Genomic DNA, 72,089 nt, shown 5'->3' on the forward strand with positions numbered 1-72,089 from the left:
GAGATATTGTTCATACAGTAAGTTAATAGCCTTTTAGTATGCAAAATCCTTTTACCCCTGACCTTCAAAACTTTTTTGTAATCATCTGTGGTATAATTTAATTCATATCCAGTCAACTAGTCTGCATTCTTTTGACCTTTAACCCCAACCTTGAAAAATTAAAGTGAGCAACACTGTATGAATCAATTATGGTACAAGTTTGGTACGTATTGTCATGGGATAACATAGAAGAGCATTTAGTAGCCTTTTAGCACAATCTTTGTGACCCCCAACATTTCACCAAAGCATAATTACGCAAAGTCTACATGCAATGGCAATGGCACAAGTTTGGTCCAAATCTCACCTCCCTGTCATGATGTACTGTTTACTCATGCATTTAGTAGCAATCTTGTATATATGTGATGACCTTAGCCAAGACCAACATTCTACAAGGAACAGAACACTGTGATAAAGTTTAGCCCATCTATAATCAACACGTCACAACATAATGCATTATACAAACATTTAGTAGCATATCAGTGCGTGACAGTGACCTCTGACACCAACCTGAAATGCCTCAGGATACAAAGAATGTTGTATACAGCATCTGTGGTACACGTTTAGTCCATACCCCTTAGCTTTGGTATGAAAAGCGTAAACAAGATAAGGAAATACACATATAGAGGTCCAAACATTCCGTGCTTTGCAGCAAGGTGACCCAGCAAAGTGCCCTAAAGGCATACCATGGAAATATAAATTGCAAAAGGAAAAAGAAACATTCACAGTAAAATATACTTGCATTTACACATCACTTTCTATCCAAAGTTTTTGGTATCAGATAGTTCAAGTGAGTTATCAACATTAGAAATCTGTACATTATGTATATTTGAAAGGTGATCTTTTAATAACTCCTTGCTTGTAACAATTATCCCACATGATTCCTGAGGGCATGCATACAAGATAGCCTCACTGATCATAGCACTTTCATCTAGGCTGTGACTTGATGATAAAGCACTGGGGTGAGTCTCTGTAATGTGATGAGCAAGAGAACCTTGATCTTCAAATACTTCACCACAAGTTTCACAGCATGTGCTGTCACCTACAATGGCAAAGATGCTAGTTACAACTTCTTGTTCACTAGAAGAATCTAAAGTACCAGTCATTATGTCAATGCTACTGCCACACATCTCAATATGAGCTAGGAAATCCCCTCTAGATTTAAAGTCAGTTGTTCCACAATTGCTGCATCTCCTACAAGATTCAAGGTGTGCCATAAATTCTTCATGAGTTTGAAAGTTGGAAGCTCCACAGTCATTACACTTCGTTCTATGCCTCATCATGTGCTCTTTCCAAACGTCAGGGGCTACCACTACTTTGCAGAATTTGCATATACTCTTGGTAGGATCTTCTTTTCTTCGGACCTTTGTCATGTGTTCCCTTAAGCACATTATATTCTTAAATACTCTGTTGCAATGATCACAGGTAACTGCTGAGCCTCCATGCTTTCGATTCTTGTGAGATGGCAATGATGCTTTAGTGACCACAACTCCACATGCATTACAAGGCACATACTCATTTTCTAAATGAGTATACTTAATGTGTCTTGGGAGATTGAGAACAGACTTTCCACAAATTGTGCATTGTTCTCTTTGTCTATCACATTTTGTTGGTAACGATGATGAATCCATATTTTCAATCATGAACCTCTTATAAAGCCCTTTACCACATTCCAAACAAGTTTTATGATGTCCTGGATCAGTTTCACTCATTATTTCTAATTCAGTAGGAGTTCTTATATCTCCACAGTTGTTACATCTGTAGTCTTTACTTCTTCCTAAGCTTCCACCATGTTGGTGTCTTTCTAAATGAACTTCAAAATGTTTTCTGTCACTGAAATTTTTGTCACAAATCTCGCAATGAAACTTTGGTGCACAAACATGAGTTCTAACATGTTTATCATAACTGTATCTAATGTAGTACCTTTTGGGACAATATGGGCATTCATAAACTTCATCTCTTGTATGCAGAGGTATATGATATTTCAAATTTGTAAGACTTTTGAAAACTTTCCCACACTGCTCACAGCAGAATTTCTGATTTGGGTTATGGTCCTTCATGTGCCTCTCTAAAGCTGTCAAAAAGCCAAAATTCATTCCACATGTTGCGCACTTAAACTTCATCCAATCAGTTTCCTCGTGATATCTCTTGATGTGAGTTTGCAAATTTATTCTGTTCTGATATCTTTTCCCACAAAATTTGCATTCAAGGACAGTTTCATGTTTATGATCCTGCAAGGCTGTCTGAGACTCAAAGTCTTCATTACATATGGAGCAAGTAAATGACTCTTTAGCAGCAGATTGACTAATTGCATCAGATGAAGACTGATCTTGACAGTCTTGAGACACCTCATTTGCTTCTTCTGTTGTGGTATCATTTTCTTTGGATAGTACAAGTGAAACATCTCTAACTCCAAGATTTACCATATCATTATTATCAGATTCCTTTCCATCAAATGCATGTGAGCTACTGGAAGTGGTATCATTCCTATCTGCAACTACTTTTCTAAGATGTTCGTGTACATGTTTTTCACACTCTTCCTTAAAACTGAATGTCTTGAAGCACAAAAAGCACTCATAATCATCAAGCGATTCTGTTGCTGAGGATCTATCAAATTCATTTGAATCCTCTTCAATCTCACTGGTTGCTCGAATACTAAGACCTTCTTCAATTATATTACTGATGTTGCATTCCTCAACATTCTCTTGTTTAATGCTAACTAACTCTGTTGTGTTATCACTGTCTCTAGCTAGAGCACCATTACAGGACTCACTAGTGACTGAAGATTTTGGAGTCTCTAAAGCAGATTCAAGCAAATGCTTACGTTTTCTGCCCCTTCTTCCTTTTCTCGAAGAATGGGTTGCTTCTTCTGTCCAGTCCTTTGGGTTACTTAAGTCTTCTGTGTCTAACTGATGCCTCCCTGGCATGTCATAATATTTAAATGTACCATCTTCTTTCCTAATTTTGATAGCCCTTCCAGAACGTGTTCTGGTGATACTTGGAATTGCAGCAGTTGTTTCTTCATCATCTGAGAAAAGGGGAGGATCAGCTAGAGCTTCCAGTTCATCCTCATTACCATCTGAGTCTTCATATTCTCCCATCTTCCTTTTGTTAAGCAAACTAACTGGAATGTGATACCTATTTTCTGTATTCTTTCTTGGTCGGCCACGTTTTTTGGGAGGGTTATTCATCGCATTTATATTTTGCATGACATACTTATCGGTAGGTCGAGATTTAGCCCTTTCATAATCCATGATAAAAGCACTTGGGTTTGGAATCTCAATAGTTCTCTTAAATACAGCTCTCAACTGCCTGTTACTGCCTTTGTTCTTCCTGTTGTGATCTCCAGTGTACACTAATGGGCTGCTGTTGTCTTGTGCCATTACCATTTCTTTGTCAAACCTGAAAATAAAATAGGATCAAATTAGAGAACACAAAAAAGTCACATTATATTACAGTCAAGTACCATTTCACTTAAAGAAAATAAAATCTTTAACCTTTTGAATGTGGCAGTCCTGATATCCCTTATGCGCATTGTGTGCAGGATATTCATAAATATTACAGAATATTGATACGTTTGTTATTATTGTACAATTATCTAAAACATATTTTCTAAAACATGACATACAGCTCAAGCTGGTGAAACAGAGTTCATTTATGCTATGTCCCTTTAACTTATGCTGCTCTGCTGCCAGGTATACAATCATGGCACTCCCAGAATACTCTCAGCCATACACAGAGGGATGTGTAGTATTTCTGGAAGTGTTTTTGTCACAATCAAACGTGATTACAATGGGTTTTCAAGAAAAATGTCATCTTTTGAAAGTGCTATGGGTTTGTATATATTCAAATGAGGCTACATCACAGATAAAGGCTTCCTTGACATCACATAGACAGACCAGGATACAGAAAAATATTTGGCTGTGGCATTACATAACAATGCACAGGACACCAGTACAAGCACTCATGACTTTATACTTTGCCTCAAGAACAGGGCAATTTTACCATATAAACCCTGCTTGCTGTGAACACAAGAAATTACTTTGGCATATATGACTCAATCAAAATTAATCTCTCTGTAATCACTACTCCCTTCCCAATTCAATGAGGTGATTCAAGTACACACAGCCAGTGCAATAATCATTAACCTCCTCCATAACTAACTTTATAACGTGTAAGAATGAATGCTGTGACAGAAAATGAGTTACACATGGCTGCTTGAGAAGATGTAAGCAAAGGGGGCCTTCTCTTCATCTATTCATGAAGCTATATTGCTATCGTGGGGAAAATGGTGAATGAGTACACAAAAGTATATATAGGAAATGAAGTATTTAGATATATGGAAGTGGACTTAGCAGTGAATGGAACCATGGAAGTGAGTCATAGGGTAGGGGAGGGGGTGAAGGTTTCGGTAGCGTTGAAAAATGTGTGGAAAGAGAGAACGTTATCTCAGAGAGCAAAAATTGGTACGTTTGCAGGAATAGTAGTTCCAACAATATAATATGGTTGCAAAGTATGGTCTATACACAGGGTTGTACGGAGGAAGGTGGATGTGTTGGAAATTAAATGTTTGAGGACAATATGTGGTGTGAGGTGGTTTGATTAAGTAATGAAAGGGTAAAAGAGAAGTGTGGTAACAAAGAAAGTGTGGTTGAGAGAGCAAAAGAGGGTGTGTTGAAAATGAAAATGGTTTGGATACATGGAGAGAATGAATGAAGAAAGGTTGACAAAGAGGATATATGTATTAGAGGTGGAGGGAACAAGGAGAAGCAGGAGACCAAATTGGTGGTGAAGGGATGGAGTGAAAAAGATTTTGAGCGATCAGGGCCTGAACATGCAGGAGGGTTAGAGGCATGCAAGGAATACAGTGAATTACAACGATGTGGTATACCGGGGTCGACGTGCTGTCAATGGACTGAACCAGGGCATGTGAAATGTCTCAGGTAAACCTATGGAAAGGTCTGTGGAGCCTGGATATGGATAAGGAATTGTGATTTTGGTGCATTACACAAGACAGCAAGAGAATGAGTGTGAATGAATGTGGCCTTTATTGTCTGTTTTACTGGTGCTAATGAGATGGCCTTGATTTGGGCCTTAGCTGCCCATGCCATCTCAGTAAAAAAAAAAAAAAAAAAAAAAAAAAAAAAAAAAAAAAAACTGTGCAAAAGAGAGACTCTTGGATGTGAATGTACTGAGAGGGACAGCCAATGGGATGTGTGATCATTATTTGGAGGAGGTGAGAAAGACCTTGCACAAGGAGGATATAGATGACATAGGTTCAAAAGAAAGAGATGGGAAAGGGGTTTAGAATTTGAATCATCCAAAGTTGGTTCAGAGGAAAAACAAGTTGCCAAAAAGGGCAGCTTTAACAGTTGGAAAGCAAACAACAGATAGATCAGACCAGAAAAGAGGACGAAAGTTTGAATTACAGAAGTCATAGGAGATGCTTTTGGTTAAGGACCAAAGAGGTATGTCAGCTAAAGAAGTCAAGTCAGTACACTTTCTTTTCATGAAATAGCCCTTGGCACTTGTAAGAAACATATGGAAGAGGCTGAATGTGTTGGAAATTAACTTTTTAGGCACAACATGAGGCGTGAGGAGGGTTGAGTGTGTAAGAGTTGATTGGGTAAGAGTAAGATGTGGGACAGCAATAACAAAGGTATGGTTGAGACAGCTGAAGAGGAAGTACTAAAATGGTTTGGCCATATGGAGAGAATAAGTGAGGACAGGTTGACAAAGAGGATACATGTCTAAAGTGGGGGAAGACAAAAAAGAAGAAACTGAATTGGAGATGGAAAGATGGAGTGAAAAGGGTTTAGAGAGCTCAAGGTCTGAACACACACGAGGGTGTAATGTGTGCATCTGAAAGTGATGTGGTACACATGGAGTGACAGGGTGTCAACGGACTGAACCACGGTATATGAAGTGGCCAGGAGAAACCATGCTGGGCCTTGCTTTTTATAGGAAGTTGTAGTTTTTGTGCATTACAAATGACGTAATGAAAGAGAACGTAAGCAAAGGAAGTAATTTTTTCATCTGTTCCCAATGCTAGCTTCCTAACTTGAGAAACAGTGGACGCGTATGAAAAAATTATATGTATATGTTTCACACAAGGAAATACTTACTCATCAGCATATTAAATACTTAAGAAACAAAGAAGGACTACTAATCTCATAATAAACCAGCTAACAGCATCAGCTGACAAACATGTGTACTCAACATGACCCTAAGAAAACTGATAATGCTTAGGCTTAGGAGAACAGAAGGGAGGGCAAGATCAATTGGGCAGTCACTGACTGGCTGAGAAAGTGAAACCTTAAGTTGAGCTAAGGCTTCAGCTATATAAATCTGCCAAAAAGGGTGGTGGAGAAAGGCTTAATCACCAGTTTGATGATACCAGAAAGGACTCCTGACTTAATATTATCAAGGAATATCCATTCACTGTCATAGCAAACACCTGTAATTCTTCTTCATAAAACATTTCAGCTGCTTATCATTCCAACACCTTCTGGTATCAAAACGCCAACAGAGTTACTTTATAACACTTCAAATTCTTACCCAAGAATTCCATTTGTTACTGTTATTAACCAAGCATATGAAGTATGGAAGAGGAGAGAAAAGATGTGAAAGGATGGAGCAAAAGATGCTTTGAGTGTTTAGGGACTGAACATGCAGGAGGGTGTAAAGCATGCAAGGGACAAAGCAAACTGAATCAATGTTGTATGCAGAGGATAATGTGCTGCCAATGGGCTGAACCAGGGCATCTGAAGCAGTTGGAGGAAATGAAAGGGCTCTGGTTTGGTTTTGGATGTGGGCTTTAGTTTCATTGACAGATCTGTCTATCTATATATATCCTTGATGCCTGTTCCAACTGGAACTCCCTCAAAGGGGTGGCCACGGCAATAGAGTCTCCATAATTAGCGAACTCCAGTGCTGCTTCTTAGCCTCTGGCGCCTCCCCTAAATAGGCCAGTGGCAGAACGCAACTCTAACACAGTGTATGCTTAGACTCCTCCTAAATGTTCCTACTGACTACTATCTAATGCTCTTTCCTACTACTTCTACCACAAATTTCTAACTAATGCACCTGCCTAAACGTTCCTACCTACTACTTCTATCTACTGCTCCTACCATTTTGCTAAAAGGCAGGGCTAGCACATAGTGCATACTGCAGGAAAACCTACAAAGGAAAAAGACAGCTACCTGGGTCAGAGGAGAGCAACTTGACAACAATGAGGAGCTGGCTCACTTGGCAGATGTTACTATACCTCCTGACATCCAGGTGGGTAGTACTGATAAAATATCTCCCTGGTTGTTGTCTGCCTACCAACTACTACCTACCTCACTGACAGGTAGACAATGAATACGTGCAAATGAGGCCATTCCTTCTCTGTTCCTGGCACTACCACACTAATGTGGGAAACAGCAAACACACATGAGAAAAAATGAAATAAGTGCTTCTTGTTTACACTTGGAAAACTGAATGTCCCAAAAATGAGGGCCATTTCAAAGATAGACAAAGGAGCTAAGTAGAATCATAAAAGTACGGAGAGGAATAAGCAAAAACAGAAATATGAGAAAATAATGTTGAGCTTGTGTTAGTGCTGTTGCAGTGTAAATACAGCCAAAGAGAAGACAATTATGGGTGAAAGGGCAAGCTCAATTTCCCCTATGGCAGTATTTCCACTGGTAATATCAAACTAGAGAGAGAAAATAATCAGCTTAGTTTGTGATGAAGCAGACAGCCTACTTTACAGCTGGTTAGCAGTGTAAGTACGATACTTACTTAACAACTATAGCATCTGGATCCTCAACAGCAGGATTAATGTAGCATGGTGGAGGGTTGTTTTCCTTAACTTCGATTATCTGTCTTGACTGCTGAATCATTTCGTGTTCATTCTTAACAAGGCGACTCTGTATCTGAAGATTATCTGCATTATCTGTTGGGCCAAGTTCAATAACTTCTTCATCCATTAGTTCCACCTTAACAGGGAGCCCTGCAAAAAACACAAACTGATAAATAAGTGCTGACTCTTGATTTTCATAATGCAGGTAAGATGACAAAGCAAAATCTAATTACTCAAGACTTTTAGGCTAATGCCATTAATAACCTAAACTGCATTATGAGATAAGAGATGATATTAAGTGAATGTGATGTAAAACTTTTCTGTATGTTTGCCATTTCCAGCATTGGTGAGGTAGTACCAGGAACAGACAAAGAAATGATGTCATTCATTCACATCCACTATCTAGATGTTATGTATAATACATCAAAACCTGAACTCCCTATCTGTGTTTTTCCCTGCCCACTTACATGCCCAGATTCAGCAAATTATTTAAGCTGAAGGCTCCAGTCATGGACAAAAGTTCATATCAAGGCTGGGCCTCAATTGAAATATAGAGAGAAATACAGAGGTATGTATGGGACAGAATGAGTTGAAGCAATGTGGCACACAAAGGACAAAGTGCTACTAACATGCTATACCAAGGCATGTGAAGCAGTCAGGAGAAACACAGAAAGGTCTTTGGGGGTTGGCTGTGGACATGGGGTTCTGGTTTGCACTGTAAGGTAATCTTCAAATGAGTGCTCCAGATACATTCCTGAAAAATGGAGTGCTGAGCAAAACTGCTCTCTATGGGGTCAATATATCATTGCAGATATGGAGATGCATTCCTAATGATGTTACTTTTTACCTAATATATATACATATAAATAAAAATAAAAATATAAATATAAATATAAATAAATAAAAAAAATATATATATATATTTATCTATCTATTTATCTATTTTACTTTGTCGCTGTCTCCCGCGTTAGCGAGGTAGCGCAAGGAAACAGACAAGAGAATGGCCCAACCCACCCACATACACATGTATATACATACACGTCCACATACGCAAATATACATATCTATACATCTCAACGTATACATATATATACACACACAGACATATACATATATACACATGTATATAATTCATACTATCTGCCTTTATTCATTCCCATCGCCACCTTGCCACACATGAAATAACAACCCCTTTCCCCCTCATGTGTGCGAGGTAGCGCTAGGAAAAGACAACAAAGGCCACATTCGTTCACACTCAGTCTCTAGCTGTCATGCAATAATGCACCGAAACCACAGCTCCCTTTCCACATCCAGGCCCCACACAACTTTCCATGGTTTACCCCAGATGCTTCACATGCCCTGGCTCAATCCATTGACAGCACGTCCACCCCGGTATACCACATCGTTCCAATTCACTCTATTCCTTGCACGCCTTTCACCCTCCTGCATGTTCAGGCCCCGATCACTCAAAATCTTTTTCACTCCATCTTTCCTCCTCCAATTTGGTCTCCCACTTCTCCTCGTTCCCTCCACCTCTAACACATACATCCTCTTGGTCATTCTTTCCTCACCCATTCTCTCCATGTGACCAAACCATTTCAAAACACCCTCTTCTGCTCTCTCAACCGCACTTTTTATTACCACACATCTCTCTTACCCTATTATTACATACTCAATCAAAACCACCTCACACCACATATTGTCCTCAAACATCTCATTTCCAGCACATCCACCCTCCTTCACACAACTTTATCCATAGCCCACACCTCGCAACCATTTAACATTGTTGGAACCACTATTCCTTCAAACATACCCATTTTTGCTTTCCGAGATAATGTTCTCGACTTCCACACATTCTTCAACACTCCCAGAATTTTTCGCCCCCTCCCCCACCCTATGATTCACTTCTGCTTTCATGGTTCCATCCGCTGCCAGATCCACTCCCAGATATCTAAAACACTTCACTTCCTCCAGTTTTTCTCCATTTAAACTTACCTCCCAATTAACTTGGCCCTCAACCCTACTGTACCTAATAACCTTGCTCTTATTCACATTTACTCTCAACTTTCTTCTTTCACACAATTTACCAAACTCAATCGCCAGCTTCTGCAGTTTCTCACATGAATCAGCCACCAGCGCTGTATCATCAGCGAACAACAACTGACTCACTTCCCAAGCTCTCTCATCCACAACAGACTGCATACTTGCCCCTCTCTCCAAAACTCTTGCATTCACCTCCCTAACAATCCCATCCATAAACAAATTAAACAACCATGGAGACATCACACACACCTGCCACAAACCTATATTCACTGAGAACCAATCACTTTCCTCTCTTCCTACACATACACATGCCTTACCTCCTCGATAAAAACTTTTCACTGCTTCAAACAACTTTCCTTCCACACCATGTATTCTTAATACCTTCCACAGAGCATCTCTATCAACTCTATCATATGCCTTCTCCAGATCCATAAATGCTACATACAAATTCATTTGCTTTTCCAAGTATTTCTCACATACATTCTTCAAAGCAAACACCTGATCCACACATCCTCTACCACTTCTGAAACCACACTGCTCTTCCCCAATCTGATGCTCTGTACATGACTTCACCATCTCAAGCAATACCCTTCCCTTATAATTTACCAGGAATACTCAACAAACTTATACCTCTGTAATCTGAGCACTCACTCTTATCCCCTTTGCCTTTGTACAATGGCACTATGCAAGCATTCCGCCAATCCTCAGGCACCTCACCATGAATCATACATACATTAAATAACCTTACCAACCAGTCAACAATACAGTCACCCCCTTTTTTTACTAAATTTCACTGCAATACCATCCAAACCCGCTGCCTTGCCGGCTTTCATCTTCTGCAAAGCTTTTACTACCTCTTCTCTGTTTACCAAATCATTTTCCCTAACCCTCTCACTCTGCACACCACCTTGACCAAAACACCCTATATCTGCCACTCTATCATCAAACACATTCAACAAACCTTCAAAATACTCACTCCATCTCCTTCTCACATCACCAATACTTGTTATCACCTCCCCATTAGCCCCCTTCACTGAAGTTCCCATTTGTTCCCTTGTCATATGCACTTTATTTACCTCCTTCCTAAACAACTTTTTATTCTCCCTAAAATTTAATGATACTCTCTCACCCCAACTCTCATTTGCCCTCTTTTTCACCTCTTGCACCTTTCTCTTGACCTCCTGTCTCTTTCTTTGCATTATTTCCCTGCAAAAATTGTCCAAATGCCTCTCTCTACTCTTTCACTAATAATCTTACTTCTTCATCCCCTATCCCTGGGGATAGGGGAGAAAGAATACTTCCCACGTATTCCCTGCGTGTCGTAGAAGGCGACTAAAAGGGAAGGGAGCGGGGGGCTGGAAATCCTCCCCCTCTCATTTTTTTTTAATTTTCCAAAAGAAGGAACAGAGAAGGGGGCCAGGTGAGGATATTTCCTCAAAGGCCCAGTCCTCTGTTCTTAACGCTACCTCGCTAATGCGGGAAATGGCGAATAGTTTGAAAGAAAAAAGACCATGAAAGACAGTTGTTTGATAAAGAGTAACAACTGTAGTAAAATGAATGAGAGAGGCAGCATTTCAGTGAGATGCAGTGGGTGGGAGATAGGTGGAAGATGGGAGGCAGTGGATATCATATGGCTTTGCTCTCAATGAAGCCAATCCATTTATGCATCACTGAAATCATGATTTTGGCGGTGATAATATAGAAGTTGTGGTGGTGACAGGTATGTAGGTATGGTGATGATGGAAGTGGTGGTGGTGAGAGAGCCTGTGGTAAGTAGTGAGGAGGCAATGTGTCAATAAGTTATTAACACTGGTTGTAGCACTGCCAGGCACAAGTGAACAGCTGATGTCTACCTGCAAAACCGAGTGCAAGTAGAAATGAGCAACACTGTATCCCTTCAACATTACATTCCATAATATTCTAAAATATGGAGTGAGCAAGAAGGTGGCAATTAGAAATGTGGAGTGGAAGGGAGTAGTAACATGCACCAGGTGTGCTGTCGAGCACTCCTGAACAGGTGATGTTCAACCCACCATGCACTTGTGCTTCAGTTAACTACATTCAATTTTGTCATACAATAACACCTAAACTAATATAAAATTATAAAAAACATTAAATCATCAACTGAAATCATGAGTATTCATCCAAACAAAGCACTAAAGCAGCAACACATCATGACAGCAGTGGGAGAGCATAGGGCAGAAGAGGCTACTCCTGGGATGAGGGTCCAGGCTGTGGCTCACCTCATGTTTTGGCTGTTTCTTGAAGAAGGCATCTAATGCTGACTGTCTTTTCTTGAGTTTTCTATCAAGAAGCAATTCTCTACTGCAGGAAATCACATCAACAACAAATTCCCTTTGCCTTGCTGATGAGCTCCCTGTCTGTGTCATTCTTAGCATACTAGTGCATGATTTCACAGATCTTGGCGATACCATCACCAAAGAATGCTGTGACAAGGTTTCTCACTGGTGGTATCTCCGGCTCTTCTGCATCAGATTCATCAGCCTCACTCTGGATGCACTGCTGTGCAAATTCCCAAAGTTCATCATAAGTGAGACTGTCCCCATGAGCCTGCAGTAGCTCCTCCTTATCATCCACATCAACATCACCTGGTCCTACTTCATTGGCCATTTTGAAGATGTCAGTTGGGATCACCTAGGATGCTGCTGCATGCTTTCAGCCATAGCTTCTACCAAATTCAGTTTATGGAGTTGTTATCTAATTCACCCAGGTTGCTCTGATATCATCTATGATCTTCATGATGGGGTAGTTTCCCATAACTGTCTGATAGATTGCTCATTTTTGCCATCTATTTCCTCAACAAGCTGTCGGAAGGTGCAACAACAGTGGAAAGCCTTGAAATCTGGTACGACTCCCTGACCATTGGCTGGTTCAAGAAAGTTGCATAAGGTGGAAGGTAAATAACTTCTATGGGTGTGTCTGAATTCTCGTGGAGGCCTAGGTCATTATCAAGCACCAACAACACCCTGAGTTCAAGGTTTTCTTTTTCACAATAGAGTTTCACTGCTGAGAAAAATGTGATACAAAACACTGATGGAAAAATCCACTGTTATCCAAGCCTTCTTATCTGATTTCTAAATTCACAGACAAATGCTCCATTGGAAATCCCTACATAGTTTGTGATATTTCAAAGTGGTAGATGAGCAATGATTCCTGCTTGAAGTCTCCTGAAGCATTACTCCCCAGCAGTAGTGTTAAGTGGTCTTTTGCAACTTTGAACCCAGAAGCATGCTTCTCTTCTTCAGACAAAAGAGTGAGGGATGGCTTTCAGGGTGTCAGGAAATTTCTGAGCCGCCTATATGTCCCCAATGGCAGCTTCACTACAAATATGGATGCTGTGCAAGTCACTGCATCATTTGAACTGATCAAACCTCTGCTAGCTAAAAATGTCTCTGGCCTATATCTTCTTCCTGCAGGTGTCTGAAAATGCTCCTTGCTTTTTCTATAATGAGAAATTGGCTTAACAGCATCTTGCACTGCATTTGGTCATCCATCCAAATGCTTAGCACACCCATTTTTTCTAAAAGACTACTTCTTGAACAAATCAACTCTGTTGCTGTTAACTTTATGGTTGTCATGTCAGGAGCTCTCACCTTGTCTGCATTCTTAATAATGATTCTAACTGTCGATGTAGCCAATATGAAATTTCAAACTAGCTTACAACTACCTCAAAAGTTTAAATTTTACATCCATGAAGAGGCCTTTCCCAAGTATTTCAGATGCAATAACAGCACCAGAACTTGCAGCCATGTTCTTGGCACAATGGGTAAAAAATGGTCACAATAATATTGAAAAACCAGAGAGTCAGCAAGATGTGCACAGTGTAAGCATGTCAAAATTTGCACTGTACTAACAAGGGAGAGTGCTTGGCACTGACTGAATGTGAGTTCATGCGTGTGCAGTGCTCTGATTGGCAGAGAGTGTATAAATAAAGAAAACTGTTCTCAGCATCTTGTCAGTGTTTGGACTAGTGACTTTAGACTTCGTTTAAAGATTTTCATTTTTTTCCTAGTAAAACTAGAGCTCCAAGATGCAAGCAAGTGTTATAATGAAATGGTACTTTAAGGGGAAGCACTATCCAGGGTATTACTGTATAATATGTAACAGCCAGAGAGTGTATGAGAGCAAATGAGACCATTCTTAGTAAGAAAAAAAAATCTATCATTACTATCATTATCATATTTGTTGCAATTTCCTGCCAAAGAGGGGTTACGAGGGTAGCATCAAGAAGAGATGAACAACAACCTCACATTCACTATCTAATTGTCTTGCATAATATACTAAAACCAAAGGCCCCTATCTACAGTCAAACCCAAAAGACCATTCCATGATTTCCCCTAACCACTTCACATACTCTCGTTCAAACCATTAACAGAATAAGGCCTTTTGTAAACTGCAACCCTCCAATTCATTCTATATCAAAAATGTCTCTCTACTTCCTGAATCTTCAGGCCCTGACAACTCTAACCTTCCACAGTCCCATCACCGGTACTTCAGGTAGGTAAGCAGCTAGGCAAAGCCCCTTGCTCCCTTCACCTATTGAGAAATCTGAGGGTATGAGTCATGGGACACCTAATGCTATTGCACTGCCTATGTACAGATGACCTAGAGAAAAAGAAATAAGGAGTGAATAGACATCAAAGATTTGAGAATAATCTATTTATCAATATCTCTTACTCCTCCTCCCAACGGGAACTCCCTCATGGGAGTGACCACAGCAACAGTCTCCATAACTAGTGAACTCCAGTGCTGCTTCTTAGCATTCAGTGCCTCACCCTTAATAGGCCACTGACAGAGGGCAACTCTAGTACAGTGTTTGCAGAAGCTTCAACCCAACGTTCCTTGAATTCAAGGAACATATTGAAAAGACAGTGTTTTCAAGCCACTTGATGAGTAGAATGATATTGAGAACAACTGCAACATGAGACAAAAACTTTATGATGAAAACATGCAGTGTACATATAAGAAGTTAACTCAAATGCAGCTGGGTTGTAAAGTCAACAGTAATTCAAACTGACTTAAACAAGATAGAAATAGAGAGAAACACTTTACTAGTAAGATAAATGGAACAAATCATATGAATTACCAAGAATGACTAGAATAACTAGAGCTTTACAGTCTTGAATGTTGGAGGGAGACAAACAAACAAGGGAAATTAAAAACAATGCTTTGAACCTAAAAGCAACCAGATAAGGATGATAAAGTCAACAGTAATTCATGGAACCATACCAAAAATGCATTAGAAAAAGATACATGAGTGCTCAGCAGGGAAGTTGAATGATTATTTGGTGTAATATGGGATGATACAAGAAATTTCAATGGACTTTGTAAACATTTAAAAGATCAAGCTCATGACTGAAGACAATACCAGATAAACCTAGAATAGATAACTATACCATAAGAGTAGCTGCTGAAAAAATAACATTAAGTAAGACAAGTGAGAAGATAAGGCCAGGCATTCAGATATATGTCATTTGTCAACATATAAGTTAAGTGGGGAGTACAACACACTAAGCCTGCCACTGTAGCGAAATTTTGTCATAGGTACTCATAGGTAAGTATCTCTGACATACATACCTTCTTAATCAATTCCTGCATATCCTCTTCATATGTCCATACAATTTCATTATATTTTGTCCAACTCTTTCACTCATAATTTGTTTATCAGCTACCACACCTTTCTCTTATAGTCATCCCTCAGATGATCAACCTGCCTCATGCCATGTATCGCTGACATTTAACTTCCACCAGGTCAATCCTCTTCTGTTGTTTCCCCTACAAGGCAATGACCTCTACTTCCACACACTGCTCAATACATCCAGGACATTAGCCCCCTCTTCCATCCCATAACACAATTCTGCCTCCATCATTCCAACCACTGCCACGTCTTCATGATATCAAAATCATTCCACTTTCTCTAAGTCCTCCCCATTTAGAATTACTCTCAAACTGTCCAGTCTCATCTCCCTGTTGCATCTCAGCACCTTACTTTTGTTCACATGTATTTTCAACTTTCTCCTTTCACACACCCCAAAAATGTCTCCAGCTTCAATAATTTCTCTCATGAGTAAAATGCCAGAACAATTTCATCTGCAAACAGTAACTAATTGACCTACTAAGCACCCCCACCCTCAGTATGCTGTAGTTCTGCCCCTCACTTTAAGACCCTTGCATTCGCCTTCCATCCATAAACAGAATAAACAATCTCGATACTTTCTACTCACAAATATGTCTTACCATTGTTAAAATTTCCTCGCTTCATTTCATGACTTTCCATTTATCTAATGTATTTGTAGTACCATCCATAATGCCTCTCAGTCAACCCTATCATACACTTCCAGATCCTTATATGCTGCATACAATTCATTCTCTCTCTCTCCAAGTATTTCTCACATAATTCTTTTAATGCAAACATTTAGTTCACACATCCTTTACTACCCCTGAATGCACATTGCTTCACCCCAATTAGATGTTCTGTGGATGCTACCACTCTCTCAATCATCAACCTCTCAAACACCTTAGCAGGGATATTCAACAGACTTATCCTCTGTAATTTGAGCATTCACTTTGATCCCCTTCATCTTTATATAAGGGCACTATACATGCACTCTACCAATCTTCATGCATCTCACCTTTAGACATACAAACAGTGAATAGCCTAACTAAAGTACAGTAAAACCTCTGTTATCTGAAATGCTTAGGGAATGCATCATTTTCAATGATGAACTCTCCAGTTTTCAAGTATCTAATACATCAAATAGTTCAATTGTAATATCTGAAGATATTTAACTTATTCGTAAATATATGCCAGAGGAAATATCAATATATGTATGCAAAAAAGCAAATGATGCTGAAGTTCTCCGTAAGTGCAGCCTCAGACTCACCCTTAGCCAGCCTCTTGCAAAACTCCATCTTCTTTTCGAGGCTTAAAACATTCCTCTTGCACTTCAAGTGAGATGTAGATGGCTTCATGGAACTGTCAGACAATTGCTGACGATGCCTGAAAGGGGCCATTTTTAACAATAGTAGCCCTGGGTTACACAAATGTCTGAGACCATTACACAACACCATGCCAGAAAGCATATGGGAGATGGTAAACAATCACCAATGCCACAAAAGACCAGATGGTGAGTACGATGATTGCTGCAGTGCGGTGTGTGCACGATTTGAAATATTTCTATGCATCTCATTTATATTTTTTCTTGATAATTGAGGGTTGTCAACTGAAATTGAAAATATACATTGTTTTGAACATTTCACTGTGCAGAATTACAGATAACAGAGGTTTTACTGTTGTACTATTTCTATCATCATCATTATTATCAGTAAATTATAACAATCATCATCATCATAATTGTCATCATTTTTTTTTTCATAACTGATCGCCACTTTCTGTTTCAAAAAGTCTGATTTCAAATAAATCTGAAGTATGATTCTCTGATAATGATCATTGCACTGAGCATTTTTAGTGTACATTGTGTTTATGTGGGTAAGTGTTTTCCTTTTTTTATTTGCAATTAATCAGCTGGTATTTGACTTTCTTATCATGTTTTCATTTCTGTCTATTTTCATTTGTTTATCAGTAAAACCTAGGCTTAGGCACAATTGCATTAAAAAGATTGAAGATTGATTGCCAGTACAGTTACTTGTTGAAGTTGTTATTGCAGTAATAATTTTCACATGATTACTATGTAATTACTTTTAACATAAACTAAAATCCTAATCCTTGCATTAATTGATCTTTATTGTTTATTTTATAGGCGTCAACTGTATCTCAGCATTCTTGCTATTACATCTTGAAAATTTGAGGCCAGAAATAGATACTTCAGCATTGCTTTGAATCATCATGTCTCTTCAAAGGTACCATCTTTTAGGCAGCTGTTATTAGGGTAAAACACTTTACCTACTACCATAAATGTGCTCTCATTAATAGTTGATGAAGCCAAAACAGCCAAGGACTTGTAGGTTTGTATGGTCACTATGGTTAGGTGTGACTTCTGCTCCTTCTAGATGTGAAGGAGATTGTGCTCTTTCAGCTTGATTAATGTACTTCTTTACCTCAGCCTTAGCATAGGAGTTGTGATGCACTGGTGGTGTGGCAGGTGAAGATGAAGAAATCAGAATCCAGTTTGTATTGCTTCTTGGGGTTCTTAAATGTAACTTGAAGATGTAGCACTACACTGAGATGGGTGGGGCTTTATAGGTTAGACAAGTTTGCAAGTCAGTTTGTTGAGGAAATCCTTTATCAGAAATTATTCACCATTGGTGGTGCACCAACATAGAAAGAATGTAGAGGGAAGCAAACTGGAACAGTTCATTGTGTCCGTTTGAGGCTGTCTGCAATATCAGAATCTTGAATTTTATGATGTAGAGAAAGGAGGACTTAATGAGAAATATATCTCTGGAGGCACAAACAATGTTAGCTGTGGAAAAGAAGTAAAGTGTTTACCAAGTTTGTTTCTAAACATATCAGTGGTGTTCTTCTGAATACTTTTATGTGTATATTATTCCATATTTATCCCTGGGGATAGGGGATGAAGAATACTTCCCACGTATTCCCTGCGTGTCGTAGAAGGCGACTAAAAGGGGAGGGAGCAGGTGGCTGGAAATCCTCCCCTCTCGTTTTTTTTTTTCTTTTTTTTAATTTTCCAAAAGAAGGAACAGAGGGGGGCCAGGTGAGGATATTCCACAAAGGCCCAGTCCTCTGTTCTTAACGCTACCTCGCTAATGCGGGAAATGGCGGATAGTTTAAAAGAAAAGAAAAAGAAAAAGAAGAAAGAAGAAAGACCACATTTGCTCACATCCATTCACTAGCTATCATGAGCAATGCATTGAAATGACAGCCTCCTATCCACACCTAGGCCCCACAGACTTTTCCATGGTTTACCCCAGCTGCTTCACATGCCTTGGTTCAGTCCATTAACAGCAAGTCAACCCCTGTATTCTGTATACCTTACTGTTCCAGTTAACTCTATACTGTTCCAATCAACTCTATCCTATTACTGACTTTCACCCTCCTGCATGTTCAGGCCCCAATCATCAGAATATTTTTCAAACCATCCTACCATCATCAATTCACCCCACACTTCACTAAATAATCCATTTAAAAATGGTTTCTTACCAGAAATTCCTCACAGTATCTATTCTCATAATTCACCTTCAATTCTAATGAAATCTGTCAGAAGTTCTTGCACTTTACAATTCATTCTACTGTCACAGATCCACACTTCACTTGCAAACACTGATGTGGAATACATCATTCCAATAAAATTCACCACTTGCCCTCCTCAGATTTCCAAAATATGCTCATATGACATCACTCTAATCCTGATAACCATGTTTCTATTTTTACTATCAAGCCAAATGTCCTTTTCAACAATTCCCCTTACCTTTAATAATGGCTAAATTCCTCTATATAAATAAGTGTGTCACTATAAGTAGCTGGTTGGCTGCTTTGTGGGAATAGAGGTTTGACATCAAGGGTGACATACCACCATGTTATCATCATTCAAGATATCTTATATCATTGGTAAATAAAAAAAAATAAACATGCTGTTTATGAAGTACAACATGCTTATTCTTTATCTTGAAGTGTTCATTATAGGGCTTAAGGTACGTCTCCCAAGAGGCACTCCCCCTAATCCATCATTCCCATACCCTTGTTCCTTGCTAACCATGCTTGTGTGTACCACAGGGTCTTCCAGGAACTTAACTCCCGTAGTTGGTAAGGGACTTCCATAGTACCTTACAATTTCATCCCACACTTTAACAAGTAATCCATTTCTAATTTGGTTTCTTCCTATAATTTCCTAACTATATTCATTCTTATAATTCACTTCACTGGCAAACACTGGTGTGGGATATATCGTTTCAATGAAATTCAACACTTTGCCTGAGACTTCCGATAAGCTTATAATACAAAAATTGCACTCTGATAACTAAGTTTCTATACCAGCTATCATGCCAAATGTCCCACTCAGATCTCTAAACTTTTTTAACTTATACAACAATCCATTCAGTCAAACATCAAGTTCAAACATCTTTTTCTCTACCATAACATCCTTACATCTTTTAGCACTAATGAATTTTCTTTTCCATAGTCCTTCAATGTACTTTATATGTTTTGCTGACCACTTTTATCAATGTAGCTATTTCTGTAGCAAATATTCATAACTCAATCCCTTCTAGCACTCTCCGTTCTGTTTCACTTTACTGAAAGATAAAAATTTTCCCAATACCACAAAAATATGCATTAAACAATTAATGCAAAGCCAGCTAAAGAGTGAGTGAGCAAATGGGTGGAAAAATGCAAACAAATGTGAAAAAATATATAATTTTGTTACAACTGACTTTTAGTCTGAACCATTCACTTTCAATACTATTTCTTAAACATGATACCATAAAAAGTTATAACTGTTTCTAGTAGCTTCACCACCCTTCATCATACACTCCAAAAATGTTCAATATCTCTTCAGTTTCAATTTTACAGAGGCCTTTTCTACATTAAGCACAGCCAAAATTTTGTCAATCTTATTTCTTTTTTCTTATATATATCTACCAACATTACAAAACTATCACCTGCCAATTTAGTGGCCAATCATCCCACAAGAGCTGATAAATAGCTCCTAGCTTCAATTATTATGCAAGTTCATTGTACATGTATACAAAATCAATTTCAAGTAAGAATAGAAAACATAATGGTACACTTAAATACATCACCATCAATCTTTTCAGTAATTACCCTGAAATAAAATAATAGTAAAGTTCATCTATATGATACGTGTTTCACATACCTAAAGCTTCAGCCATGTCTATGTCAATTCTTTCCCTTTCCTCTTCTTCATCCTCTTCACTGTCATCTCCAGGTTCTGAGGGTGGATCATTCAAAGGCACTTGCAAGTTCCTAAGTCTGAGGATAGCACGAGAGAGTTGGGCCGATGAGTGTTGGCGAATATTGTGTTTGTGGTAATTATAAACAGAAGGCAACACACTACCACAAATCACACATTCAAGCTGAACTTTTCTTGTGTTTCTTTCTTTCATGTTTCTGAAAATCAGATATCTTGGCTTTAATACTGGTTTTTAAGGAATTCATGAATTTGCAATGATATAGTGAGAGATGACAGGTTGTGAGAATGGATGACCTATGACTGAAGTGGATACAAGAAATAAAAGCAAAAAAAGAGATGAAATGGGTAAATTCATTTATGTATTTCCATATAAGTTGGGAGGGCTTTGAAATTTAAAGGAAATGAAAGTTTGGGTGTCATGAAACAAAAAATCTAATGTGATAAAACCTCAAACCCTTCCTAACATATGAAAATCTGGGAGTGACATGATGACCACAATCAGTAATACTAAATTTCATTGTACAGCCAGTTTTGTTGGAACTCAAGGAGTGGTGATCATACAGCATATCTAAACTATTCCAAATATGTCACATTTAACATACATCCTAAAGCAGGAAGGTGCACAAACACATTATGATGTTGGAATTCAAGAATATGGTATCTAAATACATATGAAGTGGATTATGAATTGAACATATGATATATATGGTCTAGACATCTCATAGCTCAAACTTTGCAATGTGCAATACAATAATTCACTTTGATGCACTGAAAAATAGATTATCCACATGCAATGATGAATGATGACGTTCTAAAAACAGCCATTAGGGACTGCTTTTACAAAATTCAGCCTTCAAAATGGAAGAAACTGTCAAAGAGAATATGGATGCACATCAAAAAATGCAATGTAAATAGAAGACATCACAGAAATTACCTGCAATTTACAGAGTATGATTTGGAACATTACATTTTCTAATGAAATAACACATAAGGCAACAGTGGTGAAAATTACAAATATTAGGGGAAATGTAGGGGTTAACAATACTAATGTAGGTTAAAAACTTGTAAGATATCTACTGAATCCATAAAAACTTCATCTAACCTCCCTAGCAGCCAGAATCTAATGTAAAAATGCATCAACATTAATGTGGTGTGCTGCTGAAGTCTGCAAAGAATGGCTGCTTTTAGGAAAATTGGGCAGTACCAAGAATGGCTGCTAAATGTATCAGTTCTTTGACTTTAATCTGCAGTTGGCACAATGCTCAGAATACGTCTATTATATTTCAATGATAATACTGAAATTTAAGATGAATCTCACTGGTATATGAAGGTTACATACGGCTTTCAGAATTTCTGTTGAATTTTGATGTTTCATCTACTTTCTTCTATCTATATCTCTGACACTTATTCCTCCCAGGAACTCCTACCAAGGGGTGCCTATGGAAAATAAGTCTCCACTTATCCCTGTCCATATGTGCAGCCCTTGCACACACCATTCCAGGCATTCTTTCACCATTTCCCTCCTTCCAGTATTTCTCCACACTATTTGCCCATGTCACAGGAGGTTTTCCACTCACTCCAACCCCTTTATTGAACTATCATACACTTTCCTTGAAAACTCCCAGTATTGCATCCTTTCCACATGCCCAAACCACCTCAAAATATTACATTTTGCCCATTATACCACTCCACAATTGACTCCCTTTGCATTCTCTGCCATACCACATTTCTCATACACCCTTTCATTTCTTTCTTCATTCCAACTAGCCACACCACATGCTCTTCTCAAACAGCTCATTTCCACAGCCTAGATTCATGACCTCTGTGACTCATTCCATGTCCATGTCTTGGCTGCATAATCAGGGTTGGGAGAATTATACTGTCCCTTAATCCTCTCTCACTTCCATACTTATACCTCTACCTTTCATAATTCTATTATGGGACCCATTGGCACTTATATCCTGTACTGCTCTCCCTTATCTCTCCTTCCATATCACCACACTTAACCAAGAAAGCTCATAGATACTCAAATTCTCTAACTTCTTCCAGTCTCTTTCACCCATATCCAAAGCTCAATTAATTACACTTTCTTCTTTCACTCTATAAGGTTTTATAATATATAAACTTTCTCTGTTTCCTTTCAAACACCATTACTTTACTTTTCATTTGCATTCACCTTCACTCGCCTGCACTTACGCACATCATAAAACACATTGGTATCCTTCTGCATCTCTTCACTCTCAGCATACAACAGTGTCATCTGCAAACAGGCTTGCCACTAGCCACCATATATCACCGCCAAACTCCATCTCTGTGCCCCTTTTCCCTTTTTCTTTTTTAAAGTTAACCAAGATGGCAAGGGCAGCTTTCATCTCTTTTATCACTACATCCATATTCATACTAAAAAGCTACGGTGACATCAAGCAGTCCTGCCTCACACCCACTTGTATACCAAAACTTTCACTCAGCTCTCCATCCACTCTTACTCATGCATTTGCTCCTCTACAGGTTTTTGCACCATCCAACAGTTGTCCCCTTATACCATATACCCTCAACACATCACATAAAACATTCCACTCAACTCTGTCATACACTTCTTACCTTTTGCTAAATACCTTTCCAAAGTCATCTTTACCAGAGCAATATGATCCACACATCCCCTACCTTTCCTAAAACCCCCTTCCTCTTCACTTATTCTGTATTCAGTCACCTCCATCACTCTGTCAATTAATATTCTTGCATACACTTTTCCTGGTATACTTAACGGAGTTATTCCCCCATAATTGCTATATACATCCTAAGCACCTTTTCCTTTGAATAAAAGAATGATAACAGCTTTCACCCAATCCTCAGGCACAACCTTCTATTTCCATGCAAAATTACATATAAGATGCATCCACTCTATCACACTTTTTCCTCCATACTTTAGCATTTCATCTGTAATCCCATCCACTCCAGGTGCCTTTCCTATGTCTGCGTATGTGAATGTATATATGTTGATATGTATATGTACATGTATGTATATATGTATGTATATGAGTGGATGGATATTAGTCTGCTTCCTGGAGCTACCTCGCTGACATGGGAAACCGATAAAATATAATAATAATAATTCATAATTTGCACCACTATTGCAATATCAAAATAAAAAATGCTACAAAACACACTTGAAAACTCTTATTGTAGAACAAGATTACTACTGTACAACAAGATTACTACTATCCAAATGATTAACAACTTTAAAACTATCCCACCCCACAGAAAACAGCATCACTATCCCCTGCTTGAGCAAGGTAACACCAAGAAAACAGACAAAAAAAAAAAAAAAAAAAAAAAAAGGCCCCCATTTGTTCATACTCAGTCTCTAGCTGTCATGTGTAATGCACCGAAACCACAGCCCCCTATCCACATCCAGGCCCCACAGACCTTTCCATGGTATACCCCAGAAGTTTCACATGCCCTGGTTCAGTCCATTGACAGCATGTCGACCCCAGTATACCACGTCGTTTCAATTCACTCTATTCCTTGCACACCTCTCACCCTCCTGTATGTTCAGGCCCCAACTGCTCAAAATCTTTTTTACTCCATCCTTCCACCTCCAATTTGTTCTCCCATATATCCTCTTTGTCAATCTTTCCTCACTCATTCTATCCATATGCCCAAACCATTTCAACACACCTTCTGCTCTCTCAACCACACTTTTTATTTCCACACATCTCTCTTACCCTTTCATTATTTACTCACGTCAAACCACTTCACACCACTTATTGTCCTCAAACACTTCATTTCCAACAAATCCACCCTCCTCAATACAATCCTATCTATAGCCCATGCCTCACAACCATATAACATTGTTGGAAATACTATTCCTTCAAACATACCCGTTTTTGCTCTTAAAGATAACGTTCTCTCCTTCCACACATTCTTCACTGCTCCCAAAACTTTGCCCCCTCCCCCACCCTGTGGCTCACTTCCACTTCCATGGTTCTATTTGCTGCTATGTCCACTCCCAGATATCTAACATACTTCACTTCCACCAATTTTTCTCCATTCAAATTTACATATATACATATATATATATATATATATATATATATATATATATATATATATATATATATCAACCAACCCATAGGGGTTGCTGAACAGCTGGGATGGCTGTGGGCCGACTGTCGCAACTAGGTTTCAAACCAATGCACTCAACTGCAGGCAGCCTGTAAAAGTGTCAAGATCAGGAACATTAATTGCTACACCAGGGAGGCCCACTATCACCATAAGAAAAATCCATAAATTCAAGTCAAGCTCTGCAACTTTCCTCGTATACTCTAAATGCTATAACATAAATGCACAACGAAATCACTCTATTTAAAGCTAGTTTTGAATTTGATGCATAGCTAAACTGGTAATTCACCACATTTTGCATGTAATGGTTATTTTGCCATCTAGTCAGCACCAATGTGTTAAACTTCATTTTGGTATTTTCAAGTTTATCTTCCCTTGTAGAGTATAAGTCAAGTTTATCTAGGCTTGGATTACATTGAGATAGGCCTGGAGAAGGAGTCCACTCATGCTTATTTTACCCAATTCAGTAATTTATACTTGTGGTGCCCCTAAACTATAACTACATAGGAAAATAAGTCGACAAAATGCAACTCAACTGATCCATGCCAAAATAGTTACGTACTATGCATGTCTTCCTCTAATACTTTATGTCCTAGCAGCTTGCAAGACTCAGTTTAAGACACTGCAATATGTTCCAGCAGCATATAAGTGCCTAGAACATCCCATTATGTCAAAGTAACATGTACGAATTGCTTGGGACACAGCATATATAAAAGTGCCTGGGAGAGCCTAGCCGATCCTAGCAGCATGTATGAAGTACCTGGGACACCCCTAATATGTCCCAGACGCATGTATAAGCGTATGACATCCCATTTGTCCCAGAGGCATGTATATACCTTGTACACCCCATTTGTCCCAAACGCATAAATATGTCTGGGACACCCCAATATGTCCCAGCAACATGAATGAGTCGCCTGGGACACCCCCACAGTCCCAGCGACATCATTCATGGTTCAGTGCCTGGTTCATGCAATAAATGCTCATCTCACACATTTCACATCTGTACCTTCGGTCGGCCAATTATGGGCCACTCATAGTTGTGTTTTGTCTCGTTTCAGCCAATTCCCAGCTTCCTGCCATACACGACTTATGGCCATTCGCGCGGCGGGGCGCGGGGGGTTGGAAGGAAGGGAATATTACGTTGCAAATACTTACTTTTACCCAATGCCTGTCTCTTCATTTCTTTCCGTGAATGTAATCATGCACCAATAAATATCTTGAAATTTCATGATAGTCATCAGCCTAGACAGCATGTGTAACCATCACCAACACCACCAACATCACCAGTCACGAGTCTGTGTTTATGTGACTTAATTTTCACCATGTTGGCCGCCGACCTAACGACCGCCACATTCCGGCGGGAAACGCCGAGGAAATTAGTCTCGCACATTTTTCATAAATGCGGCACCTACCTGCTAAAAACTGCCACCAGTTGGCATATAATAATATATATTACAAAATGGAAAGCATCAGTATCTTTACAAAGGGAACACAAGTCGCTTATGTATGTACCAAGATGGCGCTTGACTCTGGTATTTACGGCCCACAGTGGATGGCCGGCGCTAAATTCAAAATCTAAGTCTTTTCCGTCTCCGTAACTTGATTACGAATTATTATAATTAAGATAGATTTTGACGCTAATTGAATATCAGACAGAGTGGGAGACCTAATCTCATATCATATCCATCATTGGATGATACAAAAATTTTTAGAATCGGTAAGCTGTGACATTTCTAATGTGTTCAGTTGTATCTTATACTTCGTTGCTGTATAATGAGCTTGGGATGTTTTTGAAGTTAAGCAAATACAATTCAGAGGAAATTGTATTACTGAAAAATAGAAACTTGTAAAGATTAAGAAGCCGGGTCGTCAATTAGATTTTTCATATCGATGCGGCTCACGAAAGAGAAATATGATGTGAATCACCAATGAAAATAGGTTGGTTATCTGCAAACAGGTCTCTCATGCTACCAAATCCCATAATTCTTTTAAATGACAGGATTGCAACTAATTTCTACCATTACTGACCTCTCCTTTGACAGTTTTCTGTGAATGAAAATGCAAAATGGTTCGCTGATTTATAATAATACATTATATTTTGGAGGCCCCAGTCACAGATAAAACTCTCATACATATGATTTTGTAGGTTATTACCTGCTGGATGTTACTCATATCAAAGATATATTGTGACACCATGTTTGTAGGCTCTCTACCTAAGTCCCCTTGTAAGTTGATATATTTGCACTATCTGCTCTCATACTTCTTAAATCTATGTATGATGTTTACATCAACCATGTCCTCGGTCATTCTGTTCCATTTATCCACCACCAAAATACGATAAAAGAATTTCTTTACATCCTTTTTGTTAAGTTTCTTACTTGATTTGGTTGTATCTTCTGGCTACTCCATTCCTACATCAATCGAAAACCTTCACCGTCCATGTCTTCGATCTGTTTTATAAACTTAAGAGGTTGTGATCAAATCACCCCTCACTCTCATCTCCTCCAAGGTGGGCAAAATTCAAAACCTCCTGCCTTTTCCTGCAACTCATCTCTGTTGCCCTTTTCTGTACCTTCTCTGACAAAACCTGAGAAGCATATTCTAGTTTTGGTCTCATGTAAGTTATGAATGGCTTACTAAAAACATCTTTATCCGCATACTTGAACGCTATTCTGATATTTGCCAACAGACAATTTGTTTCCTCAATTATTCTCCCAATATGGGACCATGATGACAGGTTGGATACAATATCGACTACCAAGCCCCTCTCTCACACAGAATCCCGTAGCTTATTCTCTGAGGCCTTCTTTCACTTCGTCCCAACCTCATTACATACGGCTCGGGTTGAATCTCATCAACCATGTATTCAGACCCACTTTGGAATCTGTTTAGGTCTCATTGGAATCTGTTTGTAAGCTGATGCTATCCTCCTCGTTTCTCACTTCCTTTATGATATTTGCATCATCTTCAGATATACTCAGGTAGGAATGCATTATCTTCAGGCAACTCATATTTACATAGACCAAAAAAGAGTAACAGTGCCAGAACTGACATATGTGGCTTATGTGGTCCCCTCGACCCATTTGTTAAAGGCTCCTCTAATGCACCTTCTGTTCCCTCCTACTGAGATGAATTTCTATCACAGGATTTTCCAACCTTATTCCGGTGTGGTGATCTAGCTATTGAATCGTCCTCCGATGTGGTTCACTGTCAGATGTTTTCTGGCAGTTCAGATATAAACAGTCCACCCAGCTTTAACTTCTGTCGAGGGCTAAGCTTACTCTCCAGTGGAGGTTTGTTAACACATGACCACACTGAGGAAATTTCTCCTGCGAAGAATGTCACACACTTGCTTTTTAAAAATCTTTTTTCCAGAACCTTAATCATCACACTCGTTAATGGGACAGGTCTACAGTATGTAGGATGTTTGCTCTTTTCCATTCCCTTGGCATTTTGTCTATCTCCAGTGACATCTTGAAATGTATTTGAAGAGGTTGGTCTTGTGCATGTGCACACATCTTCAACACATATGGTGGACATTTCATCAGGACCGTGAGCTTTGGAAGGGATAAGACCTTTTAGAATTATTATTTCTAGATATCTCAGTGATTTCGTGTGTGTGTGTGTGTGTGTGTGTGTGTTTACAGACGTTACTATGGCAATTATAGCAGGATCCCTAAAATGGAATAATAAAAGACAATCACAGGATACCATATCAAACTTCAATTTTGTCTGATTCTTTATTATTCTTATCTGTGTCCACGAAAAGGATGATTAGTACTTACAAATATTAACGGCAAGATATACAAAAAAAATTTTAATATCAAAACTGCAGCTGAATCAGAATACAAAGACACATCACAGTACGATACTTTTTCACCTTTAGACCTTATTCTTTGCTAAATTATGTGTAGATATATTGCACTTCAGAGCACACGGGGCCTGTCTCTATACAGTGACATTAGCATCATTCTCCAGTATTGGTGAGGCACCCTATAGTTCTCTCTGGCCTCCAACAGTAGTCACCTAGGCTATAGTTTTCCCTAACCTCAGCACTAGTTAGCATAGCTATAGTTCTCTCTAACCTCAGCACTTGATAGCTTAACTATAGTTCTCTCTAACCTCAGCACTTGTTAGCTTAGCTATAGTTCTCTCTAACCTCAGCACTTGTTAGCTCAGCTATAGTTTTCTCTGACCTACAGTACAAGTTAGTTAAGCTATAGTTCTAACCTCAGCACTAGTTAGCTTAACTTTAGTTCTCTCTGACCTCAGCACTTGTTAGCTTGGCTATAGTTCTCTCTGACCTACAGCACTAGTTACATAAGCTATTTCTCTCTCTAACCTCAACACTAGTTAGCTTAGCTATAGTTCTCTCTCTGACCCCAGCACTAGTCTTTAAGCTATAGTTCTCTCTGATCTCCCGCATTAGCTGGCCAAGTTATAGTTCTCTCTGACTTGGAGCACTAGTTACCTATGCTATAGTTCTCTCTCACCTCAGCACTAGTTAGGTAAGCTACTGATCTCTCTAACCTCAGCACTAGTTAGGTAAGCTATAGTTCTCTCTTACCTCAGCACTATTTAGCTAAGCTATAGTTGTCTCACCTCAGGACTAGCTAGCTAAACTATATTTCTTTCTAACCTCAGCACTAGTTAGCTAAGCTATAGTTATCTCTGACCTCAGCCCTAATTAGCTAAGCTATATTTCTCTCTGATCTTAGCGCTAGTTAGCTAAGCTCGGGTTCTCTCCGACCTCAGCACTGGTTAGCTAAGCTCTGGTTTTATTTGACCGCAGCACTAGTTAGCTAAGATATACTTCCTTTTGACCTCAGTACTAGTTAGTTGAACTATAGTGCTCTCTGACCTTAGCACTAGTTAACTCAGCAACAGTTCTCTCTGACCTCAACGCTCTTTACCTAAGCTATACTTCTTTCTGACCTTAGCACTAGTTGGCTAAGCTATACTTCTCTCTGTATTCCAGCACTAGTTAGCTAAGCTATAGTTCTCTCGAACCTCAGCACTTGTTAAATGAGCAATACTTCTCTTTTATCTCAGCATTAATTAGCTAAGCTATAGTTCTCTCTGACCTCAGCACTAACTAGTTGGCTAAGCTAAGATTCAATCATACTGTCGGAAGACGGTAGCTGACTGAAACTCTCGTCTACCGGTCGACATTATAAAGTGTAAGAGAGACGTGGAGTTTGGACGGAGTGGAGTGTCGAACTAACACTAGAATGCTGAAATAACGAAGTCTTTGTGTAGTGGTTAACGGGCGGTGTCCAGCCATATTGGAATAGTTAGTTGCGTCGGATGGAGCCACTTCAGAGGGTCGGGTCTAGGTGTCAGCGGAGCAAGGCAGGGGAACAGGAGCGACAGCAAAGCAAATGAAAGAGACAACCAGGGGCTTAAGAAGAATGCAAGAGAGACGGAGAGAAATATGAAGAGAGTGTAGGATTATCGGGGACGAACGTGGGAGTGTGTGAGCGGTGGGTGGTGGGTAGGAGCAGGTCAGGGTTCGATCGGCACGACACTGGCAGGGTTGTTGAAGGTGATGGTGTCTCCCGAGATGGTCAGGGCTGGTGAGTCCGCTAAACCAACTCCAGTAGACACTCCCGTCCCGGAGCCCACGCTAACAGACCCCTCCACAGGCCCCGAAACCAGGGCAGAGGTTCGAGGGCCACTTGAACGACTAGGCTTCCTGAGTGTAGAGAAAAGTACATTTTGTTACTTGAAGATTCTTGTTACAGGAACTGCTGGGAAAATTAGGAATTTACTGACGGGTATCTGATCCCGAACTAAGAACATATATCATGTTCCTCTGACTTGAATATGTGATGAGTTTCATGGATAAGGCGTGCCACCTTCCCGTGCAGTGTCAACCAGTGAGAGCAAGGCACTGAGCCAGTACTTGGCTGATTTCCAGCAGTGACCCAGTTTCACCAAACTCGCCTTGACCTGAGGTATGTTATCCTATAGGTTACGGTTCACTGCTAATCCACTGTGACGGGCCGTCACTACCTGCCCATGTGATATATATATATATATATATATATATATATATATATATATATATATATATATATATATATATATATATATCAAATCCAATTTTTACTGACATTTCAGGGACTTAACTTATAAAAGTAGCGTGAGAAATATTTGCGCTTTGATGTACACATCAAACTCAAGTTTTACTACACACCATCACTCTGTGTAGAACACCTGGGTCGGAAGAGCCTCTCACCTGTTGGGCTGGACGGCGATGATTTCAGAGAACACTTGCAGCTCTCCGAGGATGGAACCTGTCCGTGCCCGGCTCTGGCGATTCCCCTCAGGTTGCCATATGAAGTTGGTATCATCAACTACCTTGTTGGCGAGGCGGCCTTCCTCCTGGGGACGACACACCGCAGGGGGCGCCAGACACCCCACCATCAACACAATCTGAACACATCAAAGGAAGTGTTTTCATTAGCATGTTCAGGAGTAGCATAGATATTAGCAGCAACATTAGTAGTAGTAGTAGTAGTAGTAGTAGTAGTAGCAGCAGCAGCAGCAGTAGTAGTAGTAGTAGTAGTAGTAGTAGTAGTAGTAGTAGCAGTAGTAGTAGTAGTAACAGTAGTAGTAGAATTAACTACAAGTTGAGCTATAGTGGTAGAGGAATCAGTGGTAGTTATGGTAGAAGAGGGACTGGTAGATACAGTAGCAATAGAATTATTAGTATTGTAACTAACAGGAGTAGGAAGTTATTGTAAACAGAAAAACTAACATGTACTGGACTAAGGAACAACATATCAGAGAATATATATTACCAAAAAACGAAACTGTGGAGAGACAACAAAAACATATTATATTGAAGACAGTTAAAGACAGTTTGACAGCTGATACATCGGAACTCAAAGGAATTCAACCAGCAACAGACCACTGGGTCTTTTCGAGGCTGTTTGCAATAGCGGAAGAAACTCACAAATTTGTGTGGTAAGAAAGGAAAGACATACACAGAGTTTCAAAGACAAAAACCTGCTAACTGTGGCATTTGACTAAAGAGGCGCTAATAACGTTAATCGTGCACTTAAAGCGAAAAATCTGTAATGTATATTCTTGAACGTGTCCATGATTACTGCTTTCAACTACTCTAACCGGTAAATCATTCCATCAATTGATAATCCTGCTGAAGAAAAAGTACTTCTAACTCGAGGTGAAACGCTTGCCTACGAGTGAAATCAGACGAATCAAGCCTTAAAGAAATTTTAAATAGATGAACAAGGCTCTGATAATTTTGAATACCTTTGGCAGATCACCTCTTATCTTTCCCTTTTCTAAGTTGATGTAGATCGTTAATCGGCGCTCAAGGGATTTGTTTCTCACTTCCAATTTTCTTTTAAGCATGGTGATCAATCCTGAACACGCACTATTCACGATGGGGACGCACCAATGAATGGTAGAAATTGAGGATGAGTTCTCTAGATTCAAAGATGAAAGCCCTACCTACGTATTCAATAATTCTGTTCGCCTTTTTCATACTGCTTTTGTGCTTTGATTGTTGGACTGTAGGTCACTATAGATTATTACGCCCAAGAATTTTTCCTCACTTACCTTTTGTAAATAAACCGAGTTGATACTGTAGCTTACCTTCTCAGTTTTACTTCCGATATGTAAAATTTGCACTTATGGAATCGGTGGAAGGTAAATAAATATAGTAGTGGAGCTAAGAAAATGTAAACGGGGTGAGTAGGGGACGTTAAGAGACCAGTTCAAGAAAAGAACTATGGAAAGAAAAGAACACCAGAGACGCTAAGAATATGAAATTAGCCAGAAACCCTCGGATAAAGATGCATGTAGACAATCCTGTGAAAAAAATTAGAACGGAGATGGAAAATAATTTCATATTGATAAAGAAACCTTCTATATGATTTGGCTAACAGGTATAGAGAAGGAAATCCAGATCTGATTGAACTAAACAATTTTGGATAGTTAATGTCAGCTAGTGACAGATATAGATAAAACACGACTAATTTTTTGTTTTGATTGAAGTTGAAAAACAAACCAATCAAGAAAGGTTCAAAAAAAACAACTGGAGAATATGAAGCTGACTATGATGATACTGCACAGTAAGTAAGTCTTGGCAACAGTTAAGAAAAGAAAAAGTTTGATAAGAGTTTTCTTGGGATGAAGGAAGATTACCAACGTACTAAAATCTAACATATCTATGGTACTGCTTTGAACTGCACTAACTTGGTAAAGCATTCCTTGTGTCAAAAACACATTCAGTATGTCAAAAATCCTGCTAAAGAAAAAGTATTTCGCCTCACTCGAAGTAAAACGTTTGACCACGATTTTGTAACTGTGAAGGCGGGGTTTCGCCTTCACAGTATGCAGGCGGGACCCAAGGCAGACAGACGTGCGCAGATGAATATTGATGAATATTGAAATCTCAAAAGAGTAAAATTCCAGAAGTGACGATGTCTGAAAAATTAGATACGTGGATGGAAGAGAAAGAACGTCACAGAGAGAGTTCAGAAATATATGGAAATTGTCTAGAACGAAAGACGACGGACAATTCGAGAATACAAGAGAGTAGATGAGAAGCAACACTCGTAGCTTGCGTGACCAGTGGACTGTCAATAGTATCGTGGCGAGAGTAGGGCAAGGTGGGAGGAATGAGGAACACCGGAGCAACCCCCACCCTTCCATGTAAGGTGTTGCATAATGAGAGCTGAAGGGAAACCGAAACATAAAAGTGAAGATGAACTTTTCAAACGTAAAGAGAAAATGTCAAGGTGGATGAGGCAAGTGCGAGCAACGGGACTCTTGAAAATCAAGGACTGAGTCACGCTAGTGGCCTCTCAAGCGGTGGCGAGGTCCGAGGCGATCTCTAGACAGCCTCACGTCCTCTCACCTGATTATATAGTGTCGTCCGGTGTTTAGTGTGTGGCGTTTAGTGTGTGGCACTTACTCCTCAGTCACCTGCTACATGCAACTTACAGTGGTATATATATATATATATATATATATATATATATATATATATATATATATATATATATATATATATATATATATTCGTCATTTCCCGCATTAGCGAGGTAGCGTTAAGAACAGAGGACTGAGCCTAAGAGGAAAAAATCCTCAGTTGGCCCCCTTCTCTGTTCCTTCTTTTGAAACAGTAAGAACCGGAGGGGGAGCTTTCCAGTCTCCCGCTCCCTCCCTTTTTAGTCGCCTTTTACGACACGCAGGGAATACGTGGGAAGCATTCTTTCTACCCTGTCCCCAGGGATTATATATATAATATTTGTTTGTCTTATCCCGCGCTAACACCAGGAACATACGAAGAAAGGCTGCATTAGGTCACACCCCTTCTCTCAGTCAAGTGCAAGGTACCGAAACTATAGGCCCCTATCCACACATCTAGGCCTTACAAATCTTTCTACGGTTCCCCCGATTACTTACATGCCTTTGTTCAGTCCACTGACACTTCGACCCCAGTATATTATATCCCGTGCACGCCTTTCACTCTCCTGCATGTTCAGGCTCCGATCGCTCAAATTCTTTTCCATTCCATCCTTCCATCTCCAATTTGAGCTTCTCGTTCTCCTTTTCCCTTCCACTTCTGACACATATATATCCTCTTTACCAACCTCTCCTCGCTCATTCTTTTCAAACGCCCAAAACATTCAGGACACACTTTTCACTTCTTTCAACCACACTCTTCTTATCACTACACCTCTCTCTTATATTTCTATCATTTACTTGATCAAACCACCTCATATCACGTACTGTCTTCAAATATTTGATTTCCACCACAAACACCCTCCTCCGCCGATCCTTATCTATAGCCTATGCCTCGCATCCTTATAACATCGTTGGAATTACTTTACTTTTAAACATACCCAATTTCACCCTTCCAGATAACAACCTGTCTTTACACACATTTTTCAACGCTCCCATAACCTTCGCCCCCCTCACCCTCCCTATGACTCACTTCCTTTTCCAAATGCTGATATTCACTCCCAGGTATTTTAAAACCACTTCCTCCAAATTTTCTCCACTCAAAATCACACTCCAACCCTGCCAAACATAATAACTTTGATCATATTCACATTTAATCTCAACTTCCTACTTTCACACTTTTCTCCAAATTTAGTCACCGACTCTCACACTTTCTCTTTCGAATCTGCCACCAATGCTGTATCATTAGCAACCAAATAACTGACTCATTTCCCAAGTCCCTTCATACTTGCCTCTTATTCCAAGACCCTTGCATCCATCTCGCCCATAAACAGATCCCTTTGTTTCTCATATGTATTTCTCACACCGAATCTGTATAGCAAACACATTATCCGCAAATCCTCTTACCACTTCTGAAACCACATTGGTCCTCCCCAATTTGATGCTCTGTACCTGCGTGCGTGCGTGCGCGTGCGTGCGTATGTGTGTGTGTGTGTGTGTTTACTTTTATCTTTATGATGGTGAAGTGCGAGACGGGCAGTTGGCAGCAAGTTTCCGTGGCCAGGTCAAGGAGATCAGAACTAGTGTTCTCCAGCAGTATAAAGCTAAGATGTGGGCGGTTGCTCAACCCTCACCTCACCACATATTATGTCAGTTGTGGACTCTATTATAAAAGGGAAGGCTCTCACTCGAGGAAAATTTTGATGGTTTACCGTATCACGAGCTTTTGTGAGGATTTACCTCCTCGTAACTGAGAAGCAACGATCCTGAGGATATCAAAATATACAATATAAAAGCGGCATTTTAATGTGGTTCTCTCAGACAAATAATTCTGTCCCTTCTGAACACTTAAGGGACTTGAAAAGAGCCATTCAGTTGATACGTTTTCCGTAAATCACTGACTCTATATTGAAATTGTCATTTACAATAACACTTAACCTACGACTGCCAAGTAAATCGAAAAGCGATTTTTTTTTTTTTACAAACGTTTTGTTAAAAGCCCGAAACTAGAGATTCGAATATATATATATATATATATATATATATATATATATATATATATATATATATATATATATATATATATATATATATATATATATATATGACCCAATTATTTGCCTTGTGATACAGGGAACACATAAGAGAACAAACGCTTTAAAAGATGGCACCTGACGGAGCCTGAAGGCAGCCAGGACTCTCTCAACACAAGGGATACGAATGTTAACGTCGTGTTGCAAGTGTTTCATAAACATACCGATAGAGTTTTACGCTCGCGCTGCCCCGTTTTTATTATGTCTTAACCCCCTTGTGTACACACAGACACAGACACACACACAGACACACACACACACACACACACACACACACACAAACACACAGACACAGACACAGACACACACACACACACACACATCTGCCTAAGCCAAGTCCCCGATCTATAGGTATTCTAATCTACTGACATAAGGAATGAATAGACTTTAATCAACTGATTCACAAACTTTTCAGCAACGCAACTCAAAATCACAGTTCCTTCAACACATCCCGAAGTGCTACGACGGCTCGGTACCATCATCATCAGAAGTGGTACAGTGGCACAGAGCCAACACCAGAAGTGGTACAGTGGCACAGTGACAACATAAGAGGTACAGTGGCACAGTGCCAACACAAAAAGTGGTACAGTGCTACGGTACTAACCTCAGAAGTGGAACGGTGGTACAGGACCATCGGAAGTGGTACAGTGGTACAGGACCAGCATCAGAAGTGGTACAGTGGTACAGGACCAACATCAGAAGTGGTAAAGTGGTACAGGACCAGCATCAGAAGTGGTAAAGTGGTACAGGACCAGCATCAGAAGTGGTACAGTGGTACAGGACCAGCATCAGGTGGTAAAGTGGTACAGGACCAACATCAGAAGTGGTACAGTGGTACAGGACCAACATCAGAAGTGGTAAAGTGGTACAGGACCAACATCAGAAGTGGTAAAGTGGTACAGGACCAACATCAGAAGTGGTAAAGTGGTACAGGACCAACAACAGAAGTGGTACAGTGGTACAGGACCAACATCAGAAGTGGTACAGTGGTACAGGACCAACAACAGAAGTGGTACAGTGGTACAGGACCAACATCAGAAGTGGTACAGTGGTACAGGACCAACATCAGAAGTGGTACAGGACCAACACCACAAATGTCCTGTTGACCATGCTGCACCTTGGTCTCCCCAAGGGGAGGGTGTTGGGTCCCCCCTTACTCACACCCACGGAAAAGGGTTGGGTCCAACTTGGCCACAGCCAGGAGAGTCTATTGGGTCCATCTTGGCTCTACCCATAGGAGGGAGTTGGATCCTCCTTGACCACGCTCAGGGAATGGAGTTGGGTCCCCCTGGCAACACTCAGAGGAGGGAGTTGGGTTGCCCTTTACCACATCTAAGCGAGGGTGTTAGGCTCCCTTTAGCCACACCAAGGTGAGGTGTGTTGGTTCCATCTTAGCCACACCCTGGGAAGAGTATTGGATCCACCTTGGCCACACCCAGGGGAGGGTGCTGCGGCTTGCTACCCCTGAGCAAGAACGGGTGGGGTGTGCACGGAAGGAACAGATAACATGAGACATCGGCCATGATGTTATCTGCAGCCTTAACCTTAACTGTGGGTAGAAACAGGATATGAAAGCAGGAAGCGCCTCTCAACCCACCTCTCCCTCTGGCTCAACTGCGTGCAGCACAAGAAAGAAACATATAAGGAACGCCATACAATATGAAGAAAGTAGATTGAAAAGGAAATTCTGTAGGAAAACGTAAAAGGAAACGTTCCTCTAAATAGAGTGGGCTTCACTGAGGCTGGAGTACGAAAAAAGAGGCGCCATTATCCTGTAAACAGTTACTTAAAAAAAAAAAAAAAGAAAAATTCTCCTTGAAGCAGGATTATTTACGTTTAATAGATTTGTCTCGCCTTTGTTTTGAAGAATTGATATTTGCATTTACCACATTTGTTGACAGATCACACATACACACACAGATGAATATATATATATATATATATATATATATATATATATATATATATTATTTTATTTATTATACTTTGTCGCTGTCTCCCGCGTTTGCGAGGTAGCGCAAGGAAACAGACGAAAGAAATGGCCCAACCCCCCCCCCCATACACATGTATATACATACGTCCACACACGCAAATATACATACCTACACAGCTTTCCATGGTTTACCCCAGACGCTTCACATGCCTTGATTCAATCCACTGACAGCACGTCAACCCCGGTATACCACATCGCTCCAATTCACTCTATTCCTTGCCCTCCTTTCACCCTCCTGCATGTTCAGGCCCCGATCACACAAAATCTTTTTCACTCCATCTTTCCACCTCCAATTTGGTCTCCCTCTTCTCCTTGTTCCCTCCACCTCCGACACATATATCCTCTTGGTCAATCTTTCCTCACTCATCCTCTCCATATGCCCAAACCACTTCAAAACACCCTCTTCTGCTCTCTCAACCACGCTCTTTTTATTTCCACACATCTCTCTTACCCTTACGTTACTCACTCGATCAAACCACCTCACACCACACATTGTCCTCAAACATCTCATATTCAGCACATCCATCCTCCTGCGCACAACTCTATCCATAGCCCACGCCTCGCAACCATACAACATTGTTGGAACCACTATTCCTTCAAACATACCCATTTTTGCTTTCCGAGATAATGTTCTCGACTTCCACACATTCTTCAAGGCCCCCAGGATTTTCGCCCCCTCCCCCACCCTATGATCCACTTCCGCGTCCATGGTTCCATCCGCTGCCAGATCCACTCCCAGATATCTAAAACACTTCACTTCCTCCAGTTTTTCTCCATTCAAACTCACCTCCCAATTGACTTGACCCTCAACCCTACTGTACCTAATAACCTTGCTCTTATTCACATTTACTCTTAACTTTCTTCTTCCACACACTTTTCCAAACTCAGTCACCAGCTTCTGCAGTTTCTCACATGAATCAGCCACCAGCGCTGTATCATCAGCGAACAACAACTGACTCACTTCCCAAGCTCTCTCATCCCCAACAGACTTCATACTTGCCCCTCTTTCCAAAACTCTTGCATTTACCTCCCTAACAACCCCATCCATAAACAAATTAAACAACCATGGAGACATCACACACCCCTGCCGCAAACCTACATTCACTGAGAACCAATCACTTTCCTCTCTTCCTACACGTACACATGCCTTACATCCTCGATAAAAACTTTTCACTGCTTCTAACAACTTTCTTCCCACACCATATATTCTTAATACCTTCCACAGAGCATCTCTATCAACTCTATCATATGCCTTCTCCAGATCCATAAATGCTACATACAAATCCATTTGCTTTTCTAAGTATTTCTCACATACATTCTTCAAAGCAAACACCTGATCCACACATCCTCTACCACTTCTGAAACCACATACATATATTAACCCTGGGGATAGGGGAGAAAGAATACTTCCCACGTATTCCCTGCGTGTCGTAGAAGGCGACTAAAAGGGGATGGAGCGGGGGGCTGGAAATCCTCCCCTCTCTCTCTTTCTTTTTTAATTTTCCAAAAGAAGGAACAGAGAAGGGGGCCAGGTGAGGATATTCCCTCAAAAGGCCCAGTCCTCTGTTCTTAAAGCTACCTCGCTAACGCGGGAAATGGCGAATAGTATGAAAGATATATATATATATATATATATATATATATATATATGGTTTCTGGGGAAGGGAAGAGTATCACGGTCCGGCACGCATTGTCCCTGCTGCGAGAGGCATCAGAGCTGGAGCGATCAAACCACGATTGAGGAGAAAGAGATTTATTTGTAGGAAATCCGTTCCAGCCAAGATAACCTCTACTATGCGGTCAGCCTAACCCATGGCGTCCCGACCAGAGAAGCAGTGCCCATCCCAGGAGAAGTCAATAAATGGCCACACTGAGCTCTCCCAAAGTGCCAAAGTTGGAGAGAGAGAGAGAGAGAGAGAGAGAGAGAGAGAGAGAGAGAGAGAGAGAGAGAGAGAGAGAGAGAGAGAGAGAGAGAGAGAGAGAGAGATGAGCAAGGAAAAGAAAGTAGCGAGATTTCGAGCCAGATGCCATCATCAAAGTTAGGAGGCTGAGCAATAAGTGTTTTAGTGCTACAGCAAATAAACTCTATCCTTGGGGCGGAAACAATCAGAGATCACTGGTGGAAATCCCATTATGCAAAGCAGCACAGCAGCCTTGGATAGCTGGATTTCAGAGCGATGTGAAATATCAAGGAGTAGGAGGTAATCAGGTGGTGTTCAACAGGGGGGAAAGTAAAAATCTAAGACCGTAAATGTAGCAGAAAGAAAAGGCCAAGACCAGAAGTCGTTGTTATGGAAGTTGGGTGGACCCCAGTCGCATGACGCTGGTCAAGTAACGCCGCACTGAATCGACGGAGGAGAATTTTGTGATAAGTTGTGCTGCCATAATTTTCAAGATTTCAAAGACAATGAAAAAAAAACAGATAAAAGAAATAAAGATTCGTATGAGTTATGTGTTGTCAAGTGTTCTGTATGGGGGAAAAAAAAAGCGAGTGCAGGATTGGGGTTGGATGCCAGTAACACACACAAGTAGTTGGGGCAAGAAAGGAGAAAAAATAGAAAGCGATCCGGGCCTGAAATGGCGTACATAACAAATGCCGCGGTGCTGGCTGGCACACTGCGCAGCCGCCACTACCCCTCCTGAAACCCCCAGGTGGTCGTACCTCCTTACTGAAAACGTTGCAGCTCGGAATCGTTAACGCTGCCAATAAGCTATTTCTTTGTCAAATCTGTCCAAGTTTCTGATATTCTCATGTCAGGCTGTTCTGTGATAGTATAAAGTGTTAGTTTCTGTGATGTCAGGACCCGAACACCTCAGGAGGTGTGGCAAAGTGCAAGTGAAGGAGGCATTTTAGCAACTAAGAAAAGTGATGTTTTAGCACTAGGATGAATGATGTCTTGGCTGTCCGGCTAACATCAGTAACGGTCGTGCTCTTAAGTTACTAACCTTTGTTGTTGCATCAGAGACATCACATCAGATGCTCTATATTGCAAGCTTGTCGTTTGCAACACTTAAAAAAAGTGACACGTATTAGGCAATGTCTTGTTTTAAGTAGGGTGGCAATCTGGTCCTGTGAGCCTCCTGTGAGCTCGCTGCGCTAGTTAGCAATTACCACAGCAGCAGTAGGGGGAGGGGAGTGGTGCCACTACCCACCAACATAAGCAGGAAGGGGGAGGGAAGTGGTGCCACTACCCACCAACAGTAGCAGGGGGAGGGGAGTGGTGACACTACCTACCAACAACAGTAGCAGGGGGAGGGGAGTGGTGACACTACCCACCAACAACAGTAGCAGGGGGAGGGGAGTGGTGACACTACCCACCAACAACAGTAGCAGGGGGAGGGGAGTGGTGACACTACCCACCAACATAAGCAGGAAGGGGGAGGGAAGTGGTGCCACTACCCACCAACAGTAGCAGGGGGAGGGGAGTGGTGACACTACCCACCAACAACAGTAGCAGGGGGAGGGGAGTGGTGCCACTACCCACCAACAACAGTAGCAGGGGGAGGGGAGTGGTGACACTACCCACCAACATAAGCAGGAAGGGGAAGGGGAGTGGTGCCACTACCCACCAACAACAGTAGCAGGGGAAGGGGAGTGGTGACACTACCCACCAACAACAGTAGCAGGAGGAGATTGGTGACACTATCCACCAACAACAGTAGCAGGGGAAGGGGAGTGGTGACACTACCCACCAACAACAGTAGCAGGGGGAGGGGAGTGGTGCCACTACCCACCAACAACAGTAGCAGGGGGAGGGGAGTGGTGCCACTACCCACCAACAACAGTAGCAGGGGGAAGGGAGTGGTGCCACTACCCACCAACAACAGTAGCAGGAGGAGATTGGTGACACTACCCACCAACAACAGTAGCAGGTAACAGTAATGTGTGTGAGGTAGCAGCGTCACATCCACCAAGGGCACAGCTGAGGCAACAGTGTGTAAGTTGGAGTGTGGGCACCTTCGTTCCTCCCACACGGCCCGGACCAGCACCAGTAGGATTCTGTCCCGGATCAACACCAACAGGAATGTGGCCTAGACCAGCACCTGTAGGAGTGTGGGCCGGTCCAGACCAGCTTCAGTATGAGTGAAGCCCAGACCCACACCAGCGGGAGTGTGGCCCGGAACAGAAACAGCAGGAGTGTGGCCCTGATCAACACCAGCAGTACTGTGACCCGAACAGACACCAGCAGGAGTGTGGACCGAACCAGCTTCAGGAGTGTGGCCAGAGCTAGCACTAGCAACAGTAGTGTGGCCTGTACTAGCAACAGTAGTGTGGCCTGTACTAGCAACAGTAGTGTGGCCTGTACTAGCAACACTAGCAGGGGCGTGGCTCAGACCAGCACCAGCAGGAGTGTCGCCTAGACCAGAACCAGGAGTAGTACGGCCTGAACCAGCACCTACCTGTTTTAGAGCCGCCTCCTTTAACCAATAATAACCATAGCTTTCTGGGTACCTGTGGACGCCAACAGGTGGCAGGCAGAGGAAATTCTTGAGTCGTATGACCGACCATTCCTGGAAGTGAAGCCGACCTGGTAGAACAGCTGCTAATAAATAATAATCTTAATTTCCACCGTTACTTTTAACTATAACTATCTATCCAGGCTTGCTGAATGCCGAAGTTTATGAATATCTATGTACATAGAGGGAAGTATAACTTTAATTCGTACCGACGGAGCTGCACGGGCCAGTCTGACGAACCACACGTGACTCACATGATAACTAATGTAATGTTTGTTTTGTTTATGGACGAGGGATGCTTCTGCGTCATGCATGTACCTGTCCAGACACAATACGTGAAACTTATAATAATAACAAAACATCCAACGTCCATGGCATTGTCCTCTACTCAACATAAAGCCAAGTTTTACCGGCGAATGCCGTTCGCAGTTTGTTGTGGGTAACATGATATAAACTCAGGCTTTTGTGTTAGTGTCACTTATCATGCAACTCAGTGAGGACCATATATGTCCTGGGGCTGGAATGACGAGGACACACGATCAGCACTGTCTCTCATGTATGCCTTCCACAAGAGCTCTGTAAAAAAAACATGACTCTAAATACCATGAGGTCTCCAACAACAAGAGGCAAGCAAGATCCTGAGACGTACCAGTAGCGATGTTAGGGAAAACATTTTGAGCGACGCACAACTACACCACACCACACCAAGCGTCCGCTGACCACTGTGACTCCGGCTGGACTGGTTGTGGCAGGTAGGTGGAGCGGGCAGGCGTTGCTGGAGGCTGGCCTGCTGGGGTTTGGAGATTACCGTGAACAGTGGAGGCGGCAGGTGCTGGGGAGGGGGAGACCGGGGTGGAGGTCGGGCGCCAGGGACGCCGGCCGGACAGGGCACGCCCCCTCGCCCACATGCAGTTACCGCTTAAGTCTCCCGTGGACAAGCTAAAGCACATATGACCCACGGACATGCACGTATCTCAACATATACATATGTAGAAAAGAATCAACGCACGTTGCAGCAGCTATACATCAGAGAAAAGATGGCAGGTAAGATGAGACGAGGAATTTATTCTGATGGGATGAGTTGCTTAGTTTCCAATGTGTCAGTGGCGCTGCTTGGCAAAGCCGAGAAGAGCCTAGCTTCACTAACCACGGTGTTGCCTCAGTAACGGGCTCCAAGTGGAGGATTATAATGTACCCAAAGCGTTGATTCTGCAAGCAACTGCCAGAATGTTCATTCGTGCGGATGAGAGACCAACAGAATACGTCCTGGTGGTGTCGTGGGGAGGTTTTGAAGTACGATAACCTAAAATGAATCTGCGTCATTATGTGCCCTTATTGAGGGCCAAATCTAGGCTATAAACACATAGAAGGCGTACATGATTGTATTGTTACTTTCAGATAATCACCTTTAACTTGTTTTTTTTTTTCTCCTATCAATTTTCGTCAGTTTTCCATGTTTTTGTTGAACTCTGCACTAGAGTGTCTGGGGTACCTGACCTGCGCGGAACTCGGTCTTGTCACATTCAGTCACTTTTGTTCTTGGTGTTTAAACTTTGCTTAGGCGGCAACCAAGCTCACCACATACACGACATATCCTTTGACAAATGTTCCATCGTTGCAGAACTTGCAGTAGGATTTTCGTTCCAGTGTAGTTAGCACAAATGAGGATTAAATAAGTGAAAACTACTTGCTTGACGTGGCAATCAAACTGATTTATCTAAGGTATGCTGGTATTAGAAATTATTATATTTAGAGTATCGTCAGTTGAAAAATTAATCACTGTGGTTTAAAAGGACAACAAACATGGTTGTAATAATAGCAGAAATGGGAATTGAAGTGTCATTAGACTCAGGCCTTTCGGGTCCTCGTCTGTTCACTCCCACCACATCTCGCCGCAACATCCTCCCTCACCACCATCATTCCTTCTCTCCCTGGCTACCTTACCTTCTCTCAGCACCACCACGCCTTACCGCCCCTCACAGGACATGACTCCCCTAGTCTCTGGCCACCACAACCTGAACGGCAAATGGCGTTGTTCAGTGACAACATTCACCCTGCAGTTTTCCCTCTCATACTGCCAACACAGCCTTCCTGCAGAATGAAAAACTTCCATGAAAATATTTCTCCCAAACAGCTACCCAGTACTTTCTGTTCTGCCAAGGTAACATGACTGAGCCTTATAGGGAAAAATTCTCGCTTGGCCACTCCTCTGTTCCTTCTTTTGGAAAAGTAAAAACAGGAGTGAGGATTTCCAGCCCCCAGTTTCCACCCCTTTTAGTCGCCTTCTACGACACGCATGGAATACTTGGGAAGTATTGTTTCTCCCCTACCCCCAGGGATATATATATATATATATATATATATATATATATATATATATATATATATATATATATATATATAATACAATACATGATCGCCGTTTCCCAAGCTAGTAAGATAGCGCCATGAACAGATGAAGGCCGCATTCGCTCACATCCATTCTCTAGCTGTCATTTGCAATACGCCGAAACCATAACCCCACTATCCACAACCAGGCCTCAAAACTTCCATGTTTTTTCCCGGCCATTTCACGTCGACCCCTGTATACCGCAAGGTTACATTTCACTCTATCCCGTGCACGGCTTTCCCACTATTGCATGTTCAAGTCCCTATCACTCAAAATCCTCATCTACAGCTCATGCCTCGCATTCAAACAACATTGATGGGACCACTATACCTTCAAACATGCCCATATTTGTCCTAGATGAAGACCTCTCCACATTCTCCGATGCTCCCGGAACTTCTCCCCCCTCAAGCAACCTACGATCCATTTCCGCTTCTATGGTTCCATTTGCTGCCATGTCCACTCTCAATCCCTTTTCCACTTCTCCAATTTTCCCCATTCTAACTCACCCCAACTAACCTGTTCTTATACCCTGCCAAACCTGACACCTTGTTTTGGTTCTCATATACCCCCCCTCACCACAAATTGAACAACCATAGATGTAATAATAATAGTGACAGTCCACTAACTAGCTAAGCACTCAGACTGAACATATAGACTGATTGTGAGTGACCTTGCTCGTGGTAATGGGTAGCTACGCTTCCTCCTCCACCCTCACCAAATATGTCACAAGACGCCACTACGCACCAGCTGCTCTCCTGGGAACCGCACGGGCTTCACATTATTGCGTGTGAAATTTTTAAGTGACGTTCTTTCGGAAATAATTCCCAACAGTGGTGCTCGTGATTTAGTATATATATATATATATATATATATATATATATATATATATATATATATATATATATATATATATATTCATATATATATATATTCATACTATTAGACATTTTCCGCGTTAGCAAGGTAGCGTTGAGAACAGAGGACTGAGCCTTTGAGGGAAATCCTCACTTGGACTCCTTCTCTGTTCCTTCTTTTGGAAAATTAAAAACGAGAGGGGAGGATTTCCAGCTCCCCGCTCCGCCCCCTTTTAGTCGCCTTCTACGACACGTGAGGAATACGTGGGAAGTATTCTTTCTCCCCTATCCCCAGGGATAATATATATATATATATATATATATATATATATATATATATATATATATATATATATATTATCCCTGGGGATAGGGGATTAAGAATACTTCCCACGTATTCCCTGCGTGTCGTAGAAGGCGACTAAAAGGGGAGGGAGCGGGGGGCTGGAAATCCTCCCCTCTCTTTTTTTTTTTTTTTATTTTCCAAAAGAAGGAACAGAGAATTGGGCCAGGTGAGGGTATTCCCTCAAAGGCCCAGTCCTCTGTTCTTAATGCTACCTCGCTAACGCGGGAAATGGATAGCACTACTACTGAAGTAGTTGTGGGAATGTGTGAAATAGTTCAGGAAGTGAGCTACACATTGATGTTGGTAAAGATGTTATTGGATTGCGAGAGATGGGAGCCTATAAGTGCTTATGTAGCTGGCCATAAGAAAGAAAGATGATGAGAGGCAAGTGTTCTGGAAGCAGGTGAGTGAGCATGTCAGCGATTTTGATGCGAGAGATCGAGTGCTGGTGATGGGTGATTTAAATGATGGTGAGGTGTGAGGCAATTGATGATATAGTAAGTGAACAGGGGGATATTCAGTGACTGAACAGTACTGATGAACAACCTGTGGAGTTGTTTGCGGAAAAATGGACTAGTGATTAGGAATACCTGGTTTAAGAAGAGGGACATAAATTAGTTAATGCAGGTGAGTAGCAAGATAGGAAGAAGGCATTATCGGATTGCATACTAAGTGATAGCTGTGCAAAAGAGATTCTTTGGATGTGAATGTGTTGACAAGGGGCAGCTGGTGGGATGTCTGATCATTACTTACTGGTGGCAAGGGTGAATGTTTGTTGAGGTTTTCTCCGAAAGGAGGAAGTGCTCTTTTGTGAGAAGAGGATAGTAAAAGTAAGCGAGCTTAAAAAGACGTATGTGTGTGTGTGTGTGTGTGTGTGTGTGTGTGAGGAAATACCCGAAGAGATTGAGTGTAGAATGGCAAAATGTGAGAGTAAACGAAGCAAGTGAGGAATGAATGCGAGACATGCAGCCCTGGCATGTGCGAGAGGAGAGTGTGCATGCCTTGGGTGAGAGGCGTGCAGGTGAAAGGGTAGTGAGTGGTGGGATGATGAAGTCACGTTGGTAGAGAAAGAGAAAAGAGAGGTGTACGTTCGGTGCTTATAGGGAATGAATGGTTGGGAAATGTACAAGACAAAGCGGAGGAGGTCAAGAGGAAAGTGCATGGGTCAGAGCGGCAGGAGGTCAAGAGGAAAGTGCAAGGTTGAGAATTAGGGAATATGAGAGTTGGGGATAAACGAGTATCCGTAAAATTCAAGGAGAATCAAATGTGAGAAATGAGAAAAACAAGAGAACAAATGAGAACATCGGTGAACGGTGGCAAATGAGGAAGCGGTAACAGTTAGTGATGAGGTGAGGTGAAGTGAGTGTTTTGAAGGATTGTTGAATGCTTTTGATGACAGGATGGCATTTGTAAGGTGTCGGGGTAGAATGTAAAGTGAGAAATTCAAATCCTCAACTGCCATATTACTCTTCGCGTTTAATACCCTGGTTCTTGCATCAAAACTGCTGACACACTCACTCAGCTACTCCCAAGTCACTTGTTTCTCTTCATCTTTCTCATGGCCAGGTGCATGAGCACTGATGATCACCCATCTCTCGTAATCCACTTTCATTTTTACCTATACATCAATCTGATGCTCATTTCCTTACACTCTTTCTCACATTTCCACAACTCCTGCTTCAAATATTCGTATTTGCCCTTCCTAAACTATCACCCTTACACTAATACCATTAACTTTACCCTTAAGATATTTCCAAACCATTCTCCCACCTTAACCTTGAGCTTTGTTTTACCCAAAAAACATTCATGTTCCTTTCCTCGAACATACAATTTGTCTCTCCCTTCCTCTTATCTTGGTTACATCCAAATACATTCAGACACGACAGATTGAGGAGGATTAATGCTCCTTGCTAAGCTCTTTTTACTGTTCCATCTTTAGAAACGGAATAGTTGGCCAGCCCTCCGCTCCTATTGGCCACCTTCCACGAAACGCAGGTAATACGTTAGTTCATATTGTTTCTCTCCTTACACTTGGCTAAATATATAAGCACTCACAACCACACAAGAAAAGAAAATTGACATAAACATGTAGGGAATAACCATATTCTCCACTTGGAAATCCCATGTAATCCACGTCACAACTCGGCTACCCAAAAGCTGGGTGTTGTATAGATGCAATAATTTTTCGTGTGAGCAATATTTCTAGTCTTACAGGGAGTTTAATCGCGCAAATATGGAACCCTACTCACACATCTGGGGGAGGCTCATTCCCCCCACCTCTCTATTAACTAAATTTGAATCAAAAGTCGTCTGTCTCATTAATACTCGAAATATCACCTTTCTTCAACCTTCCCATTTCGTACGACGCGACATTTTCGCTCTTCCTATGTTCTCCAAGTATCATTTTGTCCATTGATCGTGTAAACTGTCTATATCTGTTGCCATCGTATGTCAGTGAGCATGACAGGAGAGTGATTGTATCATGCTCTGTAATATTCATTTTTTTCTCCACTGCATCGAGTTAATTTAACTTTATCATCTCGTAATATATATTTTTGCTTTCAGGGTCTATTCCATGTTTCCTAACTAGATTCGTTTATTGCATCATGATTTATCCTATGCAATGCTTTGGAACAAGGCAATACGATAAGGGTAACAGCTCCAAAAAAACGCGACCAATAACAACAGTTGTTCATAAATTGTACATTTGATGTATGGGACGGGTTTTGGATTCATGACTTTCAGGTGCCAATAGGCACCAAATCTAACAGCATACATATAAGCTGTCAGCCACTAGCTAATTCTTCTGTCGGATCCTTAAGTGAGTGTCTAGAGCAAATTAAAGTGCTGCAGTGGGATACACAGTAAGACTGCCTGCCTTTCAGCCACCAACTGTTGTGTTACACACTGTAACGTGGCAGATAACAGTCGTTTTGGCCTGAAGGGAAACACCATGGGACGATAGGAAGAGACCCACAACTATACAATTCACCATTATAATATGGCTCACTTGCTTTCAGGCAAGAATCCACAATCGAACACACACACACACACACACACAGACAATAAATATGATTGGAGTGATAAAGAGTAATAGTGATGGAAAACTTCAGTGAACGAGCATGACAGACAAAAATGAAAGATAGCAAAAGCAAGAGTAAGTGGCGAGGAGAAGCGAAATAGAAAGCAAAAGTGAAAGCGGGAAAGCAGTAAGAGAAAATTAAGAGCATGACTCTGAAAATGCAAAAATAAATGAAGAAGAATGATAATACAAGAACTAAAAAAAAAAGAGGAAAGGAAATCCTGAAGTTTGTAACTTGGGAGAGGAATGAGCAAAGGATCCCTGTTAAAAGTAGCCAATGAACGACAGACTAGTATCATGACGTCACCATGACGACATGTATTGTTCGCGTCACCTGATATAATGTTTTCATCAGCTCACAAGTAATCTTAAGATCTCATAGACGTACATGTTGGTAATTCTACAACAAGGACAAGCTAATCCCTCGTTATTCAGTGAAAGGTATGTTGTCTGAGAGTAATTAAGTGTTGCTGTGAGTGTTGACACCTCTTCCCCATTGAGTCCAGTTATAACCAACAGTAAAACGAAGGTGAATGATGATCAAGCTCATGATATTCTGTAGGACTATATACCGGTATCAGTGCCATTATATCTTGTGGGTCAAAGTGTATTTGAGGTTTACAGCGATATTTACTTACAAGTGTGGACATAAATCGCATTAAAACTTGTTGTTGCAATGTCGAACAGGTACAGGATAAAGGTATATAGTTATTGCAGACAGGTGCGGGGATGTAGACTGTAGAACATGATTTATTATGTTGAGCAGAGTTGACTGCATTAAGAATAGAAAAAGACCTATAGCTCTTAATTTTTACTTCTACCATTATCGTGCGAAGTAAAGGTAGTTTTTTTTGGGAAGGGAAGGCTTTAAAGTTAAGGGAAAATGTAGGTTTAAGAATATGATAAAGTATTGTTTTCAGTATGTAGAATAAGCAGCCTTGGGTATTGAGTGATTTTGTTTTGTAATAGGTTCTAATTTAGGGATCATCACAGAAATAACTTAGGTAGAAATGGAAATTACTGGATTCCTGATATATGTAGAACTGATGTAGACTAGGTGCTTGGTCTGGGGTTATTGTTTTTAATCCTTTGGCAATTGATAATGATAGTGGGTTGAGCAATGATGACCTGGGAGAATTTAAGGGTAAAGATTATTGGAATGGTCTTAGAAATCAACAATATGTGAAAACCAACCAAACGTTTATTACTATTGACCTAAATTTACTTTTTCAGTAAAAATATGAATGAAATATTTTAATTCTTATACTAGGAGGTTTATTTGTTGACTGTGTTGTCTCCAGCACTGGGTTAACCATAAGGCTATAACCCTAGGCCCTCGTATTTTTTGGCCCAGTTGTTATCGTAAATTCTAAGCTTGGTCGCAAAGTTGGTTAAGAGATGTGGACCTTCATAATTATATCTTCAGAGGTGGAAGAAGATTAATTATTTTGAATGCAATGTGATGGAATGTTTCCCAAATGTAGAAACAAAATCTCAGCTGTATTTTTCATTAATGTCACTAATTAGAGGGCACTACTTTTTTTTAAAAGGACATTGTCATACAGATCACCATTGTTCATGACCATCTCATTGTTAGGTCAGTAAATTTTGATATTATTCATGACTATGCCACAGCTAAGGCAAGGAAGAAAACAATCTTCATTTGAATTTATAGGTTTGGAGAATGTTATATGATATAGATTAAAGTCAAGAAAAAAAGAAACAATTCCTATTTACATTGTATGCTGTTTATCGAAATTAGTGTATATAACTTAGAATTTTTTACCTAAATTTAGATAAATATGCATTTTTCTTTGAAGATTTTATGAATTATACACTGTATAAACTGTGAGTTTGAATGGAGAAAACTTTGAGGAAGTGAAGTGTTTTAGATTCCCCGGAGTGGACACGGTGAAGTGTTTTAGATACTTGGGAGTGGACATGACAGCAACTGGAATTATGGTAACTGAAGTGAGTTGTAGGGTTGGATGAAGGGACGAAGGTACTGTGAACATTGATGAATATGTGGAAAGCGAAATATTTGTTAGGATGTGCATGTTTGAATTTATAGAAGTCCCAGTGTTGTATGTATGTGAAATGTAGGCTATGGACGAGAATATACAGATGAAGATGAAAGTGTTGGAAATGAAATTCTTGAGGACAACATATGGTGTGAGAAGGGTTGTTCAAGTAAGAAAGTATAAGCGAGAGATGTGGTAATAAGAAGAGTGATCAAGAGAGCTGAAGAAGGGGCGTTGAAACTGTTTGGACATATGTAGAGTATGAGTTGAGAGGTTGACAGAAGAGGAGACAAGGAGAATGTGGAGGCCAAATTGGTGATGGAAGGATAGAGTGGAAAAGGAAGGCTTTGAATGCTTGGAGCCTGAAACAAGCAGGAGGGTGTAAGGCATGCATGGGATAGAATGAATTGGAATAATGTGTGATACAAGGGGCGATGTACTATCAGTGGATTGAATTAGGGCACATGAAACAGCTTGGGGAAACCATGAAAAAGTTTGTGGGGCTTGGTTGTGGCTGTGGCTATAGTTCATTTCTTTGCCAGTTCCTATTGCTGCCTCACCAATGAAGGCAATGGCAAACATGTAAAAAATATTTTTGCATGGGTTTTTATTTATTGAGGAGAGAATAGAACATGCTTTCCTTGTAATGTGGCATTTAGAACACCATGAACAGAAAGCTTTGTTGTAATTTCATCCTCGATTTGCTCTGTTTAGGTTGAGAAAAGTGTCATATCTTATTTTCTTTGTCTCAGAGTTAGTGATGAATTTAGCCTATTATTATATCATTCTTATTTGTGTTGAAATAAGAATTATTAATGACATTTACTTTAATTTTCTAGCTTCAGTTAAATAAAAAAGACGTGTATCTTGATACTTTTGACATTATTTCTTTCAGGAATAACATCATTACGGAAAGATGAGACAAATAAGGATGATAACAGCTTTGGGACTGCTTTTGATTGCATGTGCTCCCATACCTGTGATGGCTGCATGGGGCACTAGTTCTGACAGTGTTTTGTTGAAAGATATAGAAGTGCTTACCTTGTACAGTGGTAAGATGACAAAAGGTTAGTTTAAGATGTCTCTATTAAGGTTTGTTATTGTACATTATTGTTGATGGTGTTTGCTATATAAAAGCTACTTATTGAGTAAGTGATAATATTGCCATGTGCTTCCAAGTTCATGGGATTTGTTGAATTTAATCACTTACTTAAGAAACTCTTTGCAGTTTGTGAAAATGCATTGTTCTCATAAGATTAAATGTTTTATAAAGAAACCCTTTGCAGTTTATGAATGGAGAATGGGTTTTTCATGGGAGATCATTTTTTTTTTTTTTTTTTGTGTGTGTGCACAGGAGGTCGTTCATCGCCAGTGCCTCAGCTGGAATGTGTTAAAGGTGGAACTGCCCCGTGTGATGCCTTCCGTCCCCGTGTGGTGCAGTGTTACAATCGGGGATGGGATGGGGTTGATGTGCAGTGGGAGTGTAAGACTGACATGGACAATGCATTTAGGTATGTAAACCCTCTTCATGAAAATAAGTGAGTAGAATTAAAATGTGTGTATTAGAAAAAGTAGTTTACCCACTAAACAGCCTGATAAGTATCTGAAATAGCATTTGCTCATTAAAATTTTGAAACTGTCTCATCCTCAAAATAAGGTGTATCCATAAGGATTTACTGTTCACCTTCATGTTTTTAAGGCTTGCTGACACTTTGTTAAGAGACCTAGCAACCATACAGGAACCCCCACAATTATGCACTGTCATGAGGAAGTGGTGCCCGTCTTTTAGCTGACGCATTCTATCACTGATCTGAACTTTCACAATACAGACTTTTTAACTGTTGCTGCTATTGGTTTTTCAACCCATAACCATAACGTCTGGACTTTAGAAATGTTGGATACATATCCATTCCCTTTGTTTCATAGCATGAATTGTAAGTTCTTTTTCATGTAGTGCTGCATAACATGGAAGTGCAACTGGTCATTTAGTCTAACAGTGTAGTGATGAATAATTATTAATTCATCATGCTATATTGATGCAGCAGTTTCAGCTACTTTGCTCAAGTTTTTAAGTCCTTTTTCCATATCAGCTTATGTATTGTAGAGTACTTTTTATTGGAATTGTCATTACAGTAGATAGCAGTGATTTGGAGCAGTGCCACCATCTCAATTCTTGAATAGGGATGTAGGGAGGAATTTCATTCTGGCACTACCTTATTTAACAATGTTACTGCTTCCCCATGCTGAGATGCTGCATAGTTTTGAATTGAGAAAATTTATATCCCATGTTCAGTGTGGACAGGCAAATGGGGAATTGGTAACAGGTAGTGATGAGGTAAGGAGATGGAGTGAGTATTTTAAAGGACTATTGAATGTGCTTGATGTTAAGGTGGCAGATGTAGGGTGTTTGGGTCGGGGTGGTATGTGAAGCGAGAGTCACGAAAAGTGGTTTGATGAAGAGAGGAGATGGTGAAGTGTGGCAAAGCATCTGGAATTGACAGTATTCTAGATGAATTCTTAAGAAAGGGGAGAACTTTGTTGATGATTGGTATGTTAAGATTATCAGCGTAAGTATGGATTATAGTGAGGTGCCTGATGATTGTCAGAGTGCATGTACTGTGCCATTACATAAAGGTGAATATTTGAACCACTGAGGTATAATTCTGCTGAATGTATCTGTTAAGTTGTATGGGAGAGTGGTCATTGAGAGGGTGAAGGCATGTACAGAGCATTAAACTAAAGAGGAACAATGTGGTTTCAGGAGTGACAGAGGATGTGTGGATCATGTTTATTTTAAAGAATGTGTGAGAGATAGTTGGAGAAACAGAAAGATTTGTATATGGCATTTATGGATCTATACAAGGTATATGATAAAGTTGATATAGTTGCATTTTAGAAGGCCTTATGAGCATATGGTTTGCAAGGAAAGCTACTAGAAGCATTGAAAACTTTTTATGAAGAAAGTAAGTCATGTGCAAGTAAGTAGAGAGGAGGGTAAGTGGTTCCAGGTGAAGTTGGGTATGTGTAGATGTCACCATACATGTTTAATTTGTTTCTGGATGAGGTGGTTAGGGACTTAAATGCAAGGGCCTTGAAGATAAGGGCAATTATGCATTTTGTAAGGGGTAGGGCCTGGGAATTGAGTCATTTGTTTAATGATGTCACATCTCCAGTGGCAGATTACAGTGAGAAACTGCAAAAGTTGGTTTCTGAGTTTGGGAGTGTGTAAAAGGAGGAATTTGAGAATAAATGTGAACAAAAGCAAGGATGTTTGAATAGGGAAAATTTGGAGGAAGCATTTTAGATGCCTGAGGGTGCACATGGCAGTGAATGGAACCATGGAGGTGTAAGTCCTGGGTTGTGTTAGGGAGCAAAGGTTGTAGAAACTTTGAGAAATGTGTAGAAACAGAGGTCAATAACTAGGAGGGCAAAAGTGGGTATATTTTAAGTTACAGTAGTTCTAGTGATGTTGTATGGATAGGCCAAATTGAAGATGGATGGATGGAGTGAAAAAGGTTTTGAGTGGTCATGGTCTGAAGATGCAGGAAGATGAAAGGCCTGCAGGGGATGGAGTGAATAGGAGATGTGGTTTACAGGGGATGATGTGCTATCATTGGACAAAACCATGGCTTATGAAGTAGCTGGGGGAAGCCACAAAAAGGTCTGTGGGGCCTGTTTGTGGATCGGGAGCTGTGGCTTCGGTCCATTACACGTGGCAGCTAGAGAATGGATGTCAGCTAATGAGGACTTTTCTTTGTCTGTTCTTAGCACTACCTCTCAAATGTGGGAAATGGCAGACAAGTATGAAGTTCTTACTTTGATGTAATAGGGGTTTGGAAGTAACAGGATTATCCCCCCCCCCCCCTGATTGGGAGCAAGTATGGTTGGAGATCCCACAACCCAACATTTTTATGTATAAGTTCTTCACATGATTTATTTGTAGTTTACTATTTTGTGAGAGTTTCAGGAACTATTAGGATCCTCTATAGTAATTTTGCAGCAGTTTTCCTGTTTGATATTAGTTCCATGACAATATATACTTTTCCATTGACTAATGTTTATATCTTTCATTCATTAGGTTTGGTGACATTGAAGTAACATGTGAGGGTTACAGCCATCGGGATGACCCATATGTCTTGAAAGGATCATGTGGCCTGAGATACTCCATAGACTACACTAAAGAGGGCCTCAATCAGCAGCAAGGACATCAGCATAATTACTATGGTGAAAAGAGCACTGGCTATGGATATCATTCTTATGAGAAGTCACATCAGCCTCAGGAATTGTCTCATGGAAGTTCCCTTGCCAATTTTATTGTTGTAATTGCTGTACTTGTGATGTGTTGGGCTTTCTACAAAACTTGTATTGAATCTTCACATCATGTAGGCCAGGATGCTCGTAGTACAACCAATGATGATTACCCAACAGGTGGTGGTGGAGGTGGAGGTGGTTATGGATGGTTTGGTCAAGGTGGAGGTACACATCCCTCAGCCCCACCACCTCCACCATATGAAGATGATGCTTCTTGCAGAAACCGCAGGAATGCAAGTGCATCAAGTACTGGCTTAGGTGGGGGTGGTGGAGGCTTTTGGACAGGTGCAGCAGCTGGTGGGTTGCTTGGATATATGTTTGGTAACAGAGGCACTGGTTATGGAGGTTATGGCCAGGCTAACCGTGGTAGCTGGTTCTCAGGGTCAGGTATGGGGTCTAGTTGGCAAGGTGGTGGAGGTGGCTTCCATAGCAGTCATCGTGGTGGTAATGGAGGCAGCTCTACAGGAACTCGTACAGCATCTGGCTTTGGAGGTACTAGTCGACGGTAGCTTTTGGGTTATATTTTGGAAATAATAGATATAGATAAGGATCCAAGAATAGATTGGTTGAAAAGTCAAAGGACACATTACAGTAATATGATAAGGAAGTTAATTTTATGAATATATTTATATATGTGTGTTTGCCTATACGGAATGCAGTACTGACCCTTGAAATATACCAAATAAGTTAAGGGAAAATGTGAAGGATGAAAAATAAACTAGTGTAAAGTGTTATTATGGAGGAACCATCATTCTCATTCCTAAAGCCCATAGAAATGAAACAAAGGACCTAGAAATCAAAATATAAAAATACATATAATACACTTGATTGCTTTTGGAGATGTACAATGCAAGTGAGGAAAGCTTAGTATGAGATTATGATAACATAAAGAATACACCTCTGAATAATTTAAGGTGATCTATCATGAGGTAATTCAAGATAGACTTTAATGTGTGTAATAAGATTTTGAATGTTTATTAAACTTGGGTATAATTTTTGACAAAAGTCCAGGTGTGCATTATATGTACTGATGAAATTACGGTCTTTGATAATATTTTGTTATGAGAAAATCAGAAAAACAATTTCAGTTTCCAGATTGGCTCAAATAGTTCCTAACAATAAGAGTGGCCTTTACTGCTTGAAACTAATTTATAGTGCCACATAGATTTATATTGCATATTTGATATATCTACATGGCATTGAATATACAAAAGCATGAATTGAAAACCTAAAGCAACTTTAATGGAACTATTGGGAAGACTATGTAATGTTGCCTCCTAACATGATTAGGACTTATGGGCTCAGAGATAATGGTGGATTTGCAGAGTTGTTTAAAAAATTTAAATCTATATTTTTTTTCCTAAGAAATTTGAGATGAAAATATGCTAGAAGGAACTCGGATCATTGTTGTACAGATATTTGAATGTGGGAATATTCCTTTTTTTTAATAAAGACATATCAATACCAGCTTATCAGGGCATATATTGCATGAACTGAATTTATGATAGATGAAAGGCCTCTGACTACTATGATTGATTAAGAAAAACTCTCTAGCATATACAAAATGCTGATGTAAGCCATAGTTTTTTTGTGTTGACAGAACCCAAGCATACTTGAGCTTGATTAATAATCATTCAGAACACTATTCATGAATTGAGACTATGGGTAGGTAACCAAATTACCAACATTTCCTTCTAATAATATTGGATGCTTTTCGTAGACACACACACACAGACATTGACCATATGCTATCATCATCAATTCTAACTGAAATTTCCACATAATGGAAATTTCCGACACTGCTGGTAACCATCTTATTAGGCCTTCAATAGTAAAACTGCTGAAGAAATGTGGAATGATTTTGAATGCCATGTGTAAAGTCATAAGTTGTCAGTAAATGCAATGAGTATGATTTTAACAATATTGGATGAAAAATAGAACAATTATGTTGAAAGGAAAAAAGGTATTTCCCAAGTTTCAGGAAAGATGATGTTTTATGAATGGTTAAATTATATGAACCATATATTGTACATATTGTGTGTGGACGTGTTTGTATATACATGTGTATGTGGGTGGGTTGGGCCATTCTTTTGTCTGTTTCCTTGCGCTGTCTCACTAACGCGGGAGACAGAGACAAAGTATAATGATAAAAATGATATTGTACAACAATTTACTTGTATGTAACATGCTTCAGTCCTCAAAGATGGTGTACACAGTCTCTTCTTGGCATCCCTGCCCTTGCATAATTTCAACCTTGTCATGCTGACACCACCAGTAGTATCACTCCATTGTTTTGCAACCTCGTTCATAATATTTCCCATCCTTTTCTTCCTTTTACCTCACTAAATCCTTTCTTAGTCGTGTCTTTTTCTACATATTTTCAAACCACTTCAGTGTATCCTTCTTCAAAAGCATCCCTCTTTAGACATTCTCAGTTTTGAGTCTGGCCACTCCTTCCCCATATTTTGCAGTCTTTAATCATACTGGTACTGCAACCCATGTTTTATTCCCATACAAAGTACACTGAATTATATTTTCTGATGAGATGTGTCACATATGGCAAGCTAATGTTTGTTCATCTTGTAACTTTTCTTAGGCCTCTCATATGCAATGTACATTATCATTATCCAATACAAAATGAAGGAAGAGAATTTAAAAGTTTAAACATGCTGTCCTGCCAGATTACAGAGAGTTATAAGAAGTAAGTTTTATAAGTACTTATAATTATCCTTTGGATAATAACCAGATTCAGAATGTGTTACAAGTGTTGGAGAATGCATGGAAGTGGTTCCACCCACAGTTCGTACAAGAGGGGTTTTGAAAAATTATGAGTTTCACTGCCACTAGGTATATCATGCATAATCAGGACATAATCTTTAGGATTGTCGTAGGCATCTTTAAGTTAGTGAATATATTTTTATTTTGATATGATTAAGGATAGCTATAATTTTTAGTAACTAATAATAGTAACTGAGAAAGTTTTGACCTCTGTAGATTTGTACTGAAATGAAGCTAAGAGTGCAGGACATTTGAGATTTGCAATGAAATGTAGCTTAGAGTGCAGAACGTTTGATTACTATGTTTTCATAAGCAAAACTATTTTCGGAGCAGGGGACTGGGAATCCTCTCCTCCAGATTTTACTTTTCCAAAAGAGGGAACAGAGATGGGGGCCAAGTAAGAATTTTCTTTTTGAGGCTTAGCCCTCTGTTCTTAATGCTACCTTGCTAATGTGGGAAATGGCGAATATGTATGAGAAAAGCTTTTCCCGTGTATTCATTTTAACGTTTTCCTTAGATGTTCAGTGAAGTGTCTCCTACCAAACATTCTCATGCCATGCTCTCGGCACTTTGTAGATTTCTCTGATAAGGTACTCCCCTTACATAGACAGTTTTTACTACCATGTAAACTTTGTCCTTTATGCCTATTTTGTCCAGTTGCTTTCATTTGTCTATCCTATGCTTTTATCCCTATTACTTCTCTTTTGCACCTTTTACATCAGCTTTCTTTTTCATATATTGTATCTTTCTTCAAATTCTTCTCTATTTACACTGCAGAATCTTGACATTTCAGCCTCTAGTGCTCTACTAGCCATTGTACTCTTACAAACTTATGTATATATTTAAATGAATTTTTTTCCTACTTTTCTGGAAGCTCAGGGAATCTGGCTTTATATTAAAACTTTTTTTTAGATCTTTCAGCTTTGAAGTTTTTACAGAAAAACCTGTAGGTTTTGGATCTGCAGTTTGTAAGTTTTGTACATTTTATCAGATCCCATATCAGGATTCATTTATGAAATGGCTCCCATGCCTACAATGTAGAAAATAATAAAAAAAAAAAAAAATCGTAACATTTTACCGTTATAACAAATGTTAGGAGAATCAGATTTCTTTATAGTTTGTGATAATGTAAGTCATGATGCTTTAGATTTTTAAGTGACATCTAACTATGCAATGCTCTTAACATTTGCACATTACTTTAAACACTGTATCTTTCTGTTATAGCTTATGTTGAACTTGTAGATTTTTATATTTGGGTTATATTCATTGCCTTTTGACAATCAAGAGCCTTTGTTTCAGCTTTCAAATGACCATGGGGAAAATCTCTAGTTGTGAATACCGCTGAGTTTAGCAGCTTAATTATGTATATAACAAGTTTTCTCTGGATTAATTTTTTTGCAGTATTATAGCTATTTTCTAACAGAATACTTGTTTAAAATTCTTTAAATACAGCTTAAGAGATTTGCAGAGTGACATTTATATGAAAAAAAGATATAAAGTTAATTAATATCTTTGGTATTAGTATTCCATAGACTATGAGTGATTCTTTAACTGCTGTATTCAGATGGCTAAGTTTATTAACAGGTTTTCATTTTTTACATTGCATTTATGTACAGCAGATTATGCACAAATTGCGTACTCATTAGTGAAAGATTTTCATTGATTAGCTCTTCTGAGTTGCTGTTTTTTTATGTTCACTCAATATAAAATACCCATGTAAGTTGATGTTCAGTTTCTGAACGATGGTATTTCCCACTGGTAAGTGGCTTATTCTTGTTGCATTAGAATTTATAGTGCATACAGCATAGAACAAAGGTTTTGATGAAAGTTTTCATATGATTTGGTGAAGAGTACATATGTAATGTTCATTTCTCTCCCTTTAGTGATAATTATAAATCCAAATATATTTTATTTATTTTGAATCTACAATGATATGTATAAGGATGATATAATTATTGCTTTAAACATTGTGAAATTTAAAAAGTTTGTCATTATGTTCTTCAGATGTATTTGAATTACTTTATTATGCTATACAAGTTGTTTTCAAATATATGGAATGTTTTATTATCAGTATTCTGCTTTTCCTTTTTGTCACTGAGAGAATTTGAGACTATTCAGCATCATGTGAGCTCAAGATGTTTTTTATTTTTCTGTTTATTACATCTGATTTGCACCCCTTTCACCTAAATAAAGGATACTTGTGTGACCTTAGTCAATTATAGTTATTCTTGGCTTTGACAATTTAAATGGTGTAACATGTTACAGAAGAAGTATGATCAGTGAGTTTATTTTGTTAACTTTTGAAATACTGGAAGATTATTTATCTACCTATCTACAGGTGGTATAATTAAAATTTTTCTCCATTTTCATGGGGTAGATTAGGTGCATACAGCCTCTTCACTCCTACACATCCTCAACTTGTATCAATAGTCATGAGACTGAAAGTCCTTATTCACACCACCTCTGTGTTCAGTCCTTCCAGTGAAATAGATCCTAGAATTTTTTCCTAATTTAAGCAGGTGGATCAGGTGCATATAGCCCCTTCACTCCTACACATCCTTAACCTGTATCAATAATCATGTAACTAAAAGTCCTCATTCATACCACCTCTTTGTTCAAATTGCTCCCAATGCAAAAGTTCCTAAATCATTTACATGGCATCTTTATCTGATATACTTGTGACTCTAATCATTCCTCTCACTTCATCTACTCATCATTTCCATAGTCTACATTTTCTCAAGTTTTCTGAACTGTACCATTATCTGGATTTCTTTCTGGTAAGTAGATCAAAGATATTGTACAAGAAATAGACAAAGAAGAAAGTGACAGTACTATAGATCTGCAAGAAGTATTTGAAACACAGAGTAAAACATTCAGCAGAGGCATATTACAACTTGAAATCTTTCAAAGATAGAATAGGTACAGAACAAGATGTAACAGCAATACATTCATCATAGATGAAAAAGTAAACTATTAAATAATTGAAGGTTAACCATAAGAAATATGAAACATTTGCAGTTATGATTTTAGCAATAAACTCTAACTATTGTGACAAAGACCACTCAAGTATGACCAGATGCTTTCAATGAAATACTGACAAAAGTAAATGAAAAGTTGAAGTTCAAAAAAGAATAAGTAGGTTTTGGGTGTAATGTAGTACATGTGAACAATCTACCTATAAGGGGCAGCAGCACACTAAATTTTTTCACAAATGAAATGGCTCTCTTAAATCCTGAAGTCAGTAACAACGGTATATCAGACCAAATCATTATGAAAACTGGAAGAAGAGAATCATTTTATGTTGAATTATAATTCTTTGTGAACTTAATGACTTAAACTACTTTGATATCAAATAATAGAAAGCAGTGGATGAATTAGAAATAAAAAATAGAATAACAATTAGAAAAGTAATGAGATATTCAATGAAAATATCAAGAATATACAAGAAAAAAGTTATATTTCATTTATTATACTTTGTCACTGTCTTCAGCGTTAGCGAGGTAGCGCAAGGAAACAGACGAAAAAATAGCCCAACCCATTCACATACACATGTATATACATAAATGCCCACACACGCACATATACATACCTATACATTTCAACATATACATACATATACATACAGACATAAACATATATACACATGTACATATTCATACATGCTGCCTTCATCCATTTCTTACGCCATCCCGCCACACATGAAATGACAACCCCCTCCCCCCGCATGCGTGCGAGGTAGCGCCAGGAAAGTATGGATTAAAAAAGGTCTGGAATATGAAATAGAAGCTAATCTTAAGTATACATGAATAAGGCTAAGAATAAAAAGCTGATATTGGTCCATTCAGAGATGGAGAAAAATATGGCAACAACACCACATAGATATGACTGATGCCAATAGACCAATAGAAATCATTATTCAGTAAAAGAAATGTGGAATATTGCTAAGTCAACCTGGTGAGAGTAGCATTGAATTTGTTGAAAGACATATCTAGAAATGCCATCATTCAAATGCAATAAATCTCCCTCCCATTCATCAAGGAGAGAGAGAGACCATTAGACTCTTCACCACAAACCTAGTGAAACCAAATTTCATTTCAGAGGTCACCTTCCCCACATCCTCATCCTCACTACACCCATATTTTCATCAAACAAGTAAAAACATGGGTACCTCTTGCATCAGCTGCAGAGGGAACAGTGAGAAAGAAAAAAGAATTGTTCGATAAAACTTGTCAAAAAGCAAGTTAACAAAGATATAGCCCACCCCAACCAGTCAAATATGTAAGTTACTAGACAGCAAGGAATGAATGTACTAAGATAATAAAGGGGGAACAAAGAAACTGAAAAGAATATTAAGGACTTTAAAGGCAGAAAAAAACCCAATTTTGTTTTTGTAAATTCATCAGGGTTAGTTAAAGAGAAGCTAATCAGAGTACAGGATTCAGAGGGAAGAACTGTAGAGGATGTTGTAAGAAATTGAAAAACAAGTTCTAAAGGATTTCTACACTGAAAGTCATCACAGCCCAAAAAACAGTGAGACAGAAAAGAAAAAACTAGTAAAAGATCTTGACCCACACAAGCTCACTGTCCTCGTGAAGTTTCACTGTATGTGCTGAAGATGTGCAAGTGTACTTAAAAAACTTCTGAAATGCTATTAAAGATGTCATTGGAAAAATGCAAACTGCTAAGGTAGGTAGTAGTTGGTAGGCAACCAACAGCCAGGAAGGTATGTTACCAGTATTACTGTCTGGGTATCAGGGGGGTTTAGTGACAGCTGCATAGTGAGCCAGCACTTCAGTGGCTGTCAAACTGCACTCCTCTGACCCAGGTAGCTGTCCTATCTTTCTGGCTCATCCACATGTGGACTACTGGCATTCTGTCCACAAACATGCAATCTCTCCTTAAGACACACAACACCTGACAACACTAACTCACACAGCTCATTCTTTGTAACTCTAGATTTTTGTGGTGAGTGTTATGTGCTAGCCCTGCCTTTTGGCAAAATGGTAGTAGCAGTAGATAGAAGTAGTAGATAGAAACATTAGGTAGAAGAATTGAGTAGGAACATGCAAACACTGCACTAGTCTTGCCATCTGCCAATGGCCTATTAAGGGTGAGGCATAAAGGCTAAGAAGCAGCATTGAAGGTCACTAGTTAGGGAGACTCCATATTGCTGTGGCCACCCCCTTGAGGGAGTTCCAGAAGGGAACAGGCATGAGAGATGTAGATAAACAGATAGCCAAGGGAATGGAAGAAAGCAAACATCATACCTATTTATAAGAAACAGACACAGAAATACAATCTGGTCTCACTGACAAGTGTGGTAAGTGAGGTGCTACAAAACATAAACAGAAAGCAAATGGATATCTTTCTATGAAGGACAAATTATCTGTGAGAGAAAACACTGTTTCAGGGAAAGGAGGTCATGTGAAACACACTTCTAAGATTTCTATGAGTGAGCTCTATCTTTGACAAAAGGTAAAGCTGGATGGATTGTTTTTATCTAGACTGCCTGAGAGCATTTAATACTCACTGCATGAGGGGATGATTAAGTAGCTGGACTGCAAGGCAAAAATAAAAGTAAACTCATCTGAAGGTCACAGCAATGTGCAATGGGCTTTTGTTCTTTGTAAATGACCTGCTTGAAAGTATGGTTACCTACCTGAATGTGTTTGCAGATGAAGCAAAGGTCATGAAGGAAGTGAAAAACAAGGAGGAATGCATCAACTTACAAAGGGACCTAAACAGACTCCAAAGCTGATTGGTTATATGGTTGAAGAAACTTCACCTACGTAAATGTAAAAATGAGGATGGACTAAGTGAAGGAAAGCCTCCATATGATTAATAGCTAGCAGGAAACGAGTTTAAAGATTCTGTGTTTGAAGGGCTTGGGAATCAACATTGTTCATAACCTATTGCCAGAGTCCCATATCAAGAGAATAGAGAGACAAACTGTCTGCTGGCAAATATTGGAATACCTTTCAAGTATATGTATAAGAAAATATTTAGAAGGCAATTCATATCCTACACAATGCCAAAACTAGAATATGCATCTCAGGTTTGGTCACTGCACCTAAAGAAGCTCAGAGAGCTAACAGACAAGATCTAGAGAAAGGCAAAAAACTTGGTACAAAATAAAAAATCTGAATTACAGGGAAAGGCTAGAAGTCTTCAATTTATTTACCTTGCAAGAGGGTGACCTTAATACAAATTCTAAGTTTTTAAACCATTCTAAGTTTTTTTTACCCAGACTGATTATGAAGACAGTGAAGTTCTTCAAAAAAGTAGGGACAGGACAACCAGAGGACATAGCACATGAAATTAACTCAGAAACTTGTAAAAGAAGATGTAAAGAAGTATTTCAGTGATATAAATGTGGTGGATACATAGGATGAAATAAATGAAGACACAGTGAATGCAGACACCATACATAAATTCAAGGAGTTGTACGATAGTTAAGAATGTTAAAGAGATGAAGCCCCACAAGTGTGAAACTTGCTTCCCAACAGTACAATAGGTTATTGCAGTTCAGGTCATTGGCCATCTTTACAACACCCACAGGCATTACTGGACTTCATTTAGAAGTGTTTACACTGGGCTGTATTTTTGTAAGTGAACATGAAGTAGTACAACACAGTATCACAGAGGACTTTGCTCCGAGTCCATGATTTTCTTGCTCTCTATCTTGAGAGTAGCATATAAGCTGTAGAAGCCCTAGAAAAGAGTTCCTGGAGTTGTAATACAATAACAACACCCTCATCTTCAACATACCCCTATAAGCATGTTAATAGCCACCTTCAATATATTCTCATCTTCACTACATCCTAATGGGCCATGTCAATGGCAATCTTCATTTGACCTCACCCTTCAGATTAGGTCAACTGCCATCTTCACTCATCCTACTTCCTGCTTGTGCTCTACTGGTATTTGACCTGACTTGTAAAGATCAGTCAAATGATAACTACATTACTGGTGAAAGTGTTAATGGAAAGTAAGGAAAAGAAATTAAAGGAAAGAGAAAACAATGTTTCTCTACATGGGAAGGGTATCTAACGATAACAACGGACGAACTTAAAGAAAAAAATTTCAGCAGCAGGTGAAATACTGGCAATATTAAGAAAAAACTGTTAACCCTATTACTGAGAAAGCTTAGATGACAGCAGTCTGTTCATGAGTGCAAATCCGTAAGGGACAACAGTTTACATGTTTACCCTATTTTTTGAAGGCTGAAGACAAAGGATCAATTAACTCCACACTTCAAGAAAAAATTGATCAGCTTATAAAACAGGATTTCATTAGTTTCAGATTTTTTTTTGCTCTGTATTTATTCTTGTCATCAATGTAAGGTATCACTTTTGGTATCTGCACCCATCTTTGATACAGATAAAGCCCACAAAATTGCCTGTCTTATCTGGTAACAAAGATCAAAGCTTCTAACATATGGCAATTCTGATATTCTGGTTCGACATCAGTATATGAGCAGACTAGGTAACAGGAGACATAGTGGCATGACATGGCTATCTTCTGGATGACAGTATCTAAGAAAAACAGATAACATGAGACACGTTGCTCCATAAGGTACAATACTGAGGTACAATCGCTGGGAAGAATAGATAACATGAGACATGATGGATCACGACGAGGTTATTTACTGGAGGGCTGTTCATAGGATGAACAGATAACATGAGGCAGAATGGTTCATCATGTCTGCCTTCATTAATATGATTCTCAGGTACTATTCTCCAATAGCTAACCTGTTCATGAACCATTTTGTCTCCTGTTACCCGTTCTTCCCAGGCAGTTCTATAGTAGATAACCTAGTCATGAACCATCATGTCTCATGTCATATATTCTTCCCAGCGACTGTTCTTCAGTAGATAACCTTATGGAGCATCATGTCTCATGTTATCTGCTTATCATAGGTACTGTCCTCCAGTAGATAACCAAATCACGCCAACATGGTTCCTGTTATCTGGTCTGCCTACATACAGATATCGAATATCAGAATCGCTATCTTAATCCTGTTAAATCAGCAGGTAAATGTAAAGTCGATTGGATAAAACGGAAACTACCAGTATTAACATAAATGACAAGGAATTCTTTTAATAGCATATGAGAGTTGTATGGAAACTTCAAAGTACAGAGCGCTAACATCTAGCGACACCAGCGTCGACTGACAGCGAGTTGGCACCACTGCAACAACATGTAAACAAGACGGGAAATAGAAAGTAATCACGAGAGATTGAAAGGAATTTCCTTTAAATTGTGTGTATATGATCTTGATGTAAACTGCATGAGAAACGAAGAGAAGAGAAAATAGTATTAAGGAGGTGATTCACATAAACCTACCAGGAAACAACACAAAGTGTCAGAATTAATGTGATAACACTTGTAAGGGGGGATTCCTTCATCATGGCTACACCCTCAGAGACTCCAAAGGTACCAGGTTATATCTTTGCAGAAAAATTAGGCTCAGGAAGCTTTGCAGATGTATATAAGGCATATAAGAAAGGCCAGACGAGAGAAGTGGTTGCCATCAAGTGTGTCTTGAAGTCCAGGCTCTCAAAATCTGCTCTTGATAATTTGGTCTCAGAAATTGCGATACTGAAGGAACTCAAACATGAGCACATTGTCGAAATGAGAGACTTTATATGGGATGACAAATACATATACATCATAATGGAGTACTGCAGTGGCGGGGATCTCTCTAATCTGGTGAAATCTCGTATGCGTTTATCCGAGAGTGTCTGCCAGAGATTTCTTCAGCAGTTAGCATCAGCCCTCAAGTACATGAGAGAAAAGAACCTCAGCCACTTAGATCTCAAACCTTCAAACATTCTTCTGAAGTCAAAGAGCAACCCTGTCCTCAAAATCGGAGACTTTGGACTTGCCCAACACATGCCGGAAGATGATACCAACTGTACCATTAAGGGCAGCCCTCTTTATATGGCTCCTGAGATAGTCCTAAAACACCATTATGATGCCAAAGTAGATCTTTGGTCAGTGGGAGTCATCCTCTACGAATGCTTGTTTGGAAAAGCACCGTATTCCTCTAAAACAATGAATGAACTGATTGAAAAGATTAAGAAAGAAAAACCCATTGATGTACCACATGGGACAAACATTACACTCGAGTGTCGAGATTTATTACAACGTTGCCTACAACGAGATGTGAACAAGAGAATTGATTTTGAAGGATTCTTCTCGCATCCATTTGTAGACCTTGATCACAAACCAGGTCCAGAAAGCATGACTAAGGCTTCAGACCTCCTCACTATGGCAGTGAATTTTGATGAATGTCAAGAGTACAGTGAGGCTTTCAGGTAAATAGAATATAATTTATGATACACAATATACTTAAATGATTTAGGTTATGTTCAAGCTCAGTCCTTCAATCTTACTGACATTCAAATCTGAAAGAATATCACATGAAATGATGGGATGTATTGTGGAAAAGAAATTAAGACAGAAACTGGGACTGGGTTCAAGATTTTTTATTTTGAAAAATATGTTGATAATAGGGAGGGCTCTGAATATCAAGAAAAACCTGGCTTCGTCAAATGAAGATGAAACGCTTTGTAGTAAGCAATGAAGAAATTTGGACAAAGGTGTTTATAGATTAGTGAAATGGAAATGATGAATTCCAACTGTATGAGGGCATGAAAGGAGGAGTGGTATGAATAAAAATTACCTGGGAAAAGGGAAAGATGGATGTACAATTGTGCTTCCACTGTGAGTATGGGAGGGCATTACAGAGCATGGATGGAATGGATCAAGAACAGTGTGCATGAAAGGAAAGATTGGAACTGTGAAGTATGCATGGATATGTGTATATAGGACCTGTGAATATGAAGACTGTGAGGTTAGGTTGAAATGAAGCATATCTGAGAAAATTTGTATAACTAAGTAAATGGGTTTGCTTAGGAGGGAAAGGGGGTTGTAATGGGTGATGTGAATGTAAAGGTGGGATTAAATGAAATTGGCAAGATGGTAAATGGGGAATGCCTGGAGTAATTATTTTTTTTTAAATGTTTGCTGAGGTGGAATGGACAACTGAGGCCTTAATCAAGGTCATATCGTGAATGTTATTCATGTATTGTTTCATTTCTCGCACTAGTGTGGTAGCATCAGGAACAGATGGAGAAAGCCGCTTCTGCTTACACACATTCTCTGGATGCAAGTGTAGTGTATCAAAACTGCAGCTTCCTATCTACAGCCAGGCCCCACAGACCATTTAAGACCATTTAAGAGCGGAAATGTAAATGTGAGAAATAAGGCAGGGGAGTTGCTGAGTTGGTTAATCAAGAAGAGGTAGCGAAAGGAAGATGGGAAAAGAGTATTTTGAAGAACTGATGAATGTGGGAGAAGGTGAGGCAGTAGTTGTTACATGTGTGGGTGTGTAGGAAGGAAAGAAAAGGATAAAAGTGCAGGTACATATGGCAAGGAGGGAGTTAAAAAGGGGTGATAAGGAGCTTGAAGGTAGGAGAGGCCACTGTAGTGGTTGGGATTTTGGCTGAAATGTTTAGGTATGTCAGAGAAAGTGTGAGACTGAATGCATTTGATATGTAATTTAGCATGGAAAGAGGAGGTTGTGCCTGAGGTTGGGTGAAAGCTATTGCTGTTCCTTTATACTAAAAAAAAGGTGCTAAGGATGTATGTAGCAATTATAGGGATATAACTCTGTTAAGTATCTTAGAAAAGTGTATGCAAGTGTTGAATAATAGAGTGTTTGGGCATGTGGAAAGAATGCAAGATGAGGAATTTACAAGGAGAGTGGATGATAGTATGAATAAAGGGGATGGCGTGAGAGGAAGAGTGTGGAATGTTGCATACAAAGGAGGCATGTGAGGGCGGGGATAAATTGAGACTTTTACCGCAGCAGCCGCTCCCCTGATGGAAGTTCCTGGAGGGAACGTGCATCAGAGATATAAATCGATAGATAGATATTTATGTCTGAATTACAATGACTGTTTTGTAGCTTATTCATGTAAAGTTGTCTGAATTAATGTTATGTAGCTTAGCATCTTGTCCAGTACAGAAACTGATAATAATGAAATCCACCAGTTTTTCAGCAGATTTCTTTTGTTTTGTTATTTTCATAACTGATTTTTTCCCCCCCTAGGCATTACTCTGAAGCACTGCAATATCTTGTTCCACTTCTCCATGTAGAGGGGAATGCAAGTAAACGAGTTGCTCTGAGGCGAAAGATTTCAGAGTACATGGATCGAACAGAGGAGCTAAAGAAAATTCTAAATGATGAGAGTGAGAGCATCAAAAATATTAAGATTCCATCAATTGAGAGGCAAGAATCTTTCAGAAGTACTGAGTACCGAGGAAATCGTGATGAACTCTTAAGATTAACAGCAACAACTCCACAAATTCAAACTGCCATTGAAATTGCAGCATCAGGAGAACTCTATGCTCGTGAAGGAAACTTTGCCCTAGCTTTTGAAAAGTATCAACTTGCTTTGGGCAAGCTATTAGATCTTCTTCAAAATGAACCAAAGGGACGTAGAAAAGACCTGCTTAAAAATGAGGTCACACGTTTGATGTCACAAGCAGAGAGCCTTAAAGAAATACTAAACGGTTGCTCATCACAAGGAAGTGATACTGCAGCATTGTTTGTAGAAGATGAAAAGAACTGCTCTTTGCAGTAACAAGTTGGTTTGTTACTGGAGATGCATGTGTAAGAAATTTTGAATATTAGTAGAAATTCTGAGGACATATGTAAAATTCAAAAAGAATAAACTTTTATGTTAACTTAAACCACTTTTAGCCAAGGGAAGAAAGTACCTAAGCTATTAACATAATTTTGTTATTAAAGATTAGTATGTATTTTGTTTGTTGATGTAAGGATTCATAAAGTTTTCATTTATGCCAAATGGAGGTTATGTAGAATTAATCTGTTTCTTATGCATCAGATTTTATAGAAATAAATGTTACCAAATTTATGTTGAATAGCTATTGTTTTTTCTATTACACAGTTGTTAGCATACTGTTAAGAGATGCAATCTCAGGAAATTGTGCCCATGATTTAATATAGTGCAAATTAGTTTTACCACAGTCCATGCTTACATCTGTGATATGTTAAATTCTATGCATGCTGCATTGTTGTGATCTTTATTCTGCTGCACACTGCACTTCCCAAAATATTAAAGGTGTTGGAAGATTTGAGTATTTTCAATTTACATACTGTATTGAATTGAATGTGGGACTGAAAATTGTTTGTTAAAATGTTACCTATAAGCCAGAGCCCTGTGTGGTAAACCTAAACTCACTTGGTGCAGACAATTCTTTTTAAATCTATGAAAACCAAAGTGTGCTTTCCAAATCTTTGCCATCATGGATTGGAGAACAATATCTGGTTAACCTATATGGCCACTGAAATACTCCAATTGCATGAATGGTGTAAATGTATTAAAAAGACTGTCCCACTTCTCTTCTTGACTTTGTCTTTTATATTATTGTTGCCTTTTTCAATAAATGGCACATTTGAGACAATGAAAAAGTGGATTGTTAGTCATTTGTGTATGAAATTGCTAGTTTCATAAGATTTCTAAGGGCACTGATTTTGTAAACATTTGGGGCAAGAGGTAAAATTATGAAATATATTGTCAGTAAACTAGTTAATGTTGGATACTCTTTTATTTCAGTTCTTGTAAACTCTTGTATGGGATGATAATACCATTAAGTTTACTGAAGTAGATGAAACTCTCTGTTATTGCTCTCCTAGTCATTAATGTAACTACTGATACTGTCTTTTATATTAGTCACCTTATTCAATAGATGGCACATTTGAGACAATGAAAAAGTGGGTTTTTATCAATTTAATTGTGAATAAAATTGCTGGTTTCTTAACATTTTTAAGGGCACTGATTTTGTGAACATTTGAGATATGAGGCAAAATTATGAAATTAATTGTCAGTAAACTAGTTAATGTTAGTAAACTAGTTAATGTTAGATATTCCTTTATAACAGTACTTGTAAACTCTTGTATGGGATGATAATGCCATTAAGTTTACTGAAGTAGATGAAACTCTGTCATTTCTTTCCTAGTCATTAATGTAACTATCGATATTGTAATATCCCTTCATACCTCTTTTTCTTTTATTTTGTTTCTATACATGAGATAAAGTGTATATGCTGTATGATTAAATCATCCCCTCCCACAATAGCTTTTAAAGCATGCACTTTGTGCATACCTCAGATTTAAAATGTCAAGTGAGATGTATTACCAGTCACCATTCCATTTTGTACAAATGGTCAGCCATTATTCACTTGGGGTTCTCATCTGGAATATTTGTATTCTTTATCATTTTGCTCCCTTGATTTGCCTATCTCTTATTTGGAATGGTTCATCCCATTTTGACTACAACCAGTGTAATCATTGCTCTTCTTCAGCTCTGCATGAATGGAATATCTTGGCAGGCTTTCATCATGCGTGTTCTCAGTGATCACTTTAAAATACTCATTTTCCCCACAATATCTCATTTCTTCATCCTTCTATACTATTTAGGCTACTCATCTTTATTGCTAATACCTTACCTGCCCACACCAAGAAAACTTGAGTCTCGCATTCATACATAGGAGAACATGTAGTCCATTAATGTAAGCTACTAGCACTTAACTTTATCTCTTCCCACTAATTATTGCCCTCAGAGCACCTCATAATTTTCCCCATTGTATTACTCTAATCTCAGCCTGTACCTTTCTGTTGCAGTCTTACCATATCATCACTTGCAGAAGCCTAAATTCTTTCACATCAACCAGTTTCTCCTATGCTGAAATGTCTACATAGTAACAAAACCAGTTGGTTTCAGACTTTGAGAACCCAACAGCTCACAATTTTAATCATCTTGTAGTCTTCTTCTCACCATATACAAGTTTTCTTGATCTCTCAATGGTG

General features: G+C 39.5%; 4 protein-coding genes across 8 annotated transcripts in view; 2 read left to right on the top strand and 2 right to left on the bottom strand.

Annotated features, from left to right (window-relative positions):
* Positions 1–762: 762 nt before the first annotated feature.
* Positions 763–26,449, bottom strand: LOC139753832 (uncharacterized). Of its 3 annotated transcripts, none has more exons than XM_071670736.1 (4): positions 26,331–26,449; positions 20,740–20,993; positions 7,822–8,032; positions 763–3,438 (listed from the first exon to the last, which is right to left on the bottom strand). In XM_071670736.1, exons 2-4 carry the CDS (start codon positions 20,987–20,989, stop codon positions 795–797), a joined length of 3,105 nt encoding a protein of 1,034 aa, XP_071526837.1. In that variant the 5' UTR covers positions 20,990–20,993; positions 26,331–26,449; the 3' UTR covers positions 763–794. The 3 variants fall into 3 exon arrangements, with proteins under 3 accessions (XP_071526837.1, XP_071526836.1, XP_071526839.1); XM_071670735.1 differs by lacking the exon at positions 26,331–26,449 and adding an exon at positions 26,074–26,297; XM_071670738.1 differs by lacking the exon at positions 26,331–26,449 and adding an exon at positions 25,925–26,063.
* Positions 26,450–28,620: 2,171 nt separating this feature from the next.
* On the bottom strand, positions 28,621–43,213 carry LOC139753834 (uncharacterized). Of its 2 annotated transcripts, none has more exons than XM_071670742.1 (3): positions 43,055–43,213; positions 31,160–31,356; positions 28,621–30,613 (listed from the first exon to the last, which is right to left on the bottom strand). In XM_071670742.1, the coding sequence occupies exons 1-3, from the start codon at positions 43,076–43,078 to the stop codon at positions 30,424–30,426; spliced, it is 411 nt and encodes a 136-aa protein (XP_071526843.1). In that variant the 5' UTR covers positions 43,079–43,213; the 3' UTR covers positions 28,621–30,423. The 2 variants fall into 2 exon arrangements, with proteins under 2 accessions (XP_071526843.1, XP_071526842.1); XM_071670741.1 differs by lacking the exon at positions 43,055–43,213 and adding an exon at positions 42,401–42,472.
* A 6,154-nt stretch (positions 43,214–49,367) lies between these two features.
* LOC139753833 (store-operated calcium entry-associated regulatory factor-like) lies at positions 49,368–60,253 on the top strand. Of its 2 annotated transcripts, none has more exons than XM_071670739.1 (4): positions 49,368–49,517; positions 51,993–52,164; positions 52,452–52,608; positions 55,176–60,253. In XM_071670739.1, the coding sequence occupies exons 2-4, from the start codon at positions 52,014–52,016 to the stop codon at positions 55,915–55,917; spliced, it is 1,050 nt and encodes a 349-aa protein (XP_071526840.1). In that variant the 5' UTR covers positions 49,368–49,517; positions 51,993–52,013; the 3' UTR covers positions 55,918–60,253. The 2 variants fall into 2 exon arrangements, with proteins under 2 accessions (XP_071526840.1, XP_071526841.1); XM_071670740.1 differs by having other exon boundaries at positions 49,509–49,605.
* Positions 60,254–66,185: 5,932 nt separating this feature from the next.
* Positions 66,186–72,089, top strand: part of Aduk (Another Drosophila Unc-51-like kinase) — an 8,605-nt gene continuing 2,701 nt past the window's right edge. The window contains exons 1-2 of the mRNA XM_071670743.1: positions 66,186–67,506; positions 69,306–72,089. The exon at positions 69,306–72,089 is cut by the window's right edge and continues 2,701 nt beyond it. Of these exons, the coding sequence (XP_071526844.1) occupies positions 66,596–67,506; positions 69,306–69,840 (1,446 nt within the window). The 5' untranslated portion in view covers positions 66,186–66,595 and the 3' untranslated portion in view covers positions 69,841–72,089. The remainder of the gene's footprint in view (positions 67,507–69,305) is intronic.

Source organism: Panulirus ornatus, chromosome 15 (genome assembly GCF_036320965.1).
Source record: "Panulirus ornatus isolate Po-2019 chromosome 15, ASM3632096v1, whole genome shotgun sequence".
In the NCBI taxonomy this organism is placed as follows: domain Eukaryota; kingdom Metazoa; phylum Arthropoda; class Malacostraca; order Decapoda; family Palinuridae; genus Panulirus; species Panulirus ornatus.

Excerpts from the sequence above, each read along its gene's own strand:
- LOC139753834 (XM_071670741.1), bottom strand. The coding sequence starts at position 42,457 with ATGGTCGGTCATACGACTCAAGAATTTCCTCTGCCTGCCACCTGTTGG. Across the intron at positions 31,357-42,400 it reads CCACCTGTTGGCGTCCACAG|ATTGTGTTGATGGTGGGGTG; the intron begins GTACCCAGAAAG and ends TGATGTGTTCAG. Across the intron at positions 30,614-31,159 it reads ATCGCCGTCCAGCCCAACAG|GAAGCCTAGTCGTTCAAGTG; the intron begins GTGAGAGGCTCT and ends CTCTACACTCAG.
- LOC139753833 (XM_071670739.1), top strand. The coding sequence starts at position 52,014 with ATGAGACAAATAAGGATGATAACAGCTTTGGGACTGCTTTTGATTGCA. Across the intron at positions 52,165-52,451 it reads CAGTGGTAAGATGACAAAAG|GAGGTCGTTCATCGCCAGTG; the intron begins GTTAGTTTAAGA and ends GTGTGTGCACAG. Across the intron at positions 52,609-55,175 it reads GACATGGACAATGCATTTAG|GTTTGGTGACATTGAAGTAA; the intron begins GTATGTAAACCC and ends TTCATTCATTAG.
- LOC139753832 (XM_071670736.1), bottom strand. The coding sequence starts at position 20,989 with ATGAAAGAAAGAAACACAAGAAAAGTTCAGCTTGAATGTGTGATTTGT. Across the intron at positions 8,033-20,739 it reads AGACATGGCTGAAGCTTTAG|GGCTCCCTGTTAAGGTGGAA; the intron begins GTATGTGAAACA and ends TGTTTTTTGCAG. Across the intron at positions 3,439-7,821 it reads CCAGATGCTATAGTTGTTAA|GTTTGACAAAGAAATGGTAA; the intron begins GTAAGTATCGTA and ends TTTTATTTTCAG.